The 60,948-nt window shown below is 46.1% G+C and overlaps 1 protein-coding gene and 2 long non-coding RNA genes across 7 annotated transcripts; 1 reads left to right on the top strand and 2 right to left on the bottom strand.

Moving 5' to 3' along the window:
• Nucleotides 1-1,093: 1,093 nt before the first annotated feature.
• Nucleotides 1,094-23,640, bottom strand: LOC123334156. Of its 2 annotated transcripts, XR_006551969.2 has the most exons (4): nt 23,525-23,640; nt 3,257-3,385; nt 1,432-1,653; nt 1,094-1,315 (listed from the first exon to the last, which is right to left on the bottom strand). It is a non-coding gene; the product is annotated as an uncharacterized LOC123334156 (long non-coding RNA). The 2 variants fall into 2 exon arrangements; XR_006551970.2 differs by lacking the exon at nt 1,432-1,653.
• MFSD2A (major facilitator superfamily domain containing 2A) lies at nt 18,780-31,571 on the top strand. Of its 4 annotated transcripts, none has more exons than XM_025289025.3 (14): nt 18,780-19,011; nt 20,472-20,600; nt 22,131-22,255; nt 26,173-26,296; nt 26,406-26,484; nt 26,841-26,983; nt 27,439-27,529; nt 27,648-27,769; nt 27,975-28,058; nt 28,815-28,898; nt 28,993-29,105; nt 29,549-29,692; nt 29,783-29,959; nt 31,051-31,571. In XM_025289025.3, exons 1-14 carry the CDS (start codon nt 18,919-18,921, stop codon nt 31,112-31,114), a joined length of 1,572 nt encoding a protein of 523 aa, XP_025144810.3. In that variant the 5' UTR covers nt 18,780-18,918; the 3' UTR covers nt 31,115-31,571. The 4 variants fall into 4 exon arrangements, with proteins under 4 accessions (XP_025144810.3, XP_006061978.3, XP_006061977.3 ...); XM_006061916.4 differs by having other exon boundaries at nt 20,469-20,600; nt 29,884-29,959; XM_006061915.4 differs by having other exon boundaries at nt 20,469-20,600.
• Nucleotides 31,572-37,506: 5,935 nt separating this feature from the next.
• Nucleotides 37,507-40,928, bottom strand: LOC123334155. The gene is made up of 2 exons (XR_006551968.1): nt 40,799-40,928; nt 37,507-37,578 (listed from the first exon to the last, which is right to left on the bottom strand). It is a non-coding gene; the product is annotated as an uncharacterized LOC123334155 (long non-coding RNA).
• Between the last annotated feature and the right edge of the window lie 20,020 nt (nt 40,929-60,948).

Genomic DNA, 60,948 nt, shown 5'->3' with positions numbered 1-60,948 from the left:
GCACACAGCCTGGGAAAATAAATACAACCTTTGGAAGGCCTGGTGATGTGTCTGGGGAAGATACCACAGCTGGTAGCTCATGTGAGCACTGCCCTGCCTTTGACCAGGAGTTGCGGTGGCTGAGGCCAATGGCTTTGCTGCCTCTCACTGGTCGTAGATGTTTACTTCAAAGCTGCAGCCCCGCTCCAGAGCTTCCAGACCCTCCCTGCTAAGCAGGGTTAGCCCAAGTGCAAATTGGCATCTCGTGGAACTCCAGGCTGGAGAAGGAAAGTTTCCGAACTTCTAAGGCCATGCCACATTCAGGCAGCTGATCTCTAGAGGAACATAGCTTTAACTTGGGTTGGTTCCTCCCTGTCCCACCTCTCAGTGTGCCTCTCTACTCAGAACGGGCCATGTGTCCCTCCCACCTTCAGAATCACCCCTTAGATAATGTGATCCTGTCTGTGTCTTCCCTCACTCCATGCTGAAGACACCCTGATTCACTTGCATTTCCAACAATGCATTCTGCAGCCCACTGCCTAAAACACCTTACTTTGCCTGGCTAACAGATTTCATCCCTCAGAAGTCAGGTTTAGCATCAGCTCATCAGGATGCTTTCTGAAGCTGAAAATACTAGTTGTCCCCTAATGTCCCCTAATATCTATTACCCTGCTTGTCCTCAGTAGTAAACACTGCTTTTTGGCTGGGCAAGAGATTAGCCTGGAGTAAAAGCTCTGTTTCCCAGAATTCCTTGCAGCTAGGTGTGGCTCTGTGACTAAGTGCTAGTCAGCAGCTTGTGAGCAGAGGGATTTTGTGCAACCTCCAGGAACTGTTTCTATTATTATTTTTATTTTTGGCCACACCATGCAGCATGTGGGATCTTAGTTCCCTGTTGTTGTTCAGTCGTGTCCAACTCTTTGCGACCCCATAGACTGCAACATGCCAGGCTTTCGTGTCCCTTTGCAGATCACTGCCTTGTCATGGTGAAGGAGCTTGTGTAACTCAATGAAGCTATGAGCCATGCCATGTAGGGTCACCCAAGACAGGCAGGTCATAGCAGAGAGTTCTGAGAAAACGTGATTCACTGGAGAAGGGAATGACAAACCACCCCCAGGATACTAGCAGTGAGAACCTCATGAACTGAATAAAAGGACTTAGTTCCCCGACCAGAGATCAAACCTGTGCCCCCCTCCATTGGAAGCTCTGAGTCTTAACCACTGGACAGCCAGGGAAATCCCCAAGAACTGTTTTTAAAGGCAGAGTGTGCTGCTTTCACACGTTCCTCCTTGGGATTGACTGGAATGCAACCGTCAAGGCCAGAGCTTGCACAGCCATCCTGGAATGAGACAGGAGCATTGTGTTAAGAATGGCAGAAGATGGCACAACAATAAAACAGAAAGCATATGGTCTCTGATGGTCAGGAGTCCACCACGCTAGCTCTGGACTACTTACTTCCAGACTTCTAACTGGTTGCAATGACTGTGCTTTGGGGTTTTTTGTGATGTACAGCCAAATCCAAGCTTAACTGGTACACTTTCCTTGAATCGGCTGACTCTCCTCTTGTTCCCTCAGCTCTGCTGGCCAACACCCTCTGTTCTAATTGCCTAGTTCTCTTTGTTCAGCAGATTGTGAGCTCATGAGGGCAGGGTCCACGTTAGGTACCAAGCACGGTGTCTAACAAATCAAAAAAAGTTAGTTTTCATTAACAATCATGTGAAATATACATTCAGGCATCCAGATTTGGGTGGAACTGTGATCGAGGAGTTATTCGTATATTAACATAGAATGCAGTATAGTCTACTAGTATAAAAATGGCCACTGAAGTGGTGGAAGGGGATGGGGCAAAGAGAAAAGAGGGTTAAAAGAAGAGGTCCTTTAAGGTCATGTTGAGGGGGAGACACCCTAGAATGAGGCTGAGGAAAAAAGCCTGCGAGCTGGCAAGGATCAAGCAAAGGACTGCAGAGCAGGTGAGCTCCAAGACCTCATGTGATTCCAGGGTTTCCTCAGCAGCTCTCAGTTGCCAGATGTAGTAGCAGAGAAAGAAATCAGTTGGTTTGACCCAGGATGAAGACAGGGGAAGGTGTCTGCAAAAGAAATGCCAGCCCTATGGGAGGAAAGACAATGTAAAACTAGGAAGGGCTGCAAGGTTGAGAGAAGATGGGAGCTGTGTAGAGGGATGGAAGGTCCCAATGGGGTTGAAAAACAGGTGACGTGAATGTGCAGACCTGAGACAGCTGGAAAGAATTTGACATTTTTTTCACGATGTAACCAGGCCACACAATGCCTAGGATAAACACAAGGTCATCAAATTGTGGGGTTTTGTTTTTTACTGGTTCTGCAGCACCGCAACCCCCACTCAAAGTCTTTCTGGAGGCTCTGGGAATACCAGGGTCTTTTCATACATGCCCAGAGAATTCATTCATGAGGCGTCCTCTTCGTTTCCCCCTTCTGCTCAGGATCTCGGTGGAACCACTGATTCTTGTCAGTGCTGATGGCCAAAGAAAAGACCACTTCTGGTGAAGCTCAAAGGGGGGCTGATGTGACTGCTGGTGCCCACCTGACTCTGTGCTGGGGTCCCCCTGCCCAAAGTTAAGGGCTCTGCTGCTGAGAGAAGCAGTGGTCAAGGGCTCAGGGATGTAGAGTCTAGGACATCTGAACTTCCATCCTGGCTCTGGCACTAGCTCTGTGACCTTGAGCAAGTTGACTAACTTCTCTGAGGAGAGGATATTGGAGAACCGATGTCATGGGAATGTGGGATGTTAAAATGAGGAGATTCACTGAAATCACTTAGTATAGTACCTGGCATAGATGAGTGGTCACCAAATGTTGATGATCATGATTGTTGTTGTCATCGTCCTTCTTGCATTCATTAACTCATTTAACAAGAAGCTGCACATTTTCCCGTAGTTGCTCAGTGCTTCAGCCAAAATGGATCTTCTGATGCCTCCCAGCATTTCACATCTTGTTTCACCCCTCCATCACTTTATACATGCTGACTGCTCTGTCTGGATTGTCCTTCACTCCTCATCTGCCTGGCAAACTTGCCCTTCCTGCTTCAGCTAGTACCTGGTGGACTTTCCAGACTGGATCAGATGTGTTCTCTGGGCTCACATGTGACCAGGGCATTCTTGTTGCACAACTCCAGGGGGGAACAGTCATATAGATCTCAGAGTTGGGCAACATGCCAACCCTGCCCATATGTCTCTTCCGTTCCCCTCTGTCATAATTTCTTTTTTTTTTTTTTTTTATCAGATCCTTATGGTAATGATTTATTTACCTGCTGGTCTCTCCCTCTAGACTCTGAACTCCTTGAGGCCTCTGTCTGACACAGAGTCTAGGCTCAGTGAATGCTCATCTGAATGAAGGGATCTTGGTCTCATCCCTGCATCTCAGGGCTGCTAGGAGGCTGAGAAGACAGAATGAACAAACATGAAACATGTTAAGAACTAAGCATGTCCAGGAAGTTCACTGCCTTATGTGTTTCAGATCAAGGCATTTCTGGGACAAACAGAGCTATAGAGGAGGATGCTGTGGTCACAGTAGGGGACTGGAGTTGAGATGTAAAGAATGAGTATATACTTGGAAAACCCAACATCCCACACTTCTGGATTGCTCTGTTTGGAGGCGGGAAGAATTCAAGCCCACCATTTCCCATGATTTTCCTCTGGTCCAAAGTGAAGGAAGTAATCATTTTGAAAGCTCTTACAAGGACATTATATATCTTAAAGGGACTCTCATAGGTTGATGCCTCTTTATAGGCCTGTTTTTATGCATGGTAGGCTGGGGCATAGCCTGAAACAAGAGGGTGTGCTCAGAGGATCTGCCATTGTTTTAAAAGATAGTTCGAGTTATCCCCACAATGGGCTAGGACCAGATTATAAGACTTTTAGGAAAGTGTTTTTCTTCCTCAGTATGGATTGGGTCAGAGGGGATGAGTTAGGGCTTTGCTGCAACAATCCAGGGGAGATGAGATGAGGGTCTGAGGATGGCCCGAGACAGCGTCACCTTTATAAAGTAGAGATGTGATCATTTTGCTACTCTGCTCAGAATATTTTTTTAAATATTTTAATTAATTAATTAATTAGCCACATTGGGTCTTAGTTGCAGATATAAGGTCTTTCCTTGGGACACACGGGCTCTCTAGTTGTGGTGCGTGGGCTCTGGAGCACGTGGCCTCAGTAGTTGTGGCACACAAGCTTAGTTACTCTACATGTGGGATCTTAGTTCCCCAACCAGGGTTCGAACCTGCATCCCCTGCATTGCAAGGGGACTGTCAACCACGGGACCACCAGGGAAGTCCCTTAAGCTCTTTTTAATGGTTCCTCACTGTCTTTGGGATAAGGATACAAGGCTTCCTTTCATCTTCTCAGCCTCAGGGTTTACCAGTTCCCCAGCCAGCAAATGCTCAGCAAGTCCAAGCTGCTCAGTGTTTCTGCTCCTGCCATCCTCCACCACACTTCTATGTCTGTGGTGTTCCCTTTGCCTGGCATGTCCTTCCCTGTCTCAGGAACTCTTACTCATCTTGAACGGTTTGGCTCCATTGCCACCTCCTCTGTGAAGCCTTCTCAGACTTCCATCCCCCACAAAAAACCTAGTGTTTTCAAATGTGTATTCAGATCTCTTTTAGGCCTTTGCCATATCATTTCATAAGTTAATCTGCTTATATTTGTCTCCATGGTTAGATGTTACTTCCTCAAAGGATGAGATTATCCATGTTTTATTCACCCCTGTGTTGCTGAGTGGTCACCAAATAGTCTCAGTGAAGATACTGACAAGTCCACCTTTACAGCTTCCCCAAGTATCTGTTTGTTTGTTTAATTTAAGGCCCTCAACTTTTAAGTTTTAAACCCAGATCAGAAAGTGTTTTTCCATTGTCTATTAATTAAAGACATCCTGCCAATCAGAGGGATCAAAAGAAAGAAATGAACATTTGCTGAGAGCCAACTCTAAGGTTTGTTTTCTAAACATACATTGTCTCACCTGATCCTATAACACTATGATCAGATAAATTACAGATCAGATGAATGAGGCTTGGAAAACTTCAGATCAGATCAGTCGCTCAGTCATGTCCGACTCTTTGTGACCCCATGAATCGCAGCACGCCAGGCCTCCCTGTCCATCACAAGCTCCCGGAGTTCACTGAGACTCACGTCCATCGAGTCAGTGATGCCATCCAGCCATCTCATCCTCTGTCATCCCCTTCTCCTCCTGCCCACAATCTTTCCCAGCATCAGTCTTTTCCAATGAGTCAACTCTTCACATGAGGTGGCCAAAGTACTGGAGTTTCAGCTTTAGCATCATTCCTTCCCAAGAAATCCCAGGGCTGATCTCCTTCAGAATGGACTGGTTGGATCTCCTTGCAGTCCAAGGGACTCTCAAGAGTCTTCTCCAACACCACAGTTCAAAAGCATCAATTCTTCGCTGCTCAGCTTTCTTCACAGTCCAACTCTCACATCCATACATGACCACAGGAAAAACCATAGCCTTGACTAGACGAACCTGTGTTGGCAAAGTAATGTCTCTGCTTTTGAATATGCTATCTAGGTTGGTGATAACTTTCCTTCCAAGGAGTAAGCGTCTTTTAATTTCATGGCTGCAGTCACCATCTGCAGTGATTTTGGAGCCCAGAAAAATAAAGTCTGACACTGTTTCCACTCTTTCCCCATCTATTTCCCACGAAGTGGTGGAACCGGATGCCATGATCTTCGTTTTCTGAATGTTGAGCTTTAAGCCAACTTTTTCACTCTCCTCTTTCACTTTCATCAAGAGGCTTTTGAGTTCCTCTTCACTTTCTGCCATAAGGGTGGTGTCATCTGCATATCTGAGGTTATTGATATTTCTCCCGGCAATCTTGATTCCAGCTTGTGCTTCTTCCAGCCCAGCGTTTCTCATGATGTACTCTGCATATAAGTTAAATAAACAGGGTGACAATATACAGCCTTGACGAACTCCTTTTCCTATTTGGAACCAGTCTGTTGTTCCATGTCCAGTTCTAACTGTTGCTTCCTGACCTGCATACAAGTTTCTCAAGAGGCAGATCAGGTGGTCTGGTATTCCCATCTCTTTCAGAATTTTCCACAGTTCATTGTGATCCACACAGCCAAAGGCTTTGGCATAGTCAATAAAGCAGAAATAGATGGTTTTCTGGAACTCTCTTGCTTTTCCCATGATCCAGCAGATGTTGGCAATTTGATCTCTGGTTCCTCTGCCTTTTCTAAAACCAGCTTGAACATCAGGAAGTTCACGGTTCACATATTGCTGAAGCCTGGCTTGGAGAATTTTGAACATTACTTTACTAGCGTGTGAGATGAGTGCAATTGTGTGGTAGTTTGAGCATTCTTTGGCATTGCTTTTCTTTGGGATTGGAATGAAAATTGACCTTTTCCAGTCCTGTGGCCACTGCTGAGTTTTCCAAATTTGCTGGCATATTGAGTGCAGCACTTTCATAGCATCATCTTTCAGGATTTGGAATAGCTCAACTGGAACTCCATCACCTCCACTAGCTTTGTTTGTAGTGATGCTTTCTAAGGCCCACTTGACTTCACATTCCAGGATGTCTGGCTCTAGGTCAGTGATCACACCATTGTGATTATCTGGGTCGTGAAGATCTTTTCTGTACAGTTCTTCTGTGTATTCTTGCCATCTTTTCTTAATATCTTCTGCTTCTGTTAGGTCCATACCATTTCTGTCCTTTATCGAACCCATCTTTGCATGAAATGTTCCTTTGGTATCTCTGATTTTCTTGAAGAGATCCCTAGTCTTTCCCATTCTGTTGTTTTCCTTTATTTCTTTGCATTGATCTGCTGAAGAAGGCTTTCTTATCTCTTCTTGCTATTCTTTGGAACTCTGCATTCAGATGTTTATATCTTTCCTTTTTTCCTTTGCTTTTTGCTTCTCTTCTTTTCACAGCTATTTGTAAGGCCTCCCCAGACAGCCATTTTGCTTTTTTGCATTTCTTTTCTATGGGAATGGTCTGATCCCTGTCTCCTGTACAATGTCACGAACCTCTGTCCATAGTTCATCTGGCACTCTATCTATCAGATCTAGGCCCTTAAATCTATTTCTCACTTCCACTGGATAATCATAAGGGATTTGATTTAGGTCATACCTGAATGGTCTAGTGGTTTTCCCTACTTTCTTCAATTTAAGTCTGAATTTGGCAATAAGGAGTTCATGATCTGAGCCACAGTCAGTTCCTGGTCTTGTTTTTGCTGACTGTATAGAGCTTCTCCATCTTTGGCTGCAAAGAATATAATCAATCTGATTTCGGTGTTGACCATCTGGTGATGTCCATGTATAGAGTCTTCTCTTGTGTTGTTGGAAGAGAGTGTTTGTTATGACCAGTGCATTTCCTTGGCAAAACTCTATCAGTCTTTGCCCTGCTTCATTCTGTATTCCAAGGCCAAATTTGCCTGTTACTCCAGGTGTTTCTTGACTTCCTACTTTTGCATCCAGTCCCCTATAATGAAAAGGACATCTTTTTTGGGTGTTAGTTCTAAAAGGTCTTGTAGGTCTTCATAGAACCGTTCCACTTCAGCTTCTTCAGCGTTACTGGTTGGGGCATAGACTTGGATTACTGTGATATTGAATGGTTTGCCTAGGAAACGAACAGAGATCATTCTGTTGTTTTTGAGATTGCATCCAAGACTGCATTTTGGACTCTTTTGTTGACCATTATGGCCACTCCATTTCTTCTGAGGGATTCCTGCCCGCAGTAGTAGATATAATGGTCATCTGAGTTAAATTCACCCATTCCAGTCCATTTCAGTTCGCTGATTCCTAGAATGTCGACATTCACTCTTGCCATCTCTTGTTTGACCACTTCCAATTTGCCTTGATTCATGGACCTGACATTCCAGGTTCCTATGCAATATTGCTCTTTACAGCATCGGACCTTGCTTCTATCACCAGTCACATCCACAGCTGGGTATTGTTTTTGCTTTGGCTGCATCCCTTCATTCTTTCTGGAGTTATTTCTCCACTGATCTCCAGTAGCATATTGGGCACCTACTGACCTGGGGAGTTTCTCTTTCAGTATCCTATCATTTTGCCTTTTCATACCGTTCATGGGGTTCTCAAGGCAAGAATACTGAAGTGGTTTGCCATTCCCTTCTCCAGTGGACCACATTCTGTCTGATCTCTCCACCATGACCCGCCTGTCTTGGGTTGCCCCACGGCATGGCTTAGTTTCATTGAGTTAGACAAGGCTGTGGTCCTAGTGTGATTAGATTGACTAGTTTTCTGTGAGTATGGTTTCAGTGTGTTTGCCTTCTGATGCCCTCTTGCAACACCTACTGTCTTACTTGGGTTTCTCTTACCTTGGGCAGCCATTGCTCCTTACCATGGGCGAGGCGTATCTCCTCACCCCAGCCCTTCCTGACCTTCAACGTGGGATAGCTCCTCTAGGCCCTTCTGCCCCCGCGCAGCCACGGCTCCTTGGGCGTGGGGTTGGTCCTCCCGGCCACTGCCCCTGGCCTCGGGCGTGGGGGCGTGGGGTAGCTCCTCCCGCCCGTCCCCCCTGGCCGCGGGCTTGGGGCATGGGGGTATCTCCTCCCGGCCGCCGCCCCTGACCTCGGACGTGGGGTAACTCCTCTTGGCCGCCGCCCTTCGAGCATGGGGTCCTCCTGGCTTCTGCCCCTGACTTTGGACGTGGGGTGGCTCCTCTCACCTGCGCGTTGGCGCGCCCGTCGCAACTGACCTCAAAGTCACAGGGTTGGCTAGAGACAGAACTAATCAATAGACTCAAATCCTGATGATCCTGCCTCCAGGCTACCCTCTAAGGGCCTCAGCTAAGCTTATCTCTTGCTCCTCATCACTATTTGATCACATGAGATCACAGGGTTACCATTGTGTCTGAAGGTAGCCAACCAAAGCTGGAGGTCTCTGCATGCCACAGTGGAAATGGAAGCAGCCATTACATGGTGTTGGGCTGTCCAGAACACTTTTTGTGCACATGGGTAAAAGGAGGCCCAGATGGGAGGCAGAACTTCAGAGGTGCCCAAGGCAGGTTCTGCTTCTGCCACGTTGGTCTGAGTCCAACAAGTTACTTACTTTGAAAACTTCCAGCTCTGAGAGGGTCAAGGCCAGTGGAACAAGGTACAACTGTCATGCAGGAATATGGTATGAGCATAAGGAGAAGGAGGGCAGAGGCCTGGCTAGCCAGTAAAAGAGTAGTGTTGCTTAAGCTTCAGTCTCCACCCTCTTTTCTGAGATTAGGTTCTGGGCTCTTGCCCAGAGAGCACCTCACCTGATCTTGGACCCCTGAGGGCTACCTGGTAGGTTGGTCCAGCTCCCTCAGAGCTGTGGCATGACTTCAGGTGGTGTGGCTTTCTGAGCCAAGGATGACCTACCCAGCTTCTTCCACTCCATCATTCTTATATCATCACCTCAGCAGTCAATCTTCCCGGGGAGTAGGGCTGTCTTTCTTTTCTGGAGAGGACCTTGAACTAGGGAGAGTTGAGGATGAAAAGACGCAGAGGTACTAGGTGGAGAAGGGTGTACCAGGTGTCTCAAGAAATCTCTGGGTACTCTTCATGCCCCTCAACCCCAACTGAGGCTAAGAACTTAGGCCCATCACCCAGCCAAATGCTGAAGCCCAGGATAGGAGGCCTCCCTGTGGAATGGTCTATAGCCTTTGAAATCAGCCCTGGGTTGGAGGATCAGCCTTGAAGCCTCTCCTGTTCCTCAGTTGCCTAACCAACATCCAGTGGTCCAGTCAACAGGAATATTGTTGACTAAAGTGTATAGTCACAACCTGAAAATAGGGTGTTTTATTCAGTGGGAGTGTTAGGACCTCAAGCCCGGGAGATAGCATTTCCAGTAGCCCTGAGAAACTGCTCTGAGGTGCTGGAGGAAGCACTCAAGATATATAGAAGTTTGTAACAAAGGAGGGCAGGCAGTCTGAACACCAAAGATTACTGTTAATTAAGGAAAACCAGATATCTCATGGAATTTAGCGCTCTTCAATGTTTGGGAAGATGCAAGAGTCTCGGATTATTGAAGTCATTCCTTTCATGTACATCTCAGCTATCTGGGGCCACCATCCTGTTTTTATGATTTCTCACTACCCACCCTCCTCCACCCAACTCTTCAGCAATCACCATGGGTGGGCGTGGGGGCGTCATCTGCTGCATCTCAAGCTTTGTTTTCCCTTTCAGGAGCCCTGATTCACATTTGGAGGCCCCAAATCACTGACAACTGTTACATCCTTGTTTATTGATATAGAAGGAAATATTCTATTTCACAATCTCTCACCATGGTCATAAATTCGATCATATTTGGGAGATGTTTCATGACCATTTTTTTTGTCCCATGGCACTAGGAAGCTCATCCCAGATCAGGCGAAAGTTCTTGTTGATATTTCACTCCAGGTGTTAATTTCCAGATTCAGTTCAGTTCAGTTGCTCAGTAGTGTCCGACTCTTGTGACCCCATGGACTGCAGCATGCCAGGCCTCCCTGTCCATCACCAACTCCCAGAGTTTACTCAGACTCACGTCCATCGAGTCAGTGATGCCATCCGGCCATCTCATCCTCTGTCATCCCCTTCTCCTCCTGCCCCCAATCCCTCCCAGCATGAGTCTTTTCCAATGAGTCAACTCTTCACATGAGGTGGCCAAAGTACTGGAGTTTCAGCTTTAGCATCATTCCTTCCCAAGAAATCCCAGGGCTGATCTCCTTCAGAATGGACTGGTTGGATCTCCTTGCAGTCCGAGGGACTCTCAAGAGTCTTCTCCAACACCACAGTTCAAAAGCATCAATTCTTCGGCGCTCAGCCTTCTTCACAGTCCAACTCTCACATCCATACGTGACTACTGGAAAAACCATAGCCTTGACTAGCTGGACTTTTGTTGGCAAAGTAATGTCTCTGCTTTTGAATATGCTATCTAGATTGGTCATAACTTTCCTTCCAAGGAGTAAGCGTCTTTTAATTTCATGGCTGCAACCACTATCTGCAGTGATTTTGGAGCCCCAAAAAATAAAGTCAGCCACTGTTTCCACTGTTTCCCCATCTATTTCCCATGAAGTGATGGGACTGGATGCCATGATCTTTGTTTTCTGAATGTTGAGCTTTAAGCCAACTTTTTCACTTTCCTCTTTCACTTTCATCAAGAGGCTTTTGAGTTCCTCTTCACTTTCTGCCATAAGGGTGGTGTCATCTGCATATCTGAGGTGATTGATATTTCTCCTGGCAATCTTGATCCCAGCTTGTGTTTCTTCCAGTCCAGTGTTTCTCATGATGTACTCTGCATTTAAGTTAAATAAGCAGGGTAACAATATACAGCCTTGATGTACTCCTTTTCCTATTTGGAACCAGTCTGTTGCTCCATGTCCAGTTCTAACTGTTGCTTCCTGACCTGCATACAGGTTTCTCAAGAGGCAGGTCAGGTGGTCTGGTATTCCCATCTCTTTCAGAATTTTCCACAGTTTATTGTGATCCACACAGCCAAAGGCTTTGGCATAGTCAATAAAGCAGAAATAGATGTTTTTCTGGAACTTTCTTGCTTTTTCCATAATCCAGCAGATGTTGGCAATTTGATCTCTGGTTCCTCTACTCCCATAAATTTCTCAGTCACCTGAGAAAACTATAACTGGCTGGGGGCTATGTTCCTTTTCCTCAGAGTAAAGCTTTCATGGAATATTTTCACTTTTACCCCAACAAATTTTATTAAGGCAGCCAAACTGAGGAAAAGAGTCAGATCAGGCTCTTACCTAGCTACTCAGCACAGACTGCTCAGCCTCCTACAACATAGCAACCTCGGTGTCTTTCAACAAAGATCTGGGGATTCCTCGGTGGGTATTTCAAGGTATCTTCTAACTGGATGGGTATTTCCCTGGTTATCTGTTAACCAACCCCTTTCAGTGTCTTACAACTGGGAGCGGGTATTCCTCGGTATTTTTAACTGAGTCCCACTCAGTATCTAGACTGTGGGTGGGCCTCAGTGTTTTTCAACTGAGTGCCCCCTGCCCAGGAACTTTCAAGTGAGAGGGGGCAAGGAACTGCTATACCTCACCAAATAAAACTCAGGATCTTCAACCAATACGAGAGATCCTAGAACCAGAAGAGACTCAATCAAATCCATCTGAACTCCCAAGGAGATAGATGGGCACAAGGGGCCTCTGCTGGTACCAAGGCTCCAGATTCCTGTAGAGCTCAGGCGGAGGAGAAGGAATCTGCTCTGGTCCCTTCATGTTGGTTGCCAAAACTGTCTACTAAAAAGAATAGTCACAACCTGAAAGCAGAACGTGTTTTATTTGGTGAGAATGTTATGACTTCAAGCCTGGAAGGCAGCGTCTCTGGTAGTCCTGAGAAACTGCTCCAAGGAGCTGGGGGGAAGGAGTCAGGATATATAGAAGTTTACAACAAAGTGGAGCAGGCAGTCTGAACATCAAAGATTACTGTCAATTAAGGAAAACCAGATATCTCAAGTTAAGGAAATTAGCACTCTTCTATGTATGGGAAGATGTGAGAGTCTGAGATTATTGAAGTCATTTCATTCATACACATCTCAAATATCTGGGACCTGCATCCTGTTTTTTTTTATTTCTTACTCCCCACCCCATCCCCTAGCTCCTCAGCAATCATAGGGAAGGGGTGAGGGGGAATGCGGTGGCAGCATCTGCTGGATCTCAGGCTTTGTTTTCCCTTCGGGAGCCCTTATTCACATCTGGAGGCCCCAGATCGCTGATGGCTGTTACATCCTTATTTATTGATATGGCAAGAGATACTCTACTTCACAACTGGTAGCCTCAGATACTTGAAAAGCTACTTTCTACACGAAGAGTTTCTCTTGGGACCCTCAAGAGTCTCTCCTTTCTACTTTCTGCCCTTTCATCTGCCCTTTCATCAAACAAAAGGACTGGGTGCAGAATAGCCTCAGGCTACTCCAATGCTTGCCCAGCCCTAAGCTCTTCAGCCCGGCCATTTCCTGGCCTCAGACCTCAGACCACCACTATCCAGTTCAGCTCAGCTGTGTCCAACTCTTTGTAATCCCATGAACTGCAGCACACCAGGCTTCCTGTCCTTCACCATCTCCCGGAGCTTGCTCAAACTCATGTCCATTGAGTCAGTGATGCCATCCAACCATCTCATCCTCTGTCGTCCCCTTCTCCTCCTGCCTTCAATCTTTCCCAACATCAGGGTCTTTTCAAATGAGTCAGCCCTTCGCAACAGCTGGCCAAAGTGTTGGAGTTTCAGCTTCAGCATCAGTCCTTCCAATTATTTTCAGGACTGATTTCCTTTAGGATTGAATGGTTTGATCTCCTTGCTGTCCAAGGGACTCTCAAGAGTCTTCTTCAACACCACAGTTCAAAAGCATCAATTCTTCAGCGCTCAGCCTTCTTTATGGTCCAACTCTCACATCCATACATGACTATTGGAAAAACCATGGCTCAGATGGTAAAGTGTCTGCCTGCAATGCGGGAGACCCAGGTTTGATCCTGGGGTCAGGAAGATCCCCTGGAGAAGGAAATGGTAACCCACTCCAGTACTCTTGCTTGGAAAATTCCATGGATGGAGGAGCCTGGTAGGCTACAGTCCATGGGGTCACAGAGTCAGACATGACTAAGCAACTTCACTTTTCTTTCTTTTGACTAGATGGAACTTTGTTGGCAAAGTATTGTCTGGTTTTTAATATGCTATCTAGGTTTGTCATACTTATCTTCCAAGGAGGAATCATCTTTTAATTTCATGGCTGCAGTCACCATCTGCAGTGATTTTGGAGCCCAAGAAAATAAAGTCTCTCACTGTTTCCATTGTTTCCCAATCTATTTGCCATGAAATGATGGGACTGGAGGTCATGATCTTCGTTTTTTTAATGTTGAGTTTTAAGCCAACTTTTTCACTCTCCTCTTTCACTTTCATCAAGAGACTCTTTAGTTCCTCTTCGCTTTCTGCCATAAGCACCAACCAAGGTATAAACTTACCAGTGGCTCTTGAGGTAAGTATGGGCTTCCCTAGTGGCTCAGACATTAAAGAATCCACCTGCAATGCAGAAGATCCGGGTTCAATCCCTGGGTCAGGGAGATCCCCTGGAGGAAGGAATGGCTATTCATTCCAATATTCTTGCCTGGAGATCCCATGAACAGAGGAGCCTGGTCAGCTACAGTTCATGGGATTGCAAGAGTAAGGCATGACTGAGTGACTAAGCAGGACCTCATAAGTTGAGATAAGTATGTTTTAAAGCATGGGCTGGGCTCCTTTTTTCCAGAAGTCAGGGTGGTAGATCTGCCATTTAAGGACAAAAGAGATCTTACCACAGGATAACATTGTTATTCTACTTGACAACCCTGGTACCTGACAACACCTTCACTTAGCAACAATCTTTTAGCCTGTCCTGGCAGCACCCCACTGGGTTAGAAAAAGCATCTTGAATCACCAGATATAAATCTAGTCCCTAGCCATTTATATCAAATTTTCTCCCCTCTGACTTTAATGATGTTATTTGGTGTGGTTTCACCACTCTAATCAATACTATCGATGATAGTGACTGTGGAGATGCTGATAATGATGACAAATATTTTTAAAAGGCAATCCACGCTCTTTGTTTTTATTTATTATTATTTTTTTGAATGGAGTTAAGAAGTTCTCTGGGGCATTTAAAAAATTTTTAAATTTTATTTATGTATTTTTTGGCCATGCTGGGCCTTTGTTGCTGCACACGGGCTTTCTCTAGTTGTGGGGAGAGGGCTTCTCATTGCAGTAGCTTCTCTTGTTGTGGAGCATGCACTTGAGGGCATGTGGACTTCAGCAGTTGCAGCGTGTGGCTCAGTAGTTGTGGCACACGGGTTCAGTTGCTCCACAGCAAGTGGAATCTTCCTGGATCAGGGATTGAACCCATGTCCCCTACTTTAGCAGGTGGATTCTTAACCACTGAACCACCAGGGATTTCTGCTTAAGTTCTTACTAAAGGCCAAACACTGTTCTACAGACCCTACTTAATCCTCATGACTACACTGTGAGATAAACAGAATTATTAACCTCATTTGACAGGTGAGATAAGTGAGGCTCAAAGAGATTTTGTAATTTGCCCAAGAGTAAACTGTATGGTCAGAAAGATCCCCTTGCAGAAGGAAATGGCAACCCACTCCAGTATGCTGCTGCTAAGTCACTTCAGTCGTGTCCGACTCTGTGCGACCCCATAGACGGCAGCCCACCAGGCCTCCCCGTCCCTGGGATTCTCCAGGCAAGAATACTGGAGTGGGTTGCCATTTCCTTCTCCAATGTATGAAAGTGAAAAGTGAAAGTGAAGTCACTCAGTTGTGTCCGACTCTTAGCAACCCCATGGACTGCAGCCTACCAGGCTCCTCTGTCCATGGGATTTTCCGGCAAGAGTACTGGAGTGGGGTGCCATTGCCTTCTCCACCACTCCAGTATACTTGCCTGAAAAATCTCACAGAGAAGCCGAGCGGGTTAGTTTATGGGGGTGCAAGAGTCCGAGACAACTGAACGACTGAGCTTGTACATATGCACAAACTGTATGGTAGAGATAGTCTATGAAGCCAGTGACTTGTCCTTCGAATTTTTGCATTTAACTCTGCTTCTCTGTCTCCAAAGAAGCTCAGGGGACCCAGCGGCGTTCCCCAAAGGCCCTCAGGGGAGTACGCTAGGGTATGAAGAAGCCCTTTAAGCTGGGCATGGCGCACTGTGAGGGCACAGACAAGTGGAAATCAACAAGGGGAGCTCTGAAATGTATTTGCCCTTGGCTGTGAGACTAGGCTACATCTAGAAAAGGTCAAGGATGGCCACAAGGGTAGTTTCATCACTGATTGGGGAGCTGCCTTTCTGCTCCTCAAGGAGAAGCCCTTGTTCTCACTACTATCCTAGATGAAAAGACTGTTGCTGTGAAGAAAGGGTCCAGGTCTCTGCTCCAGGTTCCTGAGGCTAATGGAGCTGATAAGGTTGCCTTTTGCCCATCTTGGACTGGAGCCTCAGCAAAGCCCCTTGGGCTCTAGGCCTAGTGGTGGGGGGGAAAGAGGGTAGGAGAGAGAGTAGCCAAGATGGCCATGCAGGCACATAGTCAGGATTGTGTGTAGCCGGAAGCCAGCATTTCTGAGTGACAAATTTACAGCCAAGCACGTGGTCAGAAAAAGGGGCTTGACTCTGGGCGTGTAAAACCGGTCCCTGCTTTCCCTCTCTTAGCCTCAGATTCATCAACTACCCACTGATGTTGTGAGGAAATGAGATGGTATATACATAAAGCACTTGGCACCGTGCTTGCCCAGCAATAACTGGGAGCTGTTGCATAATAGCAAGGCCCTAACTCAGTCAGTGGTGAAGAGTGTCTCTAGTGAAGCGTTGTGGGACTCTGTCCTGATCAACAGACCAGATGGTGTAGTTGAAGTGGAGAGGAGCAGCCTGGATCTAAAATTAGAGAGGGAGCAGAACTTCCTCCATTGGTCCAGTAGCTGGGATTCCACCTTCCAATGTAGGAGGCGCAGGTTCGATTCCTGACAGGGGAACTAGGGTCCTGCATGCCACATGATGCAGCCAAAATTTAAAAAACAAAACAAAAACAGAAAAATAAACGGAAAGGGAGAGGAAACAGGAGGCAATAGAACCAGCACTGAAAACAATTTCAACAAGCTGAAATAAGCAAGAAGACACTGTTGTCCTGTGAGCTTCATGAAGGGGGAGACACTACACAAAGCAGAGGGTCGGGGAGAGACCTGACTTGACCCCAGTTCCAGTGAAAAGGATCTGAATAATTTAATTGACCACAACCTGATGGGAACTAGTCATGGGAGAGAAAGACTCCGAAGCCCAGCAGTCTTAGGCTGCATTAACAATGTGTCGTGTCCAGACTGCGGGAAATAATAGGCCTATTGTTCTCGCTTGGTCAGGCCATATCTGGAATCTTACACTGCTACACTTTCAGACTGGAATCGGGCCAAGAGAGGGGACCAGCCCAGCCTTGGCTCCCAGGCATTTGTGCTAAGCACTTCCCCTGCATTTTCTGGTTTCATACTCAAAACAGGTGGTCATTTAATATCTCTACCTTATAAATGTAGGACAGTTAACTGGGTTGCCCAGGATCAACCACACAGCTAGTAAATGGAGGAGCTTGGGGCTTTTCTGAATGGGCTCCCCTTGTGCTGTCCCTCAGGGAGGCTGAGCAGGCATCACTGAATACATATTTAAGTTCCTACTATGAATCAGGCCCCCAGCTAGTCAGTGGGGATACAGGAGTGAAAAAGATGTGATTCTCACCTTCTGAGAGCTCAAGGTTTGACTGGGGTCTAAATCACTTCTGATGCAGTGTAATACCCTAGGGCTGAGGATGTTAGGGCTGTGGACTCAAGCCCAGAGAGGGGCAGAGATAGAAGAGTGTCACACAGCTCATGGCAGAGCCATGGGGGCCAGTCTAGACCCTTTGCACCAATTCAGCTGCCTCACCTTGGCTCTCAGCAGTGGCCAAGATGGGGATTTTCTAAGGCAGATGAGGAAGCTTGGTGTGGCCATCATGGGGCTGCGAGACCTTATCTCTCCTGCTGGCAATAAGATTTTATGAAAGAAAAAAGGACCTGACGCAGCAACCACTGGCACAAGATTGAGTGGCCTTTGAGCAATCACTTCACTGGTCAGTGCCAACTGGCCCCCTCTCGGCCTCTTGAGTGTCTGGGAAGCCAGGAGTGACGGTGACACAGGTGGTAAAAGACTGTTTTCCGACATCTGTCTGGCCTCCCATCTTCTTTCTTTTTCTTTTGGCCAGACCCCAAGGCTTTGCAGGATCTTAATTCTCCACCAGTGATGGAGTGCCCTCAGAGTCCTAACCACTGAACCGCCAGGGAATTCCCCTCCCACCTTCTTTCAAGGAGCAGATTATTCAGCACTCTTTCAAATCTTTCCTTGACTGTTTCAACTCAGGGCTTCCTATATCCCAGGGCTTCTTGTTGGGGAGACAGGTTCAGCCTTTTCATTTTTGCTGAGAGGGATAGCACGGTGCAATGAAGAGGGAAGGCTTTGAAATGGGGCAAAACCTAGCCCTGGCTCTGCCACATTACAGCTATTTCATTTGCGTTTTCCTCCCCTTAGTTGTAAAACGGAGATAATAATAGTACCACCCTCACAGGGTGGTTAAAGGGCTGAAGGAGATCCTGTCAAGCCTGGAGGAAGTTCTCCATAAAATGCTGCTGTTACTATCATTGTGTGCTAATGGCTGTGGTCTCCACGCCTTTGCACAAAGTGGGCGTTTCTGCCCAAGGCAAAGCGTTGCCTCTGCGTTGCCTGGTTACCTCAGCTTGTCTTTCTCCCCCATCATGAGGACCCCAAAGATGCCATTGTCCATAAGAAGAAATAGTCCATCTTGGGGAAAGAGAGAGAGGCGTCGGTTAGGAAAGTGCCAGCGCTACATACTCCAGGTTTAGAGCAGAAGGAGACTCGACTTGATTCCAGAAGTTAAAGGGGGGCAGTGGGCTTTGGAGCCCCTACTTTTCCTGGACCTGCGGGTTCGAAGTCACGAGGTGTAGATCTCGCTCTGGGAGAACTCACTCTGGGGGTCCGTGGGCAGGTCACTTTTAGCCTTGGGCTTCAGTTTCCTCGTGCGTGTCAGGTGGGTCTCCAGGCCTTCCCCCGATGTTGCGCGGAGCACGCGCAGCCGGATACGGGTTCCGGGCTAGAGAACGTGGCTGGATGGCACCAGCTAGCAGGCCGGGTGGTTTGGGCAGGCGGGAGTACCGGCGGGCTCCAGGATTGGCTGGAGGCAGGGTAGCAAAGCTCCAGGATTGGCCAGATCAGAGAGGGCTGGACGAACCTTTAAGAGGCGCGGGGGGCGTGCAGGGGAGTGAGTGCTTTGCCCAGCCGCCTGCCGGGTTAACTTGTGTGCGGCGACCGAAGTGGCGGCGGCGGCTACAACTACAACGCGAGCCCGGGCGGAGCGGAGGCCCGCGGAGCAGAGGAGCATCCCGGCCTCCCGGTCCCTGGGCGGCGTGGCCCGCGGGTCATGGCCAAAGGAGAGGGCGCCGAGAGTGGCTCCGCCGCGGGACTTCTGCCCACCGGCATCCTCCAAGCCGGTGAACGCCCGGTCCAGGTGAAGGTGAGGTCCCCGCAACCCCAGGTGGAGGGTCTGGGATGGGGGGCCAGGATGAGATGGGGGCGTCGCGGGATAAGCCTGGTTCTGGGACACACTGGGCTAAGCCAGGGACAGAAGAACTCAGAGGCAGGAGAGAGCTCTGGGGGTGCCCTGGAGGCGGGGAGTGATGGGGAAGGTTTGTAGGCGCCAGGCCCCCCTTTTGCTCACCCCAGCTCTGGGCATTTCTGGAGAGCAGCCTTACAGGCAGCTCCACGTGGTGCCCGGCTCTGCCTAGCAGGTTTCCGTTCCTCTGTGATCAGCCGCTAAAGTTTGCTGCCTTAGACGGCAGGGAGACCCCAGAAATCTGGGAAACCCACCTTGGTCCCCCATCTCTCATCCACCTACTCCCCACCCCCACATCCTACGCTAGCTTCTCAACTCTTCGGCGAGGGCGGATCAAGTTCATTCATAAAACAAGAGCTCTGCTCTTAAAGGAGCCGCATCCTGTAGGCTCTGTGTGAGTGTAGGTATCGGCCCGCGCGTACACTTTGCGCTTTGCCTGTCTTGACTTTCGGCCCCATTCCCAGCTCTCTGGACGTAATGAAGGAACCAGTGACATCAGGCGGCCCCAGAGAGGGACCCCAGGCAATATATCTGCCTGGGAGGTGACTGCCTTTTCGTTTTAATTTTATTAACCGATCTTTGGAAGGAGCCTGGGTAAGCAATTAATGCTGCTGCAATGTATGAGTAATCTACTTTCCCTGGGCAACCTTAACCTCCCTAGTGCCCCACCCAGAGAGGGCCCAACCCAGCACCTAGAGGCTTTCCTACCCCACTCTTCCCCAGTCCCCACAACAAGATCCCCTGGGCACTGGGGGAGGGGGACAGGGAGAGGGAGGGGAGGGCATCTCCTGGGTTTGCCTGAAGGTCTGGCTGCCTCCAGGGGCCAGGGAGGCTCTGGGACAGATGGAAGGAACAGCTGTGCCTACAGCCAACTGGGCTGGGCCCTTAAAGATCTCTAGAGCTCTCACCCAGTAGGCAGGTGGGTTCTACCCTCTGAACCATGGCGGGAGCCAGGCCTGGGCTTAGGCAGCTTTTGGCAGCAAGAGGATTTTCAGGTTGTGGCAGTTGGTGCCAGGTGGGGACAGGTTCACTGCTGGAGCATACTCCCCCTTCAACTTGGAAAGAAACATGATTGAGGCCTTAGGGGGAGTCATTAAGGGATGGGGCACTGATGATCTGGGGTTGGGGTGAGGTGGCTTAGGGGCTACTTCTTCAGAATGAATTTGCCTTTTCCAGATTTTTAAAAACAGAGAAGACCTCTCTTTTCTTGTGAGAAGCGAACTCTCCCTGGGTGGTAACAGGGCAAGGCAGAATTATCCTTCCTGGCAGAGTTGGTTAGAGGGATGGTCTTGGCTCTGGAAAGTTCTAGAATGGAGGCCAGTCTCGTGGGTCTCTTCATTCTTTCCTCTTCTTCCCAGAAGGAACCAAAGAAGAAACAACAGTTGTCCATTTGCAACAAACTTTGCTATGCAGTTGGGGGAGCCCCGTACCAGGTGACGGGATGTGCCCTGGGGTTCTTTCTGCAGATCTACCTGTTGGATGTAGCTCAGGTGAGTGAGCTGAACTCCCTAGGGCTCCTCCATCATCCCAAGGTGGGAGAGACTACGGACTCTAGGCTAGGGTTTTTTCCCTCAACTGGGAAATGGGACTAGGCACCACTCCACTTCTGCCTCTCAGAGTCACAGTGGAGTAGAAATAAGGCTTTGGAGAGTATCCAGAAGGGGAGTCTCTCAGCCCCAGGAGTCTTAGCTGGCAAGGTCAGGCAACTCCTCCTTGCCTGGCAAGAGCAACAGAGCCTGGAGGGGTAGGCAATGGTGTGAGAGAATAAAGCCCGCTCTGATGTTCTTAGAAGAGACTGGCACACCATGTCCCCAGTTGGCCGGCAGTCAGCTGGCTTGGCTCGGAGATTGGTGGATGTTGTCAGGCCTGTGGACGAGGTGCATCCCACCTTCACCTAAGGAGCAGAGGCATGCAAGTGGACAGAGGGGCCCTCACAGGGTACTTAGAGTGTCACAGGGCTCCTCGGCCAGCAGCCTGGCATCCTGAGAATTCACCTTGTCTGGTGCAAGAGTGGGAGGCCAAACTGCCAAGGCTCTCAGGGTGCACACACCGGCTGTCTTTTGCATGTAACTTCTGACTTTGCAAACAAGGCATCTTAGTGGTATTCGCTTATAGATGGGGAACCCTGAGCCCCAGAAAGGACAAATGACTCCTTTTAAGTTGCTCGTTTTCAAGCAACTCCCATGCCCTGGGTCCTAAGTTGGGTGCAAATATGACTAACCCCCTGTCAAAATGTAAAAAGTTAGAAAAGTCAGATGAGGAAAGTCCTCTACATCTTCTTGGGGTGATAGTAATAGTGATAGTAATAGCAGAGCCTTGAATAAAGAAGAGTCCAGAAAAATTGTCTATAAGCCGAGAAGTTCTGGAGGCAGAGGTGTAACTTTAATGGGTAGTGATGGTAACAGCCTACTCTATTTAATCCTTTTCCCACATCCAAGATAGAGCTTGACCCTATAAAACAGGGATCATACACCATTATACAGATGGGAAAACTGAGGGCCACTGTGGTGACCCAGAAAATGCTATCTCTGCTTTTATTTGGCTGCACTGGGTCTTAGTTACACTTAGTTGCAGCATGTGAGATCTTATTCCCCCTCCAAGAATCAAACCTGAGCCCCCTGCATTGTGAGCATAGAGTCTTAGACCCTAGACCACTAGGGAAGTCCCTCAAATGCTCGTTCTGGCATCAGGTGGTTAGGGGCTTGTGAGAGGGAGACAAGGAAATGCAATCTGGATTCAGTCTAATTGATGAGTTTTCAAAGGCAGTGGAGGGGAGGACAGAAGAGGGGGGGATCTGGCAAAGTTTCTCAGGAGACACACAGTACCACTGCTATTGGGTAACTTATTATCATTATTAACAAGACAAGTGATGATGCTTGAGGCCTGGCTAGGAGCAGTACAGGGTCCTAATGGCCTGGCTGAAGTGGAGAGGGATCCCCGCTTTTGCCCATCAGTGAGGGTTGAGGTTGCCCATCAGATGAAGGAAGAGGGAGTCATCTTTTTCCTGTTACTCATCCCAGGTGGATCCTTTCTCTGCTTCCATCATCCTATTCGTGGGCCGAGCTTGGGATGCCATCACAGACCCCCTGGTGGGCTTCTGCATTAGCAAATCTCCCTGGACCCGCCTGGGCCGCCTCATGCCCTGGTGAGTAGAAGATGCTCCTTCAGGGTGGTAGAAGGTGGGGCCTCTGGAGTGTCTGCTACCCCATGGTTCTTCCCTCTGGTTTGTCAGACTGGGAGGTGAGAAGAAGGAATGATGGCAAAAGCCTCAGCAGGGCCTCAGCTGGACCAGTCATGGGCACTGGAACTCTTGCCAGTTCAGGCTGGTCTAGCTGTTAGACTGAGAAGATTCCCGTGTCTCAGGCCCCATTCCTCCCCAAGGTCCTTTCCCTTCCATGAAATTGGAATTCTAACCTCTCCACTCCATCACTTCCTGTAGTGGTTGAAAGGTTACATTCTGGAGCCAGCCTGCCTCAGTTTTAATACCAGCTTGACCACTTATAGCTGTACCACCTTGGGCAAGACATTTAACTCCTCAGCCTCAAGTTCCTTCATCTGCACAGTGGAGATAATAATTATATCTTCCTCACTGGGTTGTGGTGAAAATTAAGTTTTGTAATATATAATGTACTTGGCTTCCCTGGTGGCTCAGACAGTAAAGACTCTGCCTGCAGTGTGGGAGATGTGGGTTCAATCCCTGGGTTGGGAAGAGCCTCTAGAGAAGGGAATGGCAACCCACTCCAGTATTCTTGCCTGGGGAATTCCATGGACAGAGGAACCTGGTGAGCTACTACAGTCCATGGGTTTGCAAAGAGTTGGACCTGACCGAGTGACTAATACACACACACAGCATATAACGTACTTAGAACAGTGCCTGACGCATTAAGTAATATATAACTGGGCAGCCCTGCAGAATGGCTCCTGGAGGTGGGGTATGGGTGGATGATAAAACCGAGAATGGGAGTGCATAACCTCTGGCTTCTTGGACCCTGAGAATGACCTTTTCCTTTGATAACAAAGCCTACACTCCTCAGCTTCAGACTGTGAGGCAGGGTTGGGGGAGGTGGTGCCACAGATCAGACGGCAAAGGCAGGCACAAGGGACAGGCGAACAGGCCGGAGCTCTGGTTCCCTCCAGGACATCCTGCTTTGTGGTTGGGGGGGAGGAGGACATACCCCTTTCATCTCTGGCCCATCCAGGCTCAAGTGGGCGCCTTCCTGCCCCAGGGGCGTGCATACCTGGTCTCCGGCCTTCAAGGCCTTCAAAGCTCTTCCCACAGTCCCTGCCCCCCCACCCACAGCTTCCTTTCCCACGAGGCCCCCTCCCTCCGAAACCCCGCCAGCCCCTGGCGAAGGCCCAGGTCGAGGCCTTTGATCCAGGCTTCGGGGCCAGGGGACAGGAGAGCCTGCCTTACCTGCGCAGGATGCTGGGGCTCCCAGGGAGCCGGCCCCTGAGACTGCCTTGGGCCCTGTACCGGCCTGTACCCGCAGTCCCTTGTACCCGCCTCCCTGGCAGCTGGTGGGGGGCGGGGCTCCGCTGCCACATCTCCTCATGAGGCACAGCCAATGGCAGGCAGCCACTCAGGCCAGCCTGAGGCAGCAGTAACCCGGGTTACTTTCAGTCACATTTGGTTCCTCAGCTTCCTCAGCGGTGCTTGGATGGGAGTATTTTGGCGAGGGCTGCCAGAGCAGCCCTTGTTCTGGGAGGATTTGGGAGGGGAGGGGAGTGGAGGGGTGGGGTGGGGTGAGGCAGGGGGAGGGGAGGAAGCCCTCCCTGTGGGAGGTAGGCCATCTTGCCTGCCTGGGCAGGTGTGGCAGCCCACTTGGTGAAGTAGCTGAGGGCCCTTCGGGCTGGTTTCTGATTTGACGCATGTCTCTGGACATGTCCTCAGCTGTCTGGGTGGGACCTCCTGGCAATATCTGCGTGGTCCCCCACCCCCATGCGAGTGCGTGCTGAAGGATGTAATACACGTGACCCAACTCTCCATCCATACCTGTCAGGGCCTGGGAACCCTTCTCCTTCCGGTGTAAGAAGAGGCTGGGCCTTCCAGGCTTCATGAGCCCTGGGACGCCCCTCTCCTAGGCCTCAGATCAGCCCCTGCCCTCAGTCAGCATTTACGTCTTCCTTTTCAGACCAGGAAGACTTTGACAAACACTTTCCTGGAGTTCCCAAGGCCGTCAGTGAGGGGCAGGGTGTCGGCAGGGCCACGTGGGAGTTGTGGCAGGGCTGGACCTGAGGTCGGAGTCCCAGCCCAGGGCTTTGCAGCTCCTGAAGTCTCCTGCTGGGCTTTCCTGCTGTGATAATCACAGCGCTGTGTCCCAAGCGCTGGTCTACATATTAACTACTTCAACCCAATGACTCAGAGCCCAAGTCCTTGCAATGGCCTGTTGAGCCCTGGTATCCCTTTTCCTCTCCAAGCTCATCTCCTAATTCCATCTCCCATACTCCGGCCCCCTGACCTTCTTGCTATTCCCCAGACCTGCTGGGGCACATTTCCGGCCTGAGCACCCTTGCCCTGCAAGCTCTGCAAGGCCAACTCTCTCTCATCTTGGCACAGAGGTCACCTTCTCAATAAGGGCAACTTTGGCCACTTGGCTATGGATTGTACCCCCATACTCTTAATCCTCTTCAGCCTGCTTTCTATTTTCCACAACACTTAATTACCATCTAATACATTATGTAGCTTTTGTGCGTGTGTGTGATAAAATACACTATTTAAAATTTTTTAAATTTACCATTTTAGCCATTTTCGAGTGTACAATTCAGTGGCATTAAGTATGGTCACACTGTTGCACAACCATCTCCAGAACTTTTTCCAAACTGAAACTCTGTACCCATTAAACACTAACTCTTCATTCCTTCTTCCCCTCTAGCCCCTGGCAACCAACTGTCTTCTGTCTGTGACTCTGACCCATCAAAGTGGGATCACACCAGATTTGTCTTTCTGTGTCACTTCTAGGTTTATATTGTAGCATGTTTCAGAATTTCATCCCTTTTTAAGGCTGGATAGTACATATCTTACGTTTATTTTTTTTGTTTGCCAACTAGCATGTGAATGTCATGAGGGCAGTGATTTGTCTGTTTTGTTTCCTGATCCATCCCAAGTCATTAGAATAGCACTCAGCTCAGAGTTAGCACTTGAATATTTCTTGAGTAAATGTTGAAGGTGAGGTAGGTGTTCTTACTACTCTCATTTTACAGATGAGAAATTGAGTCTCAAAGAAGGTAAATAACTTGCCCAAGACCAAGTTATTAATAGTTAGTAGTAGAGCCAGAACTGGATCCCTGAATTGTGGGCCCTTCTAACCGTGGGTCTCCATGGCCTTGGTTCTCAGCTGCCTTTTCTATTTTTTTTTAAGATTTTATTTATTTTATGTTTGACAGCACTGGGTCTTGGGTGCTGCACACAGGCTTTCTCCAGTTGCAGTAAACAGGGACCTCTCTCTAGCTGAAGTTCATGGGCTTCTCATGGTGGAGGGCTTTTCTTGTTGTGGAGCACAGGCTCAGTAGTGGGGCATGGGTTCCGTTGCTCTGCGGCATGTGGGATCTTTCTGGACCATGGGATTCACATGTGGGGAGGCAGACCTTTGCCACCCCCAACCCTGCTTATAGTTATTTCACGGGGCCCAGTCCTCCCTTGTGGCTGCTCCAGAAGGAAATCTTCCCCTGGAATTAGCCTTCCTTCACCCCGTGTGTACACACAATGGTGAGAACCCCAGCACTGGGGCTGCTTCTTCTCCCCAAAGTCTCAGCCTCCATTCTCATCCCCCAGCCCATAGAAAGCCCCTGTCTCTAGAGCCTTAACCCCTGGGGAGAGGCAATCAAGACTCGGGAGGGTCTGACCTCCTGCTCCATGCTCGGAATTGTAGGCCAGAACCCTATCTCAGTCTGCCCTTCCAGGGTTGGCCATCAGTACCTTCCCAGAGACCCTGGGGTGGGTGGATCCAGAGGGAGGAATTTCCTTCCCGCCAGGCACCCTGTGGGGCTGCTGAAGAGTCCAGGCCGGGCCCGAATCCTGGGGTTTTGGCATCCAGCCCCCACTCAGACTCTCCCCTTCCTCAGGATCACCTTCTCCACACCCCTGGCCATCATCGCCTACTTCCTCATCTGGTTCGTGCCCGACTTCCACCAGGGCCAGACCCTGTGGTACTTGCTTTTCTACTGCCTCTTTGAAACGCTGGTCACGGTGAGTGTGGGCAGGGGGAAGGAAGTCCCTGGGGCCTCCGGGGTTGGTGCCCAAAGCCACATCTGTTTGTCCATCGTCTGACTGGCCGAGGGCCTCTCTTCCATGCCAGTGTTTCCACGTTCCCTACTCAGCTCTCACCATGTTCATCAGCACGGAGCAGAGTGAGCGTGATTCTGCCACTGCCTATCGTAAGTTTCCCCAGCCCACTGATCCCACCCACCAGGCACCCAGGGTCCCCCACTCCTTGACTCTCCTACCATGTTTCTTCCCTTATGGGCTCAGCTCTCTGCTCTTGGGAGAAGGTGTGAAACCATAGTTAAAAATAACTGATTGCTCTCTTGAGACCAGAGAGGTACAAGGACCAGGCAGAGGTCACACAGCAAGGCCACAAGTTTAAGCCAAGATGCCATCTATAACCATTCCATCTGGAGCTGTTTCCATCTCCTGGGGCTAGAGCTTCTGGGGCTTCTATCCATCTGACTTTCCTCCCTGGGGGCCCACAAGCCATGCGGCCCTTCCAAAGGACTACTTTTTTTCTGCTCAGGGATGACCGTGGAGGTATTAGGTACAGTGCTGGGCACAGCAATCCAGGGGCAGATCGTGGGCCAAGCAGATTCGCCTTGTATCCCGGATGCCAATGCTTCTACAGTCAATCGCACGCAGAGCTCCACCTCGATCAAAGAAACGGTGAGTCCTTGGCAGGGCAGGGATGGGGGAAGATGAGAAATGATGGGGTGGTTTGCAGTTATCCTCAGAATAGTAATAATGGCTAGTGTTGGTAATTTTTTGGGTATTTGTTACATACAGTTTTAATATGTCCACTTTGCAGATAAGGAAACTGATGCACTGAGAGGCTAAATGATTTGTCCGATGTAATATAGCTAGTGAGTTGCAGAAACTAGGTTTCGGAAGATTTGAACCGTGGCCTTTCAGACTCCACATCCTGGCCTTTTTAGAGTTCATCTGGGCTTGTTCCAGCCTTGGGAAGCAGCAGTAGGCCCAGGCTAACTTTCTCATTTCACAGATGGAGACAGAGAGGCCCCCAGAGAAGGGACTGATCCAAGGTCATTGAGTAGAGCTGCTGGGAGCTGGGATGAAATCAGACTGACTGTGTCTCTATGTGATCTTTACCTGCTTTATAGCAAAATGCATACCTGCTGGCGGCAGGAGTCATTGCCTCCATCTATGTCATCTGTGCTGTCATCTTGATCCTGGGTGTGCGGGAACAGAGAGGTGAGGGGTCCCAGGGAGGGGTGCAGGCCCCATCGTGGGGCAGTTTTTGTCCCTCTGCCTGGGCCTCAGACTCTGGGAGGGGCCTCTGCTCCTGCTCACTGTCCCCTCTGGCCCCCAGAATCCTACGAGACTCAGCAGACCAAGCAGATGCCCTTCTTTCGGGGCCTCCGGCTGGTCATGAGCCATGGGCCGTACATCAAGCTTATTGCCGGCTTCCTCTTCACCTCCTTGGCTTTCATGGTGAGTGGGGCTCTGATATGCTCAGCCTGATGGGGGAGTGCAGTAGGGGATGGGATAGGCCTTAGAAGGTGACAGGACCTGAGGGACAGGTGGAATGGGGGTGGGGTGAGCAGAGGTCCCCCGAGCATGCAAAGAGTCTTCGAGGCTCAGCTCCATCACCACCTGTTTCTTTGTCTTTCTTCCTGCTACACCGTCCTGGCCCCAGCTGGTGGAGGGGAACTTTGCCTTGTTTTGTACCTACACCTTGGGCTTTCGGAACGAATTCCAGAATCTGCTCCTGGCAATCATGGTGCGTGTGGGGCCCCAAGGGTGGCTGAAGGGACTTAGGCTGTGAGATGGTTCTTTGGATAGCCAGAGGATATTTCCCAGACTGGCCAAGATCGTGAGGGATGAGGGAGGCTTCTCAGAACATTTGGATCTGACCTACAGTGGCTTAGGTAGGACTATGAAAGAAAGAGTTTGGGTACATATATCAAATCTTTATTGGGACTTCCCTGGTGGTCCAGTGGCTAAGACTCCACATTCCCAATGCAGGGGGTCTGGGTTCAATCCGTGGCCAGGGAACTAGCTCCCACATGCCGCCACAGAAGATCCTGTAACTAAGAGTTTGCATGCTGCAACTATGGGAAAAAAAAAAAAAAAACGATCCTGCGTGCTGCAACTAAGACCTGGCACAGCCAAATAAATATTTTAAAAATACCTTTATATTATACACCTTGAACTAGTAACTAGTACAATGTTCTTGTCAATTATATCTCAGTAACACTGGGGAAAAAAGAAAGGATTGGGGTTAGATGTTCAAGTAGAAAGCATAGCGAAAGCAAAGACGTGGAGGCCAGAACTCGGAGTTCTGTACTCAGAGGGCAGCAGATAAGATCAGGACTTTGTCCTAGCTCCTTGAAGAGCCATCAGCTGCCGGGGAGCAATCCAGGTGATGGCATCTGGCTGCTCCTGGTCAGGGCTAGCAGCACCTTTGGAGTCCTGGGAAGGGCAAGAGGGATTCCAGGGCTGTAACCCACTTCTTCACCCCTTTGCCCCTCCACAGTTCTCAGCCACAGTCACCATCCCCATCTGGCAGTGGTTCCTAACCCGGTTTGGCAAAAAGACAGCTGTGTACATTGGAATCTCGGTGAGTGGGGCTGAAGGGGTAGGGCCTGGGCTGGCCTGGGGGTTACTGCTGGGAGCCCCCCAGCTGACTCATCTTCCTACACCCACTCTCCTAGTCAGCAGTGCCATTTCTCATCTTGGTGGCCCTCATGGAGAGTAACCTGATTGTCACATACGTGGTGGCTGTGGCAGCTGGCATCAGTGTTGCTGCTGCCTTCTTACTACCTTGGTGAGTGTGTATATATATATATATATATATATATTGGTATGTTCCCCAGCCTCCTAGCTCCCCAGTTCTGAAACTCCTTAGGGAGAATCTGTGGGGACTTCTCCTTCTGCAGGTCCAGGTTGGGAGTGGGGCAGGTCCTCCCAGTACAACTGTACAGATTGTGAACTGCTTGAGCACACCTAGTCAGGATGGGAAATGGGGGTTCAAACCCTGTACTTTACTTGCCCAGCTGAGCAGCTACATGTGGGGCTACTTCATCTCAGAGGAAGAGGCCTTCTTTTTTGATTCACATGAAGTTGCCATCTCGTCAATGAACTGTGTGTGTGTACTATAGAACTGCCAGCTCCCAGAGGAGTGCTCTTATTGACCTGGACCACACGGGCTAGTGGAGGCCTGGGGTCACTAGGTGGGAGGGTGCTCACGGCTGCCACCCCTGTATGCAGGTCCATGCTGCCTGACGTCATTGATGACTTCCACTTGAAGCAGCCCCACATCCACGGGACTGAGCCCATCTTCTTCTCCTTCTACGTCTTCTTCACCAAGTTTGCCTCTGGAGTCTCTCTGGGCATCTCCACCCTCAGTCTGGAGTGAGTGGGGGGAAGGTCTGGGTAATGCTGGCCAGGGGCAGGCCCCAGGTGCCCCCTCCTCACCACTCCCCTAACCACTGGGCCCCACAGCTTCACTGGGTACCAGACCCGTGGCTGCTCCCAGCCGGCACGTGTCAAGTTCACGCTGAAGATGCTGGTGACCATGGCTCCCATAGTCCTCATCCTCATAGGCCTGCTGCTCTTCAAGCTGTACCCCATTGATGAGGAGAAGCGGCGGCAGAACAAGAAGGCCCTGCAGGCTCTGAGGTGAGTGGGCAAGGGATGGTTGTTGGACAAAAGGGCATCATCCAGTCTAAGCCCTTGAAAAGTGCCTCCTGGAGCTGTCAAGCTCAGATCTGCCTCCCACACATCTTCCCCTACACCACTTCTCCTCTGCCCTTCCCCTCTGCCAGTTCATCACAATGGCAGTTGATGTATCTTTTCTTCTTTTTGACTATTTTATTTTTAAAAAATATTTATTTATTTGGCTGCATCGAGTTGCAGCACACAGAATCTTTGTTGCGGCATGCAGGCTGCTCTAGTTACGGCATGGGACCTCTGTAGTTGCAGTATGCGGGCTTAGGTGCCCCTCAGTATGTGGGATCTTAGTTCCTCAACCAGGAATCGAATCGATGAGTCTCCAGATGCCAGGAAGGGAGCTAAAGACTACATCCCCTTGCATTGGAGGGTGGATTCTTAACCACTGGACCACTGGGAAAGTCTCCTAGTTAATGTTTCTTGAGCCCTTTGCTGTCTGCTTATGCTGAGTTGGTTTTATGTTTATTCATTCATCAAGTACGTGTATGGGAAGCCTGTGTGCCAGGCCTTGGTCTAGTGAATGATACAAACAAAAATCCCTGTTACCTAAGGCGATTTACATTTTAGAGAGTGTACTCATGAACTCCTGTGGTCATTTTAACAGCCTTGGGCATCAGAGATTCCTGTGATTCTCACTCTGCAGATGAAGAAAGTGAGGCTTAACCAGAAGAGTGACAAGTGATAAGGGGCAGACCTGGGGTTTGAGCCCCTGTATTCTAACTCCAGAGCCCATACTCTTCACGGCTCTCCTGGCATGCAGGACCTCATTGTGAAGACCAGAGAGCAGGGTGGAGTGAGTTATGCCAGCTCATCAACCTGCCCAGGCCAGGATGTAGTACTGGAGCTTGGGGTGCCTCGAGGACAGCAGGAACAGTGAACAAACCTCAGCAGTTTCTGGGCTAAGAGTGGGAGTGAACAAACACTGTCCTGTGATTTAGACTAACCTGGCAGTCAGCTAAGCCTGCAGAGCCAAGATCCCTCGGGGAACAAGCAGGTGAGTAAGGATGCTTCCTCCAACCCGTCTCCTCTGGTTCTTGCAGGGAAGAGGCCAGCAGCTCAGGCTGTTCTGACACAGACTCTACAGAACTGGCCAGCATCCTCTAGTGCCTACTGGATGGCCCGAAGCCACTATGTACAGGGCCTGGGTCACCAGGCCACACGAGGAATCAAGGCCCACTTGCCTGCTCCCTGAATAGCTGGTCTCCAGATGCCAGGAAGGGAGCTAAAGACTTCATAGTAGGCTGCTCCCTGAATAGCTGGTCTCCAGATGCCAGGAAGGGAGCGAAAGACTTCATAGTAAGTGACCCAGGACACCTCCTGTGCCTATCATGGGGCGGGCATCAGCCGCCGGCCTCCCTGTGACCGCCCTGGGGGCCAAGCCCAGGGACTGCTACTGTGAATATGCCAAGGACTGATTGGGCCTAGCCTGGAACACTAATGTAGAAACGTTGTATACAGAGACTAATTAATAACTTAATGACCATGTATATAGCAGTGTGTATGTATGTATATGTCTGTAAGCTATTAATGTTATTAATTTTCATAAAAGCTGGAAAACTGAGCTGCCTGTTTCTGCCTTTGTTCTCAGCAACTCACTGAGCCCTTCTGTTCCAGGATGCAGAGAGTAAGAGGGAGCCAGAATGTGTGCGGGGGCGTAACAACAGCATTGACTAACATTTACTAAATACCTGTCTGTACCAGGCCCAGTTGTGGACGTTTTCCTCTCACCTTGATGGTGTTCTCACTTAATCCTGGGAACCATCTTGCTGGGTCAGGACTGTCCTCATTTTATTTTATTAGTATTTTTAAATTTTTTGGCTATGTGGGATCTTAGTTCCCCAACCAGGGTTAGAATCCATGCCCTCTGCAGTGGGAGCACCAGGGAAGTCCCCTGTCCCCATTTTACAGGTGAGGAAACTGAGCCCCACTACTGAGAGAAACTTGGCTAAACTCACACAGCCAATAGAGATCTAACTGGAATAACATCCCAGGTGTGTGAGACTCCAGTATCTTAACCACTACCCACTGTACCCTGAGTCTGAGAACAGCCAGTTTGCTCTGCTCAGGCCTGTGCGCTCTGCTTCCCGCCCTGTGCGTGCCTGATCATGTGGGGCTGGCTGTGCCGGGGCGGATTCTGTGATTAGGACCCTGGGGGCCCGAGAGACCTGTGATTCTCTATCACTGATGACAGTGTTGGAAGGCAAGTCTATGTGTTGGTTGAGGGGAAGGATCTCACTACTGGTGTCGGGGAGGAGGGCAGTGGGAAACGCCTAGTTTGTAGTATTTGCCTATTTCCAGAGTGTAAATATTCCCACTGTAGCCAATTTCAAGTTACCAGTGGTTGTTCTATCCTGAAAATTTAATAATTGGCCCTCGCAAACTGGTAGGAGCTTGTCTTAGCAAGTCATCATGTGTAACACACTCAGGCCAAGCTCCCCCCGCCAAAAAAAAAATCAAGAAAACAGCACTTGCAAGATTAGAGGCTATCAGTCTAGCCCTTTATTTTATTGTTATTATTCATTTTTTAAAATTTTGTTTTCTTTTTTCATTTAGCCCTTTATTTTATGTAGATGGATAAATGAGGCCCAGAGAAGAGACATGGTTAAACTGTTTAGGCTTGGTTTTTACTTTGGGTTTGGGGCTCTATTTTTTTTTTTTTTTTTTAATTGGAGCTCCATTTACTAGATGAAGCTCTACACAACCACTTTTACAGGCACTGGTACACATGCCTAATAAATATAAATTTCATTAGTCCTCATAACTTCCCCATTTTACAGATCAGGAAACTGAGGTGCAGAAAAATTAGTAAGTGGAGAATCTGATACTTGAACCCAGGCTATCTCACTATAGATGTGATGTGAAGTCACTCAGTTGTATCCGACTGTTTGCGACCCCATGAACTATAGCCAACTATGCTCCTCCGTCCACGGGATTTTCCAGGCAAGAGTACTGGAGTGGGTTGCCATTTCCTTCTCCAGAGGATCTTCCCGACCCAGGGATCAAACCCTGGTCTCCTGCATTGTAGGCAGACGCTTTACTATCTGAGCCATTAGGGAAGTCATCTCACTATAGGGCCTGTGTTCCTGAACCACTGCTTTAGGCTGTTATGTGAACCGATAGTTTTGCCACCACCAAGCCAAGTCCCACTGCTGCCTTTGGAGCTGCCCTCAGAATTAGAGGCTGCTCTGGTCCAATCTCTACAGCTGGAGCATTCTAGGACTCTCAGTTTCCCTGGTGGATCAGAGGTTGAAGCGTCTGCCTGTAATGTGGGAGACCGGGGTTCGATCCCTGGGTCGGGAAGATCCCCTGGAGAAGGAAATGGCAACCCACTCCAGTATTCTTGCCTGGGTAATCCCATGGACGGAGGAGCCTAGTGTGCTCCAGTCCACAGGGTTGCAAAGAGTTGGACACAACTGAGCTACTTCACTTCACTTCACTAACACCTCCCTTCTCCCTCCACTCTAATCAATAAGCACCAAATCCCATCTTTAAAACAGAAATTCCCTAAACCACCCAAGTTTGCTTCTTTCCCCCTCCCTGTAATAGCTTCCCAGGTTTTATCTTCTCTCACCTGGATGATTGTACCTGTGTCTTCACTGGCCTCTAATCTCCTCAAACCATATCTGATTCCTTCTGCAAGCTATTTAAGATAACCAAGATAGCTCTCCAGGTTAGAAACTTCTTTTGAGTCCCCATTATCAGATGCAAATGTTCTATCTGATCTTCTCAGGAACCCTTATCTCTACCATCTTTTTAAAATGCAAATTTTTAAAAACAGGGTTAAGTCATTTTAGAACTTTTCACTTCCTTAGTGGTTCAGATGATAAAGAATCTATCTGCAGTGCAGGAGACCCAGGTTCTATCCCTAGGTTGGGAAGATCCCCTGGAAAGGGGACTGGCAACCCACTCCAGTATTCTTGCCTGAAGAATTCCATGGACAGAGGAGGCTGACCAGCTACAGTCCATGGGATTGCAAAGAGTTGGACACGGCCGAGTGACTAACACATCTTCAGAAGGAAATCCAAGATCCCTGCCAACTTCCCAGCTCTAGGTTTATACGCAGGCCACCTGCCTGGCCCTGGAACATACCTCTGACCTCTGGTACTCCAGCATGTCTTGGCTCCAACGTGCCTCTCATAAGCTATTCCTGCCTCCTGCATCTTTAGGGCAACTCTGGGAATCAATGCCCTCATCGTGGCACCAGGCAAGGAGGGAAGGGGTGGGCTGTGTGGAGCCAAATTAAAGAGCTAAGACTTTAATGAATTAATGAGCGAGGGCTTTGTCAGCTACACCCAACTCCCACTCACCCACTTCCCTGGTCTCTCTTTCCCCCAACTATACAATGAGGATTTGGAATTGAAAACCCTTGCCTCTCCAGTTTCATGTTCACAGAAAATTGCTCTCCTCAAAAACCCCTTCTGACTTTTGAGGGCATGATTTAGGAGGCGGGATAGGTGGGGGAAGTGGGAAAACAATCTGGGATCTCAGAGACGGCCTGGCTCCACGTCTCTTCTGGAGAGCTCCTACTTTTCTGTCCTTTGGGAGACTTTGCCGCCTTGATTTCCTTCACTCTTGGATCCAACAGCACTATAAACCCTGCCTCTCCCTCCCTCTTTACTGTCCTCAGCCAGGCCAACCACACACCCCTCCAGACCCCTGCTAATGACCAGGTGTGGCTTTGGCTCCACCTGCTGGAAGAAAGGGAAAATACCTTTTAACACAGCAAAGAAGAATTTCCAGAGCGATCATTGACTGGCTCTAGGACTCTGTTCTTTTTTTTTTTTTTTTTTTTTTTTTTTTTTTTCTTGTTAGGAAAATTTAATGGACAGAAGAGCCTGGTGGGCTACCATTCATGGGGTTACAAAGAGTTGGACACAACTGTGCAACTGAGCACACATAAACATGGATTGCGAAGATAATTATCTAGAAATTGTGTATGTTGTATTACTTGTTGTAGAAACATACATTTGACCTTGACAGGTCAAATAATATTAACTATATACATAAGCTGAATAATAGCAAAAATATAATTGATCTGAGAGACATATATCAAATTATGCCTTAACAATAAGGGGTATTTTTTACATATGACTAAACTTATTTTTTTTTTTTGTTTTTTTTTTTTTTTTTTAATTTTATTTTATTTTTAAACTTTACATAACTGTATTAGATTTGCCAAATATCAAAATGAATCCGCCACAGGTTTACATGTGTTCCCCATCCTGAACCCTCCTCCCTCCTCCCTCCCCATTCCATCCCTCTGGGTCGTCCCAGTGCACCAGCCCCAAGCATCCAGTATCGTGCATCGTAGGACTCTGTTCTTTAGTCGCTAAGTCGTGTCCGACTCTTTGCGACCCCATGGACTGCAGCACACCAGGCCTCCCTGTCCTTCACTATCTCCCAGAGTTTGCTCAAACTCATGTCCATTGAGTCAGTGATGTCATCAAACCATCTCATCCTCCATCACCCCCTTCTCCTGCCCTCAATCTTTCCCAGCACCAGGGTCTATTCCAGTGAGTCGGCTCTTCGCATCAGGTGACCAAAATATTGGAGCTTCAGTTTCAGCTTCAGTCCTTCCAGTGAATATTCAGGGCTGATTTCCTTTAGGATTGACTGGTTTGATCTCCTTGCTGTCCAAGGGGCTCTCAAGAGTCTTCTCCACCACCACAGTTTGAAAGCACCCTTTCTTTGGTGCTCAGCCTTCATTATAGTCCAACTCTCACATCCATGGATGACTACTGGAAAAACCATAGCTTTGACTATATTGACCTTTGTTGGCAAAGTGATGTCTCTGCTTTTTAATACACTGTCTAGGTTTGGCATGGCTTTTCTTCTCTCTCAGTCGTGTCCAATTCTTTGCAACCCTGTGGACTGTAGCCTACCAGGCTTCTCTGTCCATGGGATTCTCCAGGCAAGAATACTGGAGTGGGTTGCCTTTTCCTTCTCCAGGGGATCTTCCTGATCCAGAGATCGAACCTGGGTTTCCCACATTGCAGGGAGACACTTTACCCTCTGAACCACCAGGGAAGCCCTTCCAAACAGCAAGCGTCTTTTAATTTCGTGCCTGTAGTCACTGTCCACGGTGATTCTAGGACCCTGGCTATCCATTTATGCAACAAATATTTATAATGAGCCTATTATGTGTCATACATCGACTAGGCTCTAAGGATAGAGTGGTGAACAAAACAGAGCTTACATTCTTGGTGGGGCCAATGACAAATAAATGGACATGCAAATAAAATAACTTCGGATTGCAGTATGTGCCGTGAAAGAAATAAGCAGGTTGTGCTAATAGAGGGAACTGATACAGAGGTCATTTTAAGATTTTTTATGTGGATCATTTTTAAAGTCTTTATTGAATTTATTACAATATTGCTTCTGTTTTATGTTTTGGTTTTTTGGCCACAAGGCATGTGGGATCTTAGCTCCCAGACCAGAGATCAAACCTGCACCCCCTCAATTAGAAGGTGAAATCTTAACCACTGGACTGATAGGGAAGTCTCTATTTTATTTTAAGTTTCTTTTAAACAGGTGTTCAGGAAAGAATGTTCTGAGAGAGTGATGTTTGAATCGAATCACAAAGGAGGAGAATTAGCCAGACTTTTGAAGAGCTTGGGGGAAAGCTTTGCAGGTGGAGGAGACAGCTAACATATAACCCCTGAGGTAGGAACAGTGCAGCCAGAAAGTCATGAAGGAGAGGGTAGGTGGTGTGAGCTGGGTTTGGAGAGGCATACAGGGCTCTGCAGCCCACAGTGAGAGTTTCAACTTTATTTTTAAGAGCAGCCAAAAGTCATTGAAGAGGTTTAAACAGAAAATTGATTTACATTAAAAAAAAAAAAAGCAAAGACAGACACAGGTGGCACCAGGCTTTGTGAGCCATGTTAAGTGTTTTGGTCTTTATCCTAAGAGCAGACAGAAACCATTGATGAGTCTTTCAAGTGGGGGAACCATGTGATAGATCAGGAGTTTAGAAAGACGCATCATCTGCTTTGTGGAGAGAAGACTGAAGGAAGTGAAAGTGGAAACAAGATGACTAATGAAGAGGCTGCTCTTGTAATGCTCTTGGGTAATGAAAAGTACCAGAGTGGCACTGGAAATAGAAGAAACAGTGGTACTGGTGGCAGTGGAAATAGAAGGCAGATTCGGCAGCTGATTGGCCTGGAAAATTGACAGAGAAATGGTGAGAGAGGGAGAGAGAAATGAAGGCAATGCCTCGATTTCTAACTTGGGAAACAGACTGGCACTTCTGCTAGGTAATAGAGGGAACACTGGAGATGGAGCAAACTTGGGGGACAAAACAAATAATTTGTCACCTGTTTGTATCATTTTCATATAAAAAGAACTAGTGTTACTTTCTATTAATATTAATAATATTTCTTAAAAATTCCACTGAATCAGGAAAAGGATACACACGATCACCACTTACTATCTAACCGTTCATTGAAGATATGAGCCAATGCAATGCGATAAAAAAAGAAATAAAAATTGGAAAGGAGTAGGTAAAGTTATCTTTATTTGTCGATGATAGTTTTGTATTCCAGGAGAACCCAAGTGAATCAACTGAAAATCTAAACAAAAAAAGTCAGTAAGGAAATGTGTTATAAATTAATATACAAAAATCAATACCCTTTACATATACAAACTGAAACAGTTAAAACTGCATCCTTCAACATGATGACCACTACCATGTGTAGCTATTTGAATTTAAAAGTAAAATAATTAAATTGAATAAAAACAAAATTCAGTTTCTCAGTCCAACTGGTCACATTTTAAGTTCTCAGTAGCCACATGTGCTTAGTGGCTACTAAATTCATATAATTATAGAACATACCCAGCATGGCAGAAAGTTCTGTTGACCAGTGCTGAGTTGGAAGATATAATGAAAGAGAAGATCACATTCATGAGAGCGACAGAATACCTAGGAATAATCCCATTGATGGAGGAGCCTGGAAGGCTGCAGCCCATGGGGTCACTGAGGGTCAGACATGACTGAGCGACTTCACTTTCACTTTTCACTTTCATGCATTGGAGAAGGAAATGGCAACCCACTCCAGTGTTCTTGCCTGGAGAATCCCAGGGACTGGGGAGCCTGGTGGGCGGCCGTCTATGGAGTCGCACAGAGTCGGACACGACTGAAGTGACTCAGCAGCAGCAGCAGCAGCTCTATATCAAACCACAAGCCGTGGTCACAGCCCCTCTGTCTAGACTTCTCTGTATTCCAGGTCGCAGCCAGAGAATTTTCCCTGACTCTATCTAACAGGCTGAGTCAGAGGTTCCTCTAGGATCCCCTAGTTAAAACATACAGTTGATCCTCATTATTTGCCAATTCCGTGTTTGTGAATTTCCTTACTTGCCCTAAGAAGGGAGGCAGGAGAGGGAAGAAGAAAGAAGCAGCAATGACAAAAGTGGTGGAGAGCCAGGGAACGGTTAAGACCGGGTGTTTTGGATGAGATCCAGAGCCTCCCTCTTTTTCTCCAGGGAAGCTATGCGTGGCAGGGTGGGGCTCACAACTCCAGGGCAATCAAGGAAGGGAATGATTGCTATGGCCTAAAACATTGTTCATTTTCCGGGGTGAGGCCCAAACCCTAAAGTGGCCCAGCCTTGAGTGAGCTCTGATTGCTCACCCATCCAGGAAATTGCCTTCTGTCTGACAGAGATCCTGTTGAAAATGACCTGGGGTGGGTACACTAGGTCCCTGCTCCAAGGTGATCCAATATGGCCTGGATAGCTTGGAGGGAGTATTGGATATGCTGGGGTGATCTAGGTCAGAGAAGCAAGGAGGGCACAGGACTGCCTGCCCTTAGAGGGGTTCATCAGAGACGAGGGAAGAGGCCTGAAATCTCTCTGTCTCCCACTGGAGTCACGGCAGTCACTCATCTCAGTACCTTCACCTTAGAACTCCCATGCAGCCTCAAAGGATATCTATACTGAAGAAGGCAGGGAACCACCCAGGGTAGCCCCCAGGCTCAGAGAGGGTGATGGAGTCACACAAGGTCACACAGCCAACCAAGACAGAAGCAGAGTGGAATCTAATCCTCATTTCCCCACTTAGTATCATTTTTGTTTTCCCACCAAATGGTCACTTTCTTAAGGACCCAGACTCTTGTTCTGTATCAGTCCCTTCCCCTTTACTTCTACCAGGGCTCAGGTTCCTGAGTTAGTTTCCCAGCAGATGGGTTTGGTCTTTTCTGTTAACATCCAGGTGCTATGCAGTTCCACTCCCTGCTATTCCTTAAAGGGACCCAGACACAAGAGCCACAAGGGAAGAGACCCAGATTGTCGAACCCAACTTCCACCTGTTGCTTGGATGCCCCTACAACATTCCTGCCTTATGGCTGGCTGTCTGCATTTTGCTCATACATGCCATTGGCAGACACTTTATGATGGTTCAAGTTGGTCTGTTTTATTTGTAAAGAAAGAAAGTGAAAGTTGCTCAGTTGTGTCTGACACTTTGCGACTGTATAGTCCATGGAATTCTCCAGGCCAGAATACTGGAGTGGGTAGCCTTTCCCTTCTCCAGGGGATCTTCCCAACCTAGGGATTGAACCCAGGTCTCTGGCATTGCAGGTGAATTCTGTACCAGCTGAGCCACAAGGGAACCCCAAGAATACTGGAGTGGGTAGCCTATCCCTTCTCCAGAGGATCTTCCTGACCCAGGAATGGAACCGGGGTCTCCTGCATTGCAGGCAGATTCTTTAGCAACTGAGCTATCAGGGAAGCCCATTTTATTTGTAAAGAAAGGTGTTAAAAAGAGAAATTCCTCATCCTAATTGGAACTAGGTCCTTGTGGTTTGTCCCCACAAATCCACAAAACACAACCCCCCTCCATCCATCTCCTATTTAAAAGAGTCCATTTCTAGGCTCTTTATTCTGTTTCAGTGATCATATTTGTCTATTGTTGCTCCAAAGTCTCCCTGTATTAATTAGTATAGCTTTATAAATCTTAAAATCTTCCAACTTTTTGGAAGTTGATGAAAGTCTTCCAACTTTTTTTCAAGAGTTGTTGGATATTCTAGGTCCTTTAATTAGCATATAAATTTTGCTCTCACTTTATCAATTTATACACAATCACACACACACACACACACACACACACACACATACTATACATATGGAATTTTAATTGAATTGCACTGAACCTATAGACCAATTTGGAAAAAACTGATATGAATATTGAGTTCCAATTCATGACCATGGAACATCTGTCCATTTACTGAGGTTGTGTTTAATTTTTCTCTAGTTAAGTCTTGTTTTTTGGTTTTGGCCATGCTGCTTGTAAGAGCTTAGTTCCCCAACCAGGGATTGAACTTAAGTCCTAGACAGGAAGACCACAAACTCCTAACCACTGGACCACCAGGGAATTTCCTCTTGAGATAAATTTTATAGTTTTCAGTGTTGAGGTCTTGCACAACTTTGATAGATTTATTCCTAGGTATTTAATATTTTTCATGCAGTTAAAAACGGTATTGTTTTTTAAGTTTCAGTTTTCCAGTTGTTTCTTGCTAGTTTGTAGAAACACATTTGTTAAGTATATTGATCTTGTATCCAGTAGTCTGTTAAATTCACATATTAATTCTAAGAAACCTTCACATATTTAATTAAAATTTTTTCATCCATCTAATGTTCCAGCTGGTATTTTCATTATTTTAAAGCATCCCATGTTTTGACCATCATGCTTATATTTCTGACTCTCTTAAATATCCTGAATCCATTAACTTTTAAGCTCTTTAGGACCTCCAGCCTATTGACCCTACCACCTTTTTATAGCCCTTCACGTTGCCTACTTACCTCTTGGGGTCCATGGTTTCATCATTATCGTGATCTTCTTGCCCCTTTCCCCTCTATAGAAGGGATCTATAGATCTTGCCTGGATACACTTCTGTTTCAGTCTAAACCCTAGGCTCAAGGTGGTTGAGAAAAAGACACAATGATGTTGACTAATTTCACAATAAATGGGCCTGTAATGCTACTCATTTCCCCAATCCCTTTGCTTTTTTATTCTTGACTGACTATCTCACACCTTCTATCTTCTCAAACCTCCAAAGCCTTCTTTCCATCTTCACTCTCAACTCATGATCTTGCTTCTTATTTCACTGGAAGAGCAATCAAAAGATTCTGCATTCTACAACCACATCAACCTACCCACCAGCACATGCACTCTCCTATTCAAGCACATTCCTTCTACAATAGCTTTATCTTTCTCTCTCACGTTTTCCTCTTCTCCCTATCTAATGATTCCTTTTCAGCAGCTTACAAACACATCATGTTATCTCCTGTCTTAAAAACCAGATCAAACCAAATCCCTCCTCTGACAGCACACTTTTTTTTTCTAGGTACCAGCTCACTTCTCTAATCCACTTCATAGCAAAACATCTCAAAAGACTGACTTTACCCCTCTACTTTGTCCACTCTTATTCTCTCTTGAACCCACTCCAGTCTACTTACCCTAAGCTGCAGACAGTGCTGTACAGGGAGCAGGGGAAAGAGCAGTATTGAGAGACGGGAATGACTGGACTCTAATCCATTCAGACTTTGCCCCACCATTCCACCAAAACTGCGCTTATCAGGTCACCAAATGACCTCCGTGTTAAGTCGAGTGCTCAGTTGCCCTCGTATTTGCTCATCTACAGCCCAGATGTTCATTTCCTCCTTGAAACGCCTTTGACCTCACAGGGACACCCTTCTCTCTTCTCTTCTTCCCTGCCTGACTTTCCTTCCATCTTCCCAACCTCTACCTGAAGTGCTCAAGACCCAGTCTCAGACCTCTTTACACTACCTGCTTTGGTTGATGGTTCTCAACCCTAATGATCAAATGCCCCTTTTAATTTAATTTACTTTTTAACTGTTTTATCATAAAGAATGTCAAACATACAAACAAAAATGGAGAGAATAGTGTATTCCTATATAACTATTGGTTATGGTGGTGTAGGTGCTAAGTCATGTCTGATTCTTGTGACCCCCTGGACTGTAGCCTGCCAGGCTCCTCTGTCCATGGGATTTCCTGGGCAGAATACTGGAGTGGGTAGCCATTTCTTCTCCATCATGTGTCTATTATCTGGGCTCAATACTTAATAATACTTCTCCCCGTTTGCTTTATCTATCCCTTTTTTTTCTTTTTCTATTTTCTTTGCAAATCCCAGGCACCATGTCATTTTACTCCTACTTATTTCATTGTGAATCTTTTTTCTTTTTCTCTCTTTATTTCTTCTTCTTCTTTTTTTTTTTTTGGTAATTCAAGCAAAATTAGTATGCATTTCTTAAAGACATGGGCCATTGCCTTGCAAAACCACAATGCCATAACCAAACCTAATACATTTAAAATAGTTCTCTAGTATCATTTAACATCAGGTCCATAATTTACACTTTCCCTAATGTCTCAGATATATCTCCTTACCTTGAATTTGTTCAAATTTGGATACAAATAGGTCTCCACATTACATTTTGTTACTGTATCCTTTCAACATTATTCACCACCAGCAAGCAGTCCTCCTCCCTTTATTTTTTCACTCGATTGACTTATTGCAGAAACCAGCTCAAATGCCCTGTAGAATGTTCCACATTCTGGATCTACTTCCTTTTTATAACAAATCTTTTGTAATTTGCTCTTTACTGTCCTGAAATAAGATTCAGAAATAATGTAGCTACTGTATCAGTTAGGGTCTGGCAGGAAACAGATGGCACACTCAAGCCGAGTTCAGTTGAGTTCAGTTTTATGAAGGGATTATTGACAAAGATGTGGGCAAAGTTAAGGGAACCAACAAGAAATGAGGAAGCACTGGAGGGCGTGTCTCATCCCTGGGCCTGAAGGACCAAGATGAGGGAGTGTGTAGCTCCCTTTGGTTGAACACAACCGGAAGCCCCTGGGCAAGGAAGCTGGTTGATATCATGTATGAAAGTCTGCCTTCTGGGGCAGAGAGCAGGGTGCAGAATAACAGAGATCTGGTCTGAAGGGACAAATGGAGAAAATTCATAGCAATTTATACACATAATTTCAGAATAATGAATTGAATTTCCTGTTACAAGGAGAAACAAGAGGAAAACGAATGCATAAAGTGTTATATATTTATTTATATGCAAAAAAATGTTATATATTTATTTATATGCAAAAATTTTGCACAACTTCACCAGAAGTCCTAATGGAACCATCAGATGCTTGCTTCCCAGAATCACTGTGTCTGCCGAAGCTGCACATGATCTAGCAGAACTGGAGTGGCATCTCAAATACAGGGAAAAGCTATGTGGTTGATTTTCTGAACAAGGCAAAACACCCTCTTCCATCAATTACGTGGAAAGGGTGTTCCTGGGAAACTTGATGTATATTAAAACCATATGTTAAAAAAAAAAAGAAAAAAACCATATGTTGAATACTCTGTGTTTATGTGGAGAATCAATTTAGGCTCTATGTTGAGATAAATAATAAGCGTATTTTTCATGAGATGAATGTCTGATAGGACATTTGAAAGTCGTGTGGAACATGGGACAATTTCTGTTGTGCAGGACTGTCCCATCCATTGCAGGATGCTGAGGAGCTCTGGCCCCACCCACTAAAGCCCCATAGTGCTCCCCACCCTAATCACCATGACATTACCTAACCCCCAGTCCCCCTCAAAAAAAAAATTCTGGCAATTTTCCAAAATTTTCTTTAGTGGGTGGATTATCCTGTTGGAGAATCACTGGCTTACACGATCTCCTCCGGTCTCATGGGTTTAAGTGCACTGACAGCTTCCGATGTATTCATTCAGGCTCATCTTCTTTCCTGAGTTCACACTTGTAGATTCAATTTCTACTTCATGTCTCTCTTTACATCACTAGCTGGTTATCTCAAAATTTATCTCTAAAACTAAGACCTTGAATCTACTCCTCAGCCCAGACATCCCCACCCTTTTCCTTTCCCAGATTTATTTTAGTTTAGTGACAGTTTAATTCTCCTAGTTGTTCAGGCCAAAACATCTGAATCATTCCCGACACCTCCCTTTTTCTCGCGCTCCACTTGGGATTCATCAGTCAATTCTGTTGGCTCCACCTTCAAGGGTTAGTTGCTCAGTTGTGTCTGACTCTGGACTGTAGCCTGCCAGGTTCCTCTGTCCATGGGGCTTCCTAGGCAAGAATACTGGAGTGGGCTGCCATTTCCTTCTCTGGGAGAATCTTTCAACCCAGGGGTTGAACTTACATCTTCTGTGTCTCCTGCGTTGCAGGTGGATTCTTTACTCACTGAGCCTTTGCAGAAGCCCCCGTCATATGAATTTTGGGGGAACACAGTTCAGCCTATAACAGTTGCATTGTATTAAGGAGAACATTACTATAGTTTGAAAGTTAAATATAGACAGAAAATGTGTATGAATTTCACTGACTGGCCAAAGGGATAGACCATACCAGGTTGTTGGCATCCCAGTATTATTCTAACTTCCTTCTAAGATTCATCCTCACTTTCCTTATATTTTGGAGGCTGGAAGATTTAGGATTACATTTCCCAGATTCCTTTGACAGCATGGTTCTAGATTGGGTCTTGCAAATGAGAGATGTGCATGTGAGATTTGCAAGGCAGAAGAAAGGAGAAGCTATTGTTGTTCTTGCAGTGGTGACCAGGCTGTAGCTTCTGCAGGCAGCAGGTGATCTGGGCTGTGACTTCAGATATCCTCCTGCGACTCACCCACTTTCGTGTCTCTGGTAGCTAAGCTCCTTGGTGTTGGTTCCTTATGATTTCTGTACTTCTTGATTTCCTAAACGTTAGCAGACATATTTTTGGCTGCAGGATTCTTTGCAAGGTACTTCCCCAAATCTCATATTATTCATTACGAAGCCCTCTTCTTCCTCAATTGTACAGCCATGGAGACTAAACTGGGCAGGACAATGTGCAGTGGCCTGGTTCTCCAACCAGGAGCAGAGGCCAGGAGCTTTCATAACACCCTCAGGACTTGGAGTCTGACATTTTTCCCAAGGGAACCCTGCACCTGGTGGTTGGTTGCAGGACATTTAAGGAGATGAATTAAATATTGCGCTAGGATCAGAAGTCCTTAGTTCTAGGCCCAGCCTAGGTGATTGCTACATGGCCTTGAGCAAAATCCTTGTCTTTTGGGATCTTCCTTTTCCCATATATAAAATGGGAGAAAGAAGAAGAAAACACATTTGAATAATAGCTAATATTTACATACGACTTTCTATGTTCCAGTCATTATTCTGAGGACTTTTTGTACATCCACTCTTTGAATCATCACAAAAATCATATGAGAAAGGTACTATTTCTATCTTACATTTGGAGAAACAGATATTAAGAAACTTACCAAAAAAAAAAAAAAAAAAGAAACTTACCCAAGGGAATTCCCTGGTGGTCCAGTGGCTAAGATTCCAAGCTCCCAATGCAGGAGGCCTGGCTTCAGTCCCTGGTCAGGGAACTAGACCCTACATGCCACAACTAACACCGAAGATCCTATGTGCCACAATTAAGACCCAGCACAGCCAAATAAACCAATAAAATAAGTAAATACTGAAGAAAAACAAAGCAAATCTAAATTTTTTTTTTTAATACACTTCTTTTTAAAAAAAGAGAGAAAAGAAAGAAACTTACCCAAGGCACCCAGGAAGTCACAGTGTGTTTTAGCCAGTAAGCTATTTGGCCCCTTGTTACATGAAAATGTGTGACAGATGGCAATTGAGGGCTTCCTGGGTGGCTCAGTGGTAAAGAATCTGCCTGCCAATGCAGGAGACATGGGTTCAACCCCTGATTCAGGAAGATCCCACATGCTGAGGTGTAACCCTGCACCACAACTAACAAGACTGTGATCTAGAGCTCAGGAGCTGCAACTTATTGAGCCCACGAGCTGCAATTACTGAAGTCCATGGGCCTAGAGCCCCGTGCTCTGAAACAGGAGAAGCCACCACAATAAGCCTGCGCACTGCAACTAGAGAGTAGCCGCTGCTCGCGGCAAATAGAGAAAAGCCCACACAGCAACGAAGACTCAGCACAGCCAAAATAAATAAATAAATGAAATTTTGAAATGGCAACCTATCTACAGCTTGGAAATGGCTCGTTGGAGATGTGGTGACCTTTGTCCCAAGTTCTTTGACCTCCCCACACAAAGCAGGAATTCACTGGATCCAGAAAATAAAGACGTGAGGAACTATTCCGTTTCTTTGTCTTATATGTCTCTCTGCACATCTTTGCTCAGCTTTTTTTCCCCACTAACGGGTAGAAGACGGCCAGCTCATAGCTCTGAAACATACTTCTCTGTTCAAGCGACCTCCCACATTTGAGTTGGCCACTCTTAATTCTAATTATTGATTTCCCCGAGAGAGACCCTATCAGCCTGGCTAAAATCTGGAAGTGATTGCTGTCCAATCACTTGGAGGTGACACATTCGCTGTCTTGACTATAAAGATATTTAGATCCTTTCTCACTGTTGTAGCCACACATTCCGGGAAACAAACTCACTCCAAAGGACAATGCAGATAGTGGGGTGCAATTTATTACACCAGTGGGCCCAAGGCAGTCTCCTCTTAGCCAAGAACCCCAACTAGTTTTTATGAAAACCTTATGTTCCCTAAGTGTATATGCTCAAACCCACCTCCCCAAATTCCCTGAAACTAGTCTGAACGAAGGAAAAGAAACAGACAATTAAAGTTAACCCGTGATGCATATGCCTTAAACCCGTGGATTGGTGTGCCTTAAGCCTAGGTAGTTAACAGTGGACAATTATCAATAGACCTGTGGTCATACCCCAATAAGCATAATAGAATTTATGATTCTTTTTGGTTACACAGATAATTAGTATTAGGTAGTTAGAATAGGGAAAAGGAGTCCAGAATGGTGGCGGCTAAAAGATAAGGAAGAGAAAAGCCCGTGAAAATAGAACAAAGGAAGGTCCGAGGACTGGAGTCAAGACCTCAGGTAGAACAACACTCCTGGCTAACCCAATTTACATAGGGCAGGCCCAGGGGGGGAAAGAAAAACGTATAAAAAGAGGAGCCAAAGGGTTCTCTCTTCCCCTACCCCCCGCCCTCGCCCCCACTGCCACCCCCTCCCCGCGCCACGCGCCTGGGGGCTCTTCTCTTCGCGTCTTTGGGTTGACATGCCCTCACGCCTCGAGGATGGATTTTCCTGTTATTATCTAAATAAAATAGAGCTGTAATACGGAGCTGTAACAGTGATTTGTCTAAGAGCTATAACATGGTCCGTTCGAGACCTGAGAGCTATAACACGTTCTGTCCAAGACCTGAGAGCTGTGACATCCCGAGGGTTTTAATGTCCATCACTCCAAATCTTTGTTGTGACGAGACAGAACCGAGGAGAATACACTCGCCTGACAATTAGGGTTTCTTTTAGGCGACGGAGAGTCTAGGTATGAGCCCTGGGGCTCTTCCATGGGGTGGGGGTGGGGGTCTGGTTTTCCAGTTGGTGTGTCGTTTCCATAGATACTGAGCATATAGCTCAAAGTCCACAGTCCGGCCCAAGAGGAGTCCTGCTTTCAAGATGGAGCCTGTTCTGTCTGTTTCCTCCTTCATCACCAGCTCAGGGGCAATAATATGTCTCTCTCTTTATTGAAAAATCTCTTCTCCAGGCCTGGCAGCCAGCCTTCATCTCCCAGGGACAGTCCAATTATAGTAGAAAGAAGCTGCAATCTGAAGTTATGGGTTGGGATCAATGTCCAGGTCACCACTTACTTACTGGCTGTGTGACCTCGGGTAAGTTATATAACCTCCCTGAGCCTCTGTGTAGTCATTTCAGAAAAATCAGAAAATGCAAACAATTCTAACTAGAAAAAGAAAACTACCTTCTTTGTCCCCTTCTTTTTACTAGGCTCCTTTTGATGTAACACACACAGGCACAGATGGGAGGAGTCTAAGGGTTTAGTTTCAAAGCTTTGGCAGGGTCTTTGTGTCTTTGTAGGAAAAGGAAAAGCCATTAAGAAGTACCTGGCCCTTAAATAGGCCTACTCATTATTCCCAGCGGGCTTAAGTGAACACAGTTGGGGAGGCCAAAGATCAAAGAAAGAAATAAAACTGTTCTGCATTGCAAATAGAAGTCCTATTCCATTGTGAGAGAGATGGCCTTGCAAATTTCGAGGGTAGCGGAGGTGAGAGAGCTAAGTCAGGAACAATTAGTGAAACCCAAGAGGGGAGAATTATATAAACCTCTAGGGGAAGGTAGGCGACAGGGACAAGTATGGGAGGGGTAGGTTTCCCCTTCCTGTTCTGACCCAGTTGGTGGCAGCAGGCCACCTTTAATCTAATGGGACTCCTTAGAGGAATTTCGGAGAAGGCAATGGCACCCCACTCCAGTACTCTTGCCTGGAAAATCCCATGGATGGAGGAGCCTAGTGGGCTGCAGTCCACGGGGTCGCAAAAAGTCAGACATGACTGAGCAACTTCACTTTCACTTTTCACTTTCATGCATTGGAGAAGGAAATGGCAATCCATTCCAGTGTTCTTGCCTGGAGAAGCCCAGGGACGGGGGAGCCTGGTGGGCTGCCATCTATGGGGTCGCACAGAGTCGGACTCGACTGAAGCGACTTAGCAGCAGCAGCAGCAGCAGCAGCAGAGGAATTTAGTAAAGGGCGCCCCTTCCCTGAGTGCGTGCAGCTCTGTGCCAGCGTGCAGGGTTTGGAAAGTGGAGTGTGAGCTGGGGGGCTTCCCTGGTGGCTCAGGTGGTAAAGAATCTTCCTACAGTGCAGGAGACCTGTGTCAGGAAGATCCCCTGGAGAAGGGAGTGGCTACCCACTCCAGTATTCTTGCCTGGAAAATACCATGGACAGGCGCCTACACACTTTATGGTCTCCAAGGCTATGCTCAGCAGCCCTGAGGGCCAGCCATCAGTGTAGACCAGTGTGCCGCAGGAAGATCTGCTTAGAAGATGGGCCCTAATGGAGCCAAAACAAGTGTGATGCCCACACCTGCTGAGATGAGAAAAGGAGAGACCAAGCATTCAGCCCAACTTGGTACCCTCTGAGATTACTTAAAATCGCTTCTACCAAAAAAATAAAGAACAAAGCAAACAAACAAAAAATTGCCTCTAACCTCCAATTCTAAACCCTGTGGAGGAAAGCCACAGCATCCTTAAGAATCCTGTGAATTCCTAGGGTTTACATTCTCAGGTTATCCTACTGAGTTCCTGATCTCTTCCACATGCATGACCTCACTTCTTTCTCCAACTTTTACAAAAACTATTCAAACTAAGCATTCATTTGAGAAGCAGGTTTAAAACTGGGGTGGGGGTGGGGTTCAGGGAAGTATTTGCAATGAAGAAGGGAACGCTCCAATTTTAACGTTCTTTTCAGTTATTCCGCCATTTTACGGGTTTCTCACTCACGTTTAAACCTGTGTACATCCAATCCTCCAGAATTTTGCTAGCTCCTATCGCTCTTCCTTTTCTATACGTTCCTCCTTCTAGAATCGCCTTCTGCTCTCCAATGTGTCCTTCTCTGTTATGCAGAGCGATTCAGTTTTCCCCAGCTCTGAATGTGCAACATGGATATCCAAACTCATCAAGTGGGGGTCTTAATGGAATCCATCCTTCTTATAACACCATACATATGATGTAGTTGCCAGAACCTAAAGAAAAAAGCTTTATTTACCACAAAATGCTGGTAAACCTCCTGGGTAATGTGGTACTTAATAAATAGGAGGTGTAGAATATCAGGTAAAGTTAGCTTTAGTCAGAAATATATTGATCTTCTATTAGCGTGACCTTTAAATAGAAACTAGGGGCTTTCCTTGGGGCTCAGAGGAAAAGAATTCACCCGCCAGCGCAGGAGACATGGGTTTGAACCCTGGGACTGGAAGATCCCCTGGAGAAAGAAATGGCAACCCACTCCAGTATTCTTCTCTAGAAAACCCCATGGACAGAATAAGGTCTCTTGAAGTCTTCAGTTTGTTACTAAAGTATGGAAGAGTTGAAGATGGGCTTTGTAGGGTCTGGGGATTATATAGTTTTACCGAGTGCTTTTTATTTTATTTTATGACCGCAAGTCATGTGGGATTTTAGTTCCCCAACCAGGGATCAAACCTGCACCCCCTGAGGTGGAAGAGCAGAGTATTAACCCCTGGACCACCAGGAAAGTTCCTTTACTGCTGCCTTTTAAAAATGTTGGTTCTGAAACAATAAAAAATTGTTATTATAAATGTAACTCAGTGAGACTTCAATGTCCTGCTTTGGAAATGATGAAGGGGAAGGTGCTGCACCTGGGAAGAGCTATCACAAGTTAAACCGTTTTGTGCAATTTTGCCTAAAGATGGAGCTATCAGAGTCCATGCATATCCAGAGTATTTTGATTGTCCATGATTTGGGCATAGAAATCAAAGCAAAAGATCTTACCTGGAGTTAAGTTTAATAAATCAGAAAGTGTGCTGTGTTCCAAGAAGTTCAAATACATCCTGCCGGGACTTTAGAGAATCACAGTTTGTATCCTGGATGATAGAGAGGCGAGGCCAAGAGGAACTATTGCAAACTGGTCTCTCTCTGTTCTGTGGAGAAGTGATGATGAAGCTGACATAGAAGTGTTTTGTTGTTGTTGTTTTTAATGTGGCTATGCTGGGTCTTAGTTGTGGCCCTGGGGATCTTGGTCGATGTGTGCAGAATCTACTTCCCTAACCAGGGTTGGAACCCAGGCCCCCTGCATTGGGAGCACAGAGTCTTAACCACTGGACCACCAGGGAATTCTGACATAGAGTTGTATAATAAAGATATTTAGGATCATCTTTTTCAACAGGGTCTTATGGATAACCACACAGCTGGCAATCTTTCAGGATTCTTGGGAAGGAAAAAAAGTGGGGATGGCTGACTTAAGGGTGTGGATGTTGAGTAGCTTGGAATGGTTGGGACAGAAGGTCTCTCAGGGTGTCAGCAAAATAGAAGGTTCCAGGGACACAGTATTGGCTGCTCTTTTCCCCCAATCCATATCATCGACATCCTGAATCTCCTTTCCCTGGTAGCTTCACAAAACCTGGGAAGAGGGCTTGTGAACTTGGTTGCAAAAAGGGGTGGGGGGATGATCTTTTTAAGGAAAAAGGATACATTAAATATGAATAAAAATTAGGTCGGGGGCTTTGGAAGGGTCTCACACAGGAAGGGAAGGATGAAGCTAAGCTTCATTAGCGTCACAGTAAGTGTGTCTCTATTTTGGCCTGAGTCAGAAAACCTTTTTCTGCCCGCTGTATTTCTGGCCATTGGTCCTTCTGGAAGGCATCATAGAAAAAGATCAAAATCCACCATATTCATTCCTGTGGAGTGATGGCATAACATCAGAGCACCAACCCTGGGCCATCATAGGAACTAGCCTTTCACTAGCTCATCAAAGTTCAACTTTGTAATGAGAGAATCGAATAGAACAGCAGGGATGTATCTGGAAAACATCAGGTTATTATGACCATTTTCCCAGCATTCTCATGCTGATTGCTTAGAGGTTGTTTGTGCTAGCTGAATACCAATGAAGGATGGAGGAGAGCCAAGATGATCAGGCCAATCTCTGCAATTTATAACTTCCCATAAAGTTCTCATGCAGCTTTGCCTCCCTCTTTTTCCATTATTTGCTAGAGATAGAACATCACACTTTTTTTTTTTTTTTGCAACGGTCCCTGGCTTCCTGCAATGTAGCCATAGGAGGATATGTTTTCCAGTTGCCTTTCAAATTTTCCCATGACTGGATATCTGATCTGATTTATATTTTGAAAAGTTCCCTCTGACTCTTGCTAGTGGGACATGAATGGAAGCAGGCAGGTGAGCTGGGGGCTCTGTAGTAGGCTGGGCAAGAATTGATAGGGCTTTAGACATGGTAGGTGGACTTCAGAGAAGAGGTTAGAGTCTTTAAAAGGAGAGTTAGCAGGACAGCTAGTGAATTGGGTGTGGGGTGAGGGCTGTAGAATGGGATGGAAAAGAGGAATCACAGTTGCTTCCAAGGATTTTGGCCTGAACCACTAGATAAAATTTCAGAGAAGGGGAAGATGGGGGCAAATATAGAAAAAAAGAATCAAGAATTCTCTTTTGATCATGAAATTGATGAAGTCAAACTCCATAGACTATGGAAAAGCTATTCTAAACAGTGCAAATTTTCAAGTCAATCACTAAGATATCCATTCATTAAAGAGCAAGCTCTATAAAAACCAATGCAAATACTATATTTAGATAAATAAATTTTGTTTCTTTTACCCTGACATAGAGAAGTCCATGTCTGGTCTGTGTTATAACTAGGTCAACATAACCAAATTCCACTTCCTCTGGAGACTTTCAAGGTTAAATAAAGTACGAAGAAGTAAAACTACAGCAGAAATGAACACACTGTGAATCAACTATACTTCAACAAAATAAACAATATTTAAACAAGAAGTAAAACTCAGATGACCACCATGTTTGCAGACCAAACAATTATATCTACAAAGCAAGTCTCAAGGTTTAATTATCACAACAAACAATTCTGATAGAGAATTTTGTTAAGTGTGGAAAGTCTTTTGTATGCCTTCTCATTAATTAATTGATTAATTATTAATAATCTCACATGCAAACAAAAAGTGCAGCTCCTTCCAAAAGGTGCCAATCCATGTCCAGTTTCAGCATCCATTCCTTCTCTGGTTACATTTGCTCATTTAACAAACATGTAATGAATAGACATTATACCAGGCACAGTACTAAATTATGAGAACATAGTTATGGATAAAACATTTTCCTTGTCTTTGTGGAGCTTGCAGTCTAGTTGGGGAGATAGAAAAGTAAACACATGGCAACTTCCAATGTGAGCAATCAGGAACACTAAATAACCTGAAAATGTTCAGATGATTAACACTTAGAAACGCTGGCAAAATTTTAAGGGGAAAAAATGTAAGGAAATGCATAAATGAACTGGTAAGAAGAAAGAGTAATCTCCAGGGTCCGAAGTAAAGAGACAGCTGAAAACCAGAGTGGTAACCATGAAGGCAGATGACATAGCTACCCTGGGGAAGACTGAATTCCAATAATCTAAAATAGTCTAGGAATAGGCCTTCCCTGACATTCCAGTGGTTTTCAAACTGCTGTTGTGGGGAGGAGGGGCATGGATCCAATCCCTGGTTGAGGAACTAGGATCCTGCATGTCTTACAGTGAGGCCAAAAAATAAAATAAATAAAACAAAATAAAATATTCCAGGGTATGTTCAGTGTGGGAGGGGACTAGACAAGGACATGATCTCCAGGGGTGAGAATCACTGGGTGCTACCTTGAAAGCTGACTACCACAACCCATCTGGCAAAGTACTAGTCCAACAAAGGTGCCAGCCAATGACAAGACAATCTGGACTGGTGGGAGAGGAGAGGAATCATAAATATCATAACCAGTTCCATTAAGCAAGGACTGTTGCCTCTTCTTGAATTTTCTTTCTTGCTGTGTCATGAATTTTTTTTCTGTTTTATTGAGGTATAATTTTATGAGACGACAGAAAAATATATATAATTTTCTCTGCCCCCTGGTTCCTGGCACAGAGCTCCTAAAGCCTTTGTAATTTCCTATTTTCAAGGAATTCATTAATTTATAATTAATAGGAGCATTAGGAGCATCTTCTGTCTAACATTTGGTCTTTGACTCCAGGTCCTGACACAGAGTTTCTTGGAATTTCCTGAGTGATAGCAGGGCCTTTGTTCTAATGGGATGACTCTAAGTAGGCTCCTAGATGGGGGCTGGTCACAAGAAAGACCAAGTCATGATTAGAAGCCTGGAATTTTCAGTCCTACCTTCCATTCTCTAGAGAGGAAAGAGAGGCTTGGAGTTAATAATTGATCATGTCTGTGTGATGAAGCCTCCTTAAAAACCCCAATAGTATGAGGTTCTGAGTGCTTCCAGGTCAGTGAGCATGTGGAGGTATAGGGAGATTGGCATGTCCAAAGGGGTCATGGAAGCCCTGTGCCCGTCCCCTGGTGCCTTGCTCTGTGCATCTCTGCTCTGCAGGTGTTCATCTGTGTCCTTCATTGTACCTTCTATAATAAACTAGTAAAAGGTGAGCAAACAGTTTTTCTGAGACCTGTGAGCCATACCAGCAAATTGGTTGAATCTTACGAGGAAGCCATTTGTTGTTGTTTGGTTGCTCAATCATGTCCAACTCTTTGTGACCCCATGGAATGCAGCGCACCAGGTTCCCCGTCCTTCACCATCTCACAGAGTTTGTTCAAACTCATGTTTCTTGAGTCAATGATGCCATCCAACCATCTCATCCTCTGTCACCCCTTTCTCCTCCTGCCCTCAATCTTTCCCAGTATCAGGGTCTTTTCCAATGAGTTGGCTCTTCACATCAGTTGGCCAAACTACTGGAGCTTCAGCTTCAGCATCAGCTCTTCCAATGAATATTCAGGGTTGATTTCCTTAGGACTGACTGGCTTGATCTCCTTGTTGTCCAAGGGACTCTCAAGCATCTTCTCCAGCACCACAATTTGATTGGAGGAAGACATGCATACCTCCAATTGATAGCCAGATGGTCAGAAACACAGGTGACAACCTGGACTTGTAATTGGCGGCTGAAGTATGTGGGGGAAGGGCAGTCTTTCTTGTAGGACTGAGCCCTTAAACTGGGGCATCAGACATTAACTTCAAGAAGATAGTGTCAGAATTGACACCTATTGTAGGACACCCTAGAGAAGCCAATGGCACCCTACTCCAGTACTCTTGCCTGGAAAATCCCATGGATGGAGGAGCCTAGAAAGCTGCAATCCTTGGGGTCGCTGAGGGTTGGACACGACTGAGTGATTTCACTTTCACTTTTCACTTTCATGCATTGGAGAAGGAAATGGCAACCCACTCCAGTGCTCTTGCCTAGAGAATCCCAGGGATAGCAGAGCCTGGTGGGCTGCCGTCTATGGGGTCGCGCAGAGTCGGACACGACTGAAGCGACTTAGCAGCAGCAGCAGCAGTAGGACACCCAGGTAATATCACAGAGAATTGCTTGTTGTGGAGATAAACCTCATACATCTGGTGTCAGAAATGTTGCGAGTGTGGTAGTTGTGTGAGAGTCAAGGAGAAACACAGGAAGAAGGCTGGGTTTCCTTCTCAAGCTGGCATAGAGTAATATGGAGAAAGTCAGATGTATTTTGAAAGTAATTATCCTTCTTTTTCTTTTTCCCGTCCCTTAGACTCATGCATGATGTGAAGTGTGATGGTTAAATTTGTCGTTTTGTTAAGTTGCAAAATCATAATGGAACCAGGGGAGAAATGGATGCCATAACTGGACATGGGTTCTCTCCTTTCAGAAGGAGTTGAGTATATTTTTTGTTTGTATGTGAGACAATTGCATTATGTTAGGCAGAGGCATTTAAAAAATTGTATATGGCATGAAAAAAGTGGGAGGGTGTTGCTTGGCAACCCATGGTTGGAATGCAGAGGACATCTGTTGTTTTCCTCTATCAGCATTCTATCTCCTTCTTTTGGAGTATGCTTCCACCCCCACTGTATGCTGGCTTGGTGGGGCTGTCAGTCATTGTTCTCTGCTCTTCCCTAGCTGGAGAGAGGCGGGATGGGGTCCAGTCCCGACTAGGCCACCTAGAAGTTCCTTATCTGGAAGAATATCTTGCTGGGAGACAAGAGGACAGAAAACTCTTAAAGTTGATTCATTCTGACACACTGCCCTGAAGAGACTGTCTATTTGTTTCTGTCATTTACCAATCCAGAACTGCCCTGATTCCTGATTATCTTGATACTTAACTGTTGAGATTATCTTTTTAAAAAAAATACTAATTTATTTTTGGCTGCTCTGGGTCTTGGTTGCTGCACTCAGCCTTTCTCTAGTTGCAGAGTGGAGGGGAGGCCACTCTTTGTCCTGGTGCATGGGCCTCTCATTGCGGTGGTGGTTTCTCTTGTTGCGGAGCACAGGCTCTAGGCGCTAGGCTCTAGGCCATGCAATGCATGGGCCCTGCAACATGTGGCATCTTCCTGGACCAGGGATTGAACCCATGTCCCCTGCATTGGCAGACAGATTCCTAACCAATGGATCACGAAGGAAGCCCCCACAGTATTTTTTGATTTTGTGAATTTTTACATTTTCTGCTTCCTTAAGTCAGCCAGAGTTAGTTTCTGTTGCTTGTAGCCAAAGAAATGTATTTGGCAGTTAATTCCTCACACTAAGTTCAATTAGAAGAATCCCATAGCAAAAAGAACACTAAATTCAGTAGAAGGGTTTTGTATCAAAGAGGTCCCCCAAACAAGATGATACTGAGTGATTCAGCTTTTTCAGCATCTGCATATAGTAGGTTTCTCCCCAAGCATTATGCCGTGGTGTCTGGACTAGAAAAGGTTTCAGGAAGGGTACCAGTACTTGTTGATACCTTGTATGCAGAACCACCACCTAGAATATGGCCTTAAAGATTTTGCACTACAAAAAACTGCATTGAGTGCCATTTACATAGATTATGATGTGAATGGTACCCTTGGTGATGTGTAGCGCAGTGACTTGTTACTCCCCTCTCATAGTTCCTGTTACTGGATTTGGCTTTTTGTGTCAGCCTCATACGGCCTTCTCCTTCTTTTGAATTTTCCCTCAAGTGCACAGTTGAATTTCCCTCCAATCAGTCAGGGCTAAACCAATCCATCAGGTGAGTTTGTATGTGTATAAATCAAATAGTGAATAGTATTCAAAACTTTCTCAAGAAGTTCCTAGGAGGTCAATGGATAAACTGAATATTTGTGTCCCCCTCAAATTCGTAAGTGGAATCCCTAAACTCAGCATTGCTGTATTGGGTGATGGAGCCTCTAAAGAGGTAATTACAGTTAATTGAGATCATGAGGGTGGGTTCCTGTCCAATAGTGTTAGTGTCGTTATAAGAAGAGATACCAGAGAACTCTCATTCTCTTGCTCTCCACACACATACACTGAAGGAAGGTCATGTGAAGACAAAGCAAGATGATAGTCGTCTGCAAGCCAGGACCAGAGCCCTCATGAGAAACTGAATTATCTGGCACCTTGATCTTAGACTTGCCAGTCTCTAGAATTGTGAGGTTTATTTTTAAGTCACCCAGTCTGTGGTATTCTGTTATGGCAGCTCAAGCCAACTAAGACAGATTTAAATAGATATGTGGAGGTGGAGAGAAGGGTATTAATGAATTTCATTTATTAGAAATACTGACTCCCAAACTGTGTCCCATCTAGCCACCTTGCTACCTGAAGAAGAAAAAATGAGTTGATTAGGTGTCTTTTTGTTTGTTGTGGGTGAGGACAGGTGAATGGAAAATATGAGAGAGAATGGAATCGACTCTGTTTCATGTTTTCTTCAACATATAATCCATAAATACTCTGTCAAAGTAATTATCACACCATGACCGCCACCACCGCAATCACACACACACAAGCACTAGAACAGTGCTTAAATTAAATTGTATTAATCATCAGGGAAATGAAAATGGAAACAACAATGAAATACCACTTCACACCCACTAGGATGGCTATAATAAAAGGGACAAGCAACAAGTTTTAGAGAGAGCACAGAGAAATTAGAACCATGATCCATTGCTGGTAGGAATGTAAAATGGTGCAGCTGCTGTGGAAGCTAGTTCAGCATTTTTTCAAAAAGTTAAACACAGAGTTGCTATGTGACCCAGCAACTTTACTCCTAAGGCTTCCCTGGTGGCTGAGGCAGTAAAGAATCTGCCAGCAATGCAGGAAACCTGGGTTCAATCCCTGGGTCAGCAAGATCCCCTGGAGAACAGAATGGCAACCCACTCCACTATTCTTGCCTGGAGAATTCCATGGACAGAGGAGCTTGAAGGACTATAGTCCATGGGGTCACAAAGAGTCAGACACAACTGAGTAACTAATACTTTTTTCTTCTAATACCCAAGAAAGTTGAAAACACTTTCATACCAGAACTTGTACACAAATGTTCATAGTAGCACTATTCATAATAGCCAAAAAGTGGGAAGAAATACAAATGTCCCTCAACTAATAATGAATAAACAAAATGTGGTATAAATGAAATAATATTCAGCCATAAAAAAGAATGAACTACTACTAATATATGCTGAACATGGATAAACCTCAAGAGCATTCTGCTTAATAAAGAAGCCAGCTGCAAAAGGCCACATGTATGATTCCATTTGTACGAAATGCTCAGGGACTTTCCCCAGTAGTCAAGAAGTTAAGACTCTGTGCTTCCAGGGGACCCGGGTTCCATCCCTCATTGGGGGAACCTTATAAGATCCTGCATGCCACACTGGGCACTTTTAATTAAAAAAATTAAAATAAGTAAATTCATAGACAGAAAGTAGTTTAGTGGTTGTCAGATGCTGTGTAGGAGACAAGGAGGATGACTGCTAATGGGCATGGGGCTTTTTTTTTTTTTAAGCCAAGCAGCACATGGGATCCTGGTTCCCTGACCAGAGAAGTTCCAGCATGGGGCTTCATTTGGGGGTGATGAAAATGTTCAGGAATTAGATAGTTCTGATGGTTGTCATACATATACTGAAAATGACTGAATTTTACACTTGGATGAATTTTTTACTATGTGAATTATACCTCAATGAAGAAAACCAGGAAGGATAGCAAGCTGACTTCTATACTTATACATCTTGGACAATCAGCCATTTGGTAACTCCATCCACTTTGCATTTTCTCCCCAAATTCACGGACTTAGAGGATAAGGAGAAAGAATTGATTATAAATTACAGAGCATTATTTTTAAAAGCATCTATATTATATACAAGGCTAATTATAAATGCCATATAAAATTCTACTAAATATAAACAATCCTAAATGCAGACCTTAGCAAGTTAAAGTCTCCTAAACCCTGTTTTATAAGCTAATGTATAGTGGTAGTTAAACAAATCCTCACATATAATTTAGAATTCCAGAACAGGATTTTCTCACTCATCAATAAGCAGTTCTCCCTTAAGCAATGACTCAGGGACCCGACTCCTTTCACCTGGTGTCTCCATCTTCAACACACAGCTTCCAAAGTTGCTCTTTCACAGAAAGAGAAAAAGCATGGAGAACTGTCCACAATTCCATTGGCCAGATCCCAGGCACAAGGCCATCTGTCTCTATAAGGGGGCCAAGAAATGTAAGCTAATGAGGGCCCCAGTGGAAGAGGAAAGAGGTTTATTAAATTGCTGACCAGTCTCTGCCCACACCCAGCCCTCAGTTAACTCTATCAACAGTTTAGAGCAAAGTCCTCCAACTTCCTTTGTATGCATACATTTATATATAACAACATTTTGTAATGAAAATGGAATCACACCATGCACATCAGATACTATGCATGGCCGCTGATTCAGATATAACCTAAACGTACTTGTCATCCGTATACATTCAGAATTTAAGAACACACAGGTTCAAACCTTGTTAAGCTCCAGCACTGTTATTCAGTGTTCATGCTGACACAGACACGATCCAGCACTCTCTCACTCTCATGCTTGCCTGTGTGGATGGCTAATCCCAAGTGAGAAGAATCGAATGGGAATTTCACAGCCCTGCTGACATTCCTCTTCCTCTTGACACTCATTGTCCTCTTATATTGTCTGATATTTTAATATTAGCTTCAGATGCAGTTCATCATTTTCTTCATTTCGTGACACAGTATCATCATTGGTTCATGCAATGCTTCTCATGCATATTTTATATTCCCTTTCATTCCATTTGTGGCTCAGCTGGCTTCCCTGGTGGCTCAGCTGGTAAAGAATCCACTTGCAATGCAGGAGACCTGGGTTCGATCCTTGGGTTGGGAAGATCCTCTGGAGAAGGGAAAGGCTACTCACTCCAGTATTCTGGCCTGGAGAATTCCATTGACTGTATAGTCCATGGGGGTCCCAAAGAGTTGGACATGACTGAGCGACTTTCACTTTACTTCATTCGATAACCCACTTCCTTCCCACCCTATAGACACCTCTGTAATGGGTTTAATACATACCTTTGTCTTTGTGTTCTTGCAAAATGTATATTGCTTTGTGATCACATATTTTAAATTTGCATAAGTGTTTATATAACTTATTCTGACTTTTAAAAATCAATGCTATTTTTAATTTAAGATCCATCCATGTTATTGAGTACACATCTGATCCATTGTTCCCAACTGCTATATGTAGTACTCATGATAAACATTTTACATACTTACTTTTCAAATGCAGAAACTCAGATCATCTCCACTCCTCTGCATCACAAATAATGCTGGAATGAACAGCCGAGTTCTTGACTCTTTACAAGCTTGTGTGGGAACTTCATTGCACTATAGATTCGGGAACAGATTTGCTGGGTGGTTAGGTAGACATACACAGTACTGGACTACGTGACACCATACTGCGCTCTGGAATGGTTGCACCTGTATTTATTCCCCTCATGAAGAGTTCCTAGTTCCCCAACGAAGCTCATTATTAGTCTTGAATTTTTGCTGTTTGACTAGATGTGAAGCAATATTTCATTGTTCATTTCTATTTTTTCTCCTTATAATTTAGTTTAAACATTTCTCCATATGCTTGCTACCCTTCTGAGTTGCCTCTTCCATGTATTGCCTACTCATATCCCTTCCCATTTTTAAAATTGAAATTGTTGTACTTTTAGCAAACATTCAGGACTTCTTTGTTTTTTTTCTAGATCAAGAATTAGTAAACAATGGCCCACAGACCAAATTTAGCACATCTCCAGTTTTTGTAAATAAAGTTTTGTTAGAACGCAGTCACACCCATTCACTTATCATCTACTGCTGCTTTTCTACTAGAAGAGTAGAGATGAACAGTTGTGTCAAAGATCATCTGTTCTACTAAGTTGACTTAAATTTTCACTATTTGGTCCTTTTACAGGAAGTTTGCCAAATCCTGTCCTAGTTAATAATCTCTTATTGGCGTCAGACATGACAAACCTCTTTTCCCGTTTTGTTATCTTTGAACTTTGTCTATACAGTCCTTTATTGAACAACAACAACAACAAAAATCTCTACTTAATGTAATCAAATCCACTGATATTTTCTTTTTTACCTCAGGTTACACTTTTTTTAAGTTTAAAAAATGATTTCTG

The sequence above is a fragment of the Bubalus bubalis genome, chromosome 6 (genome assembly GCF_019923935.1).
Source record: "Bubalus bubalis isolate 160015118507 breed Murrah chromosome 6, NDDB_SH_1, whole genome shotgun sequence".
In the NCBI taxonomy this organism is placed as follows: domain Eukaryota; kingdom Metazoa; phylum Chordata; class Mammalia; order Artiodactyla; family Bovidae; genus Bubalus; species Bubalus bubalis.
Note: the sequence above shows the minus strand (reverse complement) of the source record. Positions and strands in the feature narration are given on the sequence as shown.

Bases quoted from the DNA above. Each gene is read 5' to 3' on its own strand.
- MFSD2A (XM_006061915.4), top strand. From the start codon at position 18,919: ATGGCCAAAGGAGAGGGCGCCGAGAGTGGCTCCGCCGCGGGACTTCTG. The intron at 20,601-22,130 runs GTGAGTGAGCTG...TACTCATCCCAG, and splicing joins ACCTGTTGGATGTAGCTCAG to GTGGATCCTTTCTCTGCTTC. The intron at 29,960-31,050 runs GTGAGTGGGCAA...TGGTTCTTGCAG, and splicing joins AAGGCCCTGCAGGCTCTGAG to GGAAGAGGCCAGCAGCTCAG.